The following is a 71,497-nucleotide window of genomic DNA, read 5'->3' on the forward strand; positions in this document are numbered from 1 at the left end:
AGGTAAGTAATCAAATTATGAGAAAATGTTGCAGCATAGACAGTAGCCCCTGATGCTCTGTTTGGTGTTCGGAAGAAAGGACGAACAGAGGATCAAATAATAATCACAGGAGTCTAATCAGAATATTTCTATGTGAATAAGCAGGCTTCATTGCTGGTCGTTGCCGCTCACACGGCGTAGGTCTCCGCACTGAAGCGGGACCTTGAGCGGTCCGAGGAAGAGCTCGGCCTTACCAAGAGGCAGCTCGAAGAGAACAAAGGTAAGTGATACCTCGTCTGTTTATTGATAAAGAAAAAGGAAACTGGTTGTTAGATCACAAGATCATCATGAATTTTTCTAGGGGCCACGACCGAAGTGGCGACCCTGAAGAAGGCACTGTCCGAGGCCGAAGGCTAAGCGGCCAAGGAGCGCGCCGAGCACGAGAAGCAAGAGGCCTAAGTCGGCGAGGTTCAGCAAGAGCTCCAGGAGTTTGTCAAGAAGTACGAGTCCTTGGAGCGTGACTCTAGGACGCAAGGGTCCGAGCTTGCGAAGGCCCTCGAGAACGCACAAAATGCCAAGGCTGAAGCCCAAAAGGCCCTCCAGGAAATTGAGGCGGTCAGGAAGATAGCGGCGGGTAAGGCATTCTTTATGCAAAGCAAGCATGTGAAGGAAACTTTCCTTTTACTTACCTGAATTTGAAGCTCTCCAGGAGCGTTCGCAGATCTACCTAGCAGTGTGTCGGATGCCGCGGAGTTCTACCGGGCCGAGGGAGGGAGCTCGACGGAGAAGTTGTTCTGGTCTCAGTATACTGGGACTGAACATCCGATGCCCTTGAGCGACCAGTTGAAGCAACTGGTCGAGCTTCACAAGGCAGCCAAACTGGCCATGAAGGGCCTCATAGTCCGGATGTGGCCCGGTGAGCCCCTGCCCGGCAGCGATTTCGGCCTGGTAAGGCGGCTTGTGAACGCTTGCCCCTGGCTTGAAGTCATAAAGCGGTCCGTCTGCATTGAGGGTGCGTGCAGGGCTTTTGCCCGGGCAAAAGTGCACTGGGCGAAGATGGACGCCAAAAAGCTGGTGAAGGAGGGGCTGCCAGAGGGCAAGGAGTATCGCCACCCTGAAAAGTATTATGACAGTGTCCTGAAGGGTGCTCGCCTTGTGGCAGAGGAATGTGCTAAGGATGTGATATTTGAATGAATGTACTCATGTGATCCTATAATGTGAAACGAGTTCATGTGCGCTATGTAATGCTTGTTAATTTAAAATATTACCTTATGTGCGGCCGTTTATAAAATTTGAGAGTTGGCTAGTCATCGGCTTCTGCCCCCATGTAACTAGTACTGAGGTGTTCGGGATAAACCTGATCACTCTTTATCCCAGTTTTGGGTCCTTCGAAGGAGGTGTTTAGCACAACGAACCAGGCAATCGGACTATAAAGCTTTATCACTCTCACTTAGCCATAGAAGTCTACAATTTTAAATTTTGGCGAAGCCCCTAGTATTCGGAAGGCCGAACTTGGGGCGCTATGTATTGTTGGGGAACGTTGCAGAAAACAAAAATTTTCCTACGGTTTCACCAAGATCCATCTATGAGTTCATCTAGCAACGAGTGATTGGATTGCATCTACATACCTTTGTAGATCACGCGCGGAAGCTTTCAAAGAACGGGGATGAGGAAGTCGTACTCGACGTGATCCAAATCACCGGAGATCCTAGCGCCGAACGGACGGCACCTCCGCGTTCAACACACGTACGGTCAGCGTAACGTCTCCTTCTTCTTGATCCAGCAAGGGGGAAGGATAGGTTGAGGGAGATGGCTCCAGCAGCAGCACGACGGTGTGGTGGTGATGGAGCTGCAGTACTCCGGCAGGGCTTCGCTAAGCACTATGGAGGAGGAGGATGTGTTGGAGAGGGAGAGGGAGGCACCCAAAGGCGTGTTATGAGAGGCCCTCCTTTCCCCACTATATATAGGGAGTCCAAGGGGGGGCGCCGGCCCTAGGAGATCCAATCTCCTAGGGGGGTGCGGCCAAGGGAGGAATCCCTCCTCCCCAAGGCACCTAGGAGGTGCCTTCCCCCTTTGGGACTCTTCCCTTCCTTGAACCCTAGGCGCATGGGCCTCTTGGGGCTGGTGCCCTTGGCCCATATAGGCCAAGGTGCACCCCCTACAGCCCATGTGGCCCCCCGGGGCAGGTGGCCCCACCCGGTGGACCCCCGGGACCCTTCCGGTGGTCCCGGTATAATACCGGTGACCCCGAAACTTGTCCCGATGCCCGAAATAGCACTTCCTATATATAATTCTTTACCTCCGGACCATTCCAGAACTCCTCGTGACGTCCGGGGTCTCATCCGAGACTCCGAACAACATTCGGGTTACTGCATATACATATCCCTACAACCCTAGCGTCACCGAACCTTAAGTGTGTAGACCCTACGGGTTCGGGAGACATGTAGACATGACCGAGACGACTCTCCAGACAATAAGCAACAGCGGGATCTGGATACCCATGTTGGCTCCCACATGCTCCTCGATGATCTCATCGGATGAACCACGATGTCGAGGATTCAAGCAACCCCGCATACAATTCCCTTCGTCAATCGGTATGTTACTTGCCCGAGATCCGATCGTCGGTATCCCAATACCTCGTTCAATCTCGTTACCGGCAAGTCACTTTACTCGTACCGTAATGCATGATCCCGTGACCAGACACTTGGTCACTTTGAGCTCATTATGATGATGCATTACCGAGTGGGCCCAGTGATACCTCTCCGTCATACGGAGTGACAAATCCCAGTCTTGATCCGTGTCAACCCAACAGACACTTTCGGAGATACCCGTAGTATACCTTTATAGTCACCCAATTACGTTGTGACGTTTGGTACACCCAAAGCACTCCTACGGTATCCGGGAGTTACACGATCTCATGGTCTAAGGAAAAGATACTTGACATTGGAAAACTCTAGCAAACGAACTATACGATCTTATGCTATGTTTAGGATTGGGTCTTGTCCATCACATCATTCTCCTAATGATGTGATCCCGTTATCAATGACATCCAATGTCCATAGTCAGGAAACCATGACTATCTGTTGATCAACGAGCTAGTCAACTAGAGGCTTACTAGGGACATGTTGGTGTGTATTATTCACACATGTATTACGATTTCCGGATAACACAATTATAGCATGAATAAAAGACAATTATCATGAACAAGGAAATATAATAATAATGCTTTTATTATTGCCTCTAGGGCATATTTCCAATAGTCTCCCACTTGCACTAGAGTCAATAATCTAGTTACATGTGATGAATCGAACACCCATGGAATTCTGGTTTTGATCATGTTTTGCTCTAGGGAGAGGTTTAGTTAACGGATCTGCTATATTCAGGTCCGTATGTACTTTACAAATATCTATGTCTCCATCTTGAACATTTTCATGAATGGAGTTGAAGCGACGCTTGATGTGCCTTGTCTTCTTGTGAAACCTGGGCTCCTTGGCAAGTGCAATAGCTCCAGTGTTGTCACAGAAGAGCTTGATCGGCCCCGACGCATTGGGTATGACTCCTAGGTCGGTGATGAACTTCTTCACCCAAATTGCTTCATGCGCTGCCTCCGAGGCTGCCATGTACTCCGCTTCACATGTAGATCCTGCCACGACGCTCTGCTTGCAACTGCACCAGCTTACTGCCCCACCATTCAAAATATACACGTATCCGGTTTGCGACTTTGAGTCATCCAGATCTGTGTCGAAGCTAGCGTCGACGTAACCCTTTACGACGAGCTCTTCGTCACCTCCATAGACGAGAAACATTTCCTTAGTCCTTTTCAGGTACTTCAGGATATTCTTGACCGCTGTCCAGTGCTCCTTGCCGGGATTACTTTGGTACCTTCCTACCAAACTTACGGCAAGGTTTACATCAGGTCTGGTACACAGCATGGCATACATAATACAACCTATGGCTGAGGCATAGGGGATGACACTCATCTCTTCTATATCTTCTGCCGTGGTCGGACATTGAGCTGAGCTCAATTTCACACCTTGCAACACAGGCAAGAACCCCTTCTTAGACTGATCCATATTAAACTTCTTCAATATCTTATCAAGGTATGTGCTTTGTGAAAGACCTATGAGGCGTCTTGATCTATCTCTATAGATCTTGATGCCTAATATATATGCAGCTTCTCCAAGGTCCTTCATTGAAAAACTCTTATTCAAGTAGGCCTTAATGCTGTCCAAGAGTTCTATATCATTTCCCATCAAAAGTATGTCATCTACATATAATATGAGAAATGCTACAGAGCTCCCACTCACTTTCTTGTAAACACAGGCTTCTCCATAAGTCTGCGTAAACCCAAACGCTTTGATCATCTCATCAAAGCGAATGTTCCAACTCTGAGATGCTTGCACCAGCCCATAAATCGAGCGTTGGAGCTTGCACACCTTGTCAGCATTCTTAGGATCAACAAAACCTTCCGGCTGCATCATATACAATTCTTCCTTAAGGAAACCATTAAGGAATGCCGTTTTGACGTCCATTTGCCATATTTCATAATCATAGAATGCGGCAATTGCTAACATGATTCGGACAGACTTTAGCTTCGCTACCGGTGAGAAAGTCTCATCGTAGTCAACCCCTTGAACTTGTCGATAACCCTTAGCGACAAGCCGAGCTTTATAGATGCTCACATTACCATGCGCGTCTGTCTTCTTCTTAAAGATCCATTTATTTTCTATGGCTCGCCGCTCAACGGGCAAGTCAGTCAAAGTCCATACTTCGTTTTCATACATGGATCCTATCTCGGATTTCATGGCTTCTAGCCATTTGTCAGAATCCGGGCCCGCCATCGCTTCTTCATAGTTTGAAGGTTCACCATTGTCTAACAACATGATTTCCAAGACAGGGTTGCCGTACCACTCTGGTGCGGAACGTGTCCTTGTGGACCTTCGAATTTCAGTAGGAGCTTGATCAGAAGTATCTTGATCATCATCATTAACTTCCTCTCTTGTCGGTGCAGGCACCTCAGAAACATTTTCTTGAGTTGCGCCATTTTCCGGTTCAAGAGGTAATACTTCATCAAGGTCTACTTTCCTCCCACTTACTTCTTTCGAGAGAAACTCTTTCTCTAGAAAGGACCCATTCTTGGCAACAAAGATCTTGCCTTCGGATCTGAGGTAGAAGGTATACCCAATAGTTTCTTTAGGGTATCCTATGAAGACGCATTTTTCCGATTTGGGTTCGAGCTTTTCAGGTTGAAGTTTCTTGACATAAGCATCGCATCCCCAAACTTTTAGAAATGACAGCTTAGGTTCCTTCCCAAACCATAATTCATACGGTGTCGTCTCAACAGATTTCGACGGAGCCCTATTTAAAGTGAATGTGGTAGTCTCTAAAGCATAGCCCCAAAAAGATAGCGGTAAATCGGTAAGAGACATCATAGATCGCACCATATCTAATAGAGTACGATTACGACGTTCGGACACACCATTACGCTGAGGTGTTCCAGGCGGCGTCAGTTGTGAAACTATTCCACATTTTCTTAAGTGTGTGCCAAATTCGTGACTCAAGTATTCTCCTCCACGATCTGATCGCAGGAACTTGATTTTCCTGTCACGTTGATTCTCAACCTCACTCTGAAATTCCTTGAACTTTTCAAAGGTCTCAGACTTGTGTTTCATTAAGTAGATATACCCATATCTACTCAAGTCATCAGTGAGGGTGAGAACATAACGATAGCCACCGCGAGCCTCAACACTCATTGGACCGCACACATCAGTATGTATGATTTCCAATAAGTTGGTTGCTCGCTCCATTGTTCCTGAGAACGGAGTCTTGGTCATTTTACCCATGAGGCATGGTTCGCACGTGTCAAATGATTCGTAATCAAGAGACTCTAAAAGTCCATCAGCATGGAGCTTCTTCATGCGTTTGACACCTATGTGACCAAGGCGGCAGTGCCACAAGTATGTGGGACTATCATTATCAATCTTACATCTTTTGGTACTCACACTATGAACATGTGTAGCATTACGCTCGAGATTCATTAAGAATAAACCATTCACCATCGGAGCATGACCATAAAACATATCTCTCATATAAATAGAACAACCATTATTCTCGGATTTAAATGAGTAGCCATCTCGTATTAAACGAGATCCTGATACAATGTTCATGCTCAAACTTGGCACTAAATAACAATTATTGAGGTTCAAAACTAATCCCGTAGGTAAATGTAGAGGTAGCGTGCCGACGGCGATCACATCGACCTTGGAACCATTCCCGACGCGCATCGTCACCTCGTCCTTCGCCAGTCTCCGCTTATTCCGCAGCTCCTGCTTTGAGTTACAAATGTGAGCAACTGCACCGGTATCAAATACCCAGGAGCTACTACGAGTACTGGTAAGGTACACATCAATTACATGTATATCACATATACCTTTCGTTTTGCCGGCCTTCTTGTCCGCTAAGTATTTGGGGCAGTTCCGCTTCCAGTGACCACTTTCCTTGCAATAAAAGCACTCAGTCTCGGGCTTGGGTCCATTCTTTGGTTTCTTCCCGGCAGCTAGCTTGCCGGGCGCGGCAACTCCCTTGCCGTCCTTCTTGAAGGCTTTCTTTCCCTTGCCCTTCTTGAACTTAGTGGTTTTATTCACCATCAACACTTGATGTTCCTTTTTGACTTCTACCTCTGCTGATTTCAGCATTGCAAATACTTCAGGAATGGTCTTTTCCATCCCCTGCATATTGAAGTTCATCACAAAGCTCTTGTAGCTCGGTGGAAGCGACTGAAGGATTCTGTCAATGACGCATCATCCGGGAGATTAACTCTCAGCTGAGTCAAGCGGTTATGCAACCCAGACATAGTGAGTATGTGCTCACTGACAGAACTATTTTCCTCCATCTTACAGCTGAAGAACTTGTCGGAGACTTCATATCTCTCGACCCGGGCATGAGCTTGGAAACCCATTTTCATCTCTTCGAACATCTCATATGCTCCGTGTCTCTCAAAACGCTTTTGGAGCCCCGGCTCTAAGCTGTAAAGCATGCCGCACTGAACGAGGGAGTAGTCATCGGTACGTGCCTGCCAAGCGTTCATAACGTCTTGTTCTGCAGGGAGAACAGGTGCGTCACCCAGCGGTGCTTGTAGGACATAATCTTTCTTGGCAGCTATGAGGATGATCCTCAGGTTCCGGACCCAGTCCGTGTAGTTGCTGCCATCGTCTTTCAGCTTGGTTTTCTCTAGGAACGCGTTGAAGTTGAGGACTACGTTGGTCATTTGATCTACAAGACATATTGTAAATATTCTTAGACTAAGTTCATGATAATTAAGTTCATCTAATCAAATTATTCAATGAACTCCCACTTAGATAGACATCCCTCCTGTAATCGAAGTATAACATGATCCGAGTTAACTAGGCCGTGTCCGATCATCACGTGAGACGGACTAGTCAATGTCGGTGAACATCTTCATGTTGATCGTATCTTCTATACGAATCATGCTCGACCTTTCGGTCTTCTGTGTTCCGAGGCCATGTCTGTACATGCTAGGCTCGTCAAGTCAACCTAAGTGTTTGCATGTGTAAATCTGTCTTACACCCGTTGTATGTGAACGTTGGAATCTATCACACCCGATCATCACGTGGTGCTTCGAAACAACGAACTGTCGCAACGGTGCACAGTTAGGGGGAACACTTTCTTGAAATTATTATGAGGGGTCATCTTATTTACTACCGTCGTTCTAAGCAAACAAGATGCAAAAACATGATAAACATCACATGCAATCAAATAATAATAGTGACATGATATGGCCAATATCACATAGCTCCTTTGATCTCCATCTTGGGGCTCCATGATCATCTTGTCACCAGCATGACACCATGATCTCCATCATCGTGTCTCCATGAAGTTGCTCGCCAACTATTACTTCTACTACTATGGCTAACGCGTTTAGCAATAAAGTAAAGTAATTTACATGGCCTTTCTCAATGACACGCAGGTCATACAAAAATTTAAGACAACTCCTATGGCTCCTGCCGGTTGTCATACTTATCGACATGCAAGTCGTGATTCCTATTACAATAGCATGAACATCTCATACATCACATATATATCATTCATCATTCATCACAACTTTGGCCATATCACATCACAGAACACTTGCTGCAAAAACAAGTTAGACGTCCTCTAATTGTTGTTGCAAGTTTTACGTGGCTGCAATAAGGTTCTAGCAAGAACGGTTTCTTACCTACGTGAAAGCCACAACGTGATTTCTCAACTTCTATTTACCCTTCATAAGGACCCTTTTCCTCGAATCCGCTCCAACTAAAGTGGGAGAGACAGACACCCGCCAGCCACCTTATGCAACTTGTGCATGTTAGTCCGTGGAACCGGTCTCACGTAAGCGTACGTGTAAGGTTGGTCCTGGCCGCTTCATCCCACAATACCGTTGAAGCAAGATAAGACTAGTAGCGGCAAGAAAGTTGACAACATCAACACCCACAACAAATTGTGTTCTACTCGTGCAAGAGAACTACGCATAGACCTAGCTCATGATGCCACTGTTGGGGAACGTTGCAGAAAACAAAAAATTTCCTACGGTTTCACCAAGATCCATCTATGAGTTCATCTAGCAACGAGTGATTGGATTGCATCTACATACCTTTGTAGATCACGCGCGGAAGCGTTCAAAGAACGGGGATGAGGAAGTCGTACTCGACGTGATCCAAATCACCGGAGATCCTAGCGCCGAACGGACGGCACCTCCGCGTTCAACACACGTACGGTCAGCGTAACATCTCCTTCTTCTTGATCCAGCAAGGGGGAAGGAGAGGTTGAGGGAGATGGCTCCAGCAGCAGCACGACGGCGTGGTGGTGATGGAGCTGCAGTACTCCAGCAGGGCTTCGCTAAGCACTATGGAGGAGGAGGATGTGTTGGAGAGGGAGAGGGAGGCACCCAAAGGCGTGTTATGAGAGGCCCTCCTTTCCCCACTATATATAGGGAGTCCAAGGGTGGGGCGTCGGCCCTAGGAGATCCAATCTCCTAGGGGGGTGCGGCCAAGGGAGGAATCCCTCCTCCCCAAGGCACCTAGGAGGTGCCTTCCCCCTTTGGGACTCTTCCCTTCCTTGAACCCTAGGCGCATGGGCCTCTTGGGGCTGGTGCCCTTGGCCCATATAGGCCAAGGTGCACCCCCTACAGCCCATGTGGCCCCCCGGGGCAGGTGGCCCCACCCGGTGGACCCCCGGGACCCTTCCGGTGGTCCCGGTACAATACCGGTGACCCCGAAACTTGTCCCGATGCCCGAAATAGCACTTCCTATATATAATTCTTTACCTCCGGACCATTACGGAACTCCTCGTGACGTCCGGGGTCTCATTCGAGACTCCGAACAACATTCGGGTTACTGCATATACATATCCCTACAACCCTAGCGTCACCGAACCTTAAGTGTGTAGACCCTACGGGTTCGGGAGACATGTAGACATGACCGAGACGACTCTCCAGCCAATAAGCAACAGCGGGATCTGGATACCCATGTTGGCTCCCACATGCTCCTCGATGATCTCATCGGATGAACCACGATGTCGAGGATTCAAGCAACCCCGCATACAATTCCCTTCGTCAATCGGTATGTTACTTGCCCGAGATCCGATCGTCGGTATCCCAATACTTCGTTCAATCTCGTTACCGGCAAGTCACTTTACTCGTACCGTAATGCATGATCCCATGACCAGACACTTGGTCACTTTGAGCTCATTATGATGATGCATTACCGAGTGGGCCCAGTGATACCTCTCCGTCATACGGAGTGACAAATCCCAGTCTTGATCCGTGTCAACCCAACAGACACTTTCGGAGATACCCGTAGTATACCTTTATAGTCACCCAGTTATGTTGTGACGTTTGGTACACCCAAAGCACTCCTACGGTATCCGGGAGTTACACGATCTCATGGTCTAAGGAAAAGATACTTGACATTGGAAAACTCTAGCAAACGAACTATACGATCTTATGCTATGTTTAGGATTGGGTCTTGTCCATCACATCATTCTCCTAATGATGTGATCCCGTTATCAATGACATCCAATGTCCATAGTCAGGAAACCATGACTATCTGTTGATCAACGAGCTAGTCAACTAGAGGCTTACTAGGGACATGTTGGTGTGTATTATTCACACATGTATTACGATTTCCGGATAACACAATTATAGCATGAATAAAAGACAATTATCATGAACAAGGAAATATAATAATAATGCTTTTATTATTGCCTCTAGGGCATATTTCCAACATGTATGCCTAAATCGGACAAGGCCGACTCCTCACCCGAAGCGGAAAAAATCTTTAAGGATTTGAGACCTCTCGAACAGCGACCAGCTCTCACCGCATCATCACAGTCAGTTTTCAGCTTTCTCTACTGAGGTGCTCGTCCGAAAGAATCGGGACACAATCACAGTAGTTCTCCCAGTGCTACCTTAGCCGATATAGCGGAACGTAAGGTACCAAAACATGGGAACCGGGCAAACCCAACTATTGACCCAAGACATGATTCGGAGCTGATGTATATAATGCTATAAGTTCGGGGTGCCGCACTGTCGAAAGTGTTCGGACTTTTCATGCCGTGTTATGGGGTAAACTGAAGCCCCTGGCGCACTGGTCGTATCAGAATGTACAGGTGCGATTTGTCGTAAATAAGCAGACAGGAAAAAAAGGATAAAGGAATGCAATAATGAGCTAATGTTGTACATTGTTATTTAAATGATACATCAAAGCGTATGCATACATGTAGTGCAATAAGTAAAAAATAGGACTATTTGACATGTCCTATCCAAGGTCAAGCTGCGTATGCAAAACAGGTATATCGATCGTTATCAGTGACCACCTGAGGATTCCCTTGTACGTCATAGCTTCTTGCTTCCTTGGTGTTTCCTTCCCGTGACGGGTCCGATAATCAGATGATCGGAGAGGGCCTTCAGAGAATAGGGGCCTGAAAGGAAGAAAATGTTAAAGGTATATGGGTCCTGAAGCGGTTGAGCCGCATTGTGCTCCGTGCCATGGACGTGCCTCCGCCTATGCCCATGGTATCTTGAGTGCGTAATTATGTACGCGCGGCGCAAATTTCGCCACTGGACAGGGACTAGGACGGAGGCCGAATTGCTAGGCGAGCTCTAAACATGCCTGGCGATCCTCTTGCAGGGTACTCCACACTCGCTTGAAGGTGTCCGGGGTCTTTTTCGCTGAATTGGCGGTTTGCCTCATAAGGCTGCTTTGCGCTTCTGCTGCGTGGGCCGCAGTGTGCTCCTCCGTGCGGAGCGAGCGTTCTGTGTTTCCATTATCTGTTATAACCCCGCGAGGTCCTGGCATTTTGAGCTTGAGGTATGCATAATGTGGTACCGCATTGAATCTGGCAAATGCGGTTCGTCCGAGCAGTGCGTGATAGCCACTGCGGAAGGGGACGATATCGAAGATTAACTCCTCGCTTCGGAAGTTGTCCGGTGATCCGAAGACCACTTCCAGTGTGATTGAGCCCGTGCAACAGGCCTCTACACCTGGGATGACACCTTTAAAGGTGGTTTTGGTGGGTTTGATCCTCAAGGGGTCTATGCCCATTTTACGCACTGTATCCTGATAGAGCATGTTCAAACTGCTGCCGCCGTCCATAAGGACTCGAGTGAGGTGAAATCCGTTAATGATGGGGTCAAGGACCAATGCAGCAGAACCGCCATGGCGGATACTGGTGAGGTGGTCCCTGCGATCGAAGGTGATCGGACAAGAAGACCATGGGTTGAACTTTGGGGCGACTAGCTCCATCGCATAGACGTCCCTCAGTGCACGCTTCCGTTCCCGCTTGTGAATATTGGTTGCGTATATCATGTTTACCGTTTTCACTTGGGGAGGAAATTTCTTCTGTCCTCCTGTGTTCGGCGGCCGGGGCTCCTCCTCGTCGTCGCTATGCAGCCCATTTTCCTTGTTTTCGGCATTTAACTTGCCGGCCTGTTTGAACACCCAACATTCTCTGTTGGTGTGGTTGGCTGGTTTATCGGGGGTGCCGTGAATTTGACACGAACGATCGAGTATGCGGTCCAAGCTGGACGGGCCCGGATTGCTTCTTTTGAACGGCTTTTTCCGCTGACCGGATTTAGAGCCACTGAATCCGGCATTAACTGTCGTGTCTTCGGCGTTGTCGCCGTCGTTGCGCCGCTTGTGTCTGTTGCGATGTGGCCTGCCGTTGTTATCTTTGGCATCTGAATTGCCAGGGTTTCTTGATGTGTTGTTGCTGTGAGCCAGCAAGCTATCCTCGCCCGCACAAAAGCGGGTCATGAGTGTCGTGAGGGCTGCCATAGACTTCGGCTTTTCTTGGCCGAGGTGTCGGGCGAGCTACTCGTCGCGGATGTTATGCTTAAATGCCGCTAAGGCCTCGTCATCCGGACAGTCGACGATTTGGTTCTTTTTATTTAGGAACCGAGTCCAGAATTTCCTAGCTGATTCCCCTGGCTGTTGGGTTATGTGACTCAAGTCATCGGCATCCGGTGGTCGCACATAAGTGCCCTGAAAGTTATCAAGGAATGTGTCTTCCAAGTTCTCCCAACTGCCAATAGAGTTTGCCGGCAAGCTATTGAGCCAATGCCGAGCAGGTCCTTTAAGTTTTAATGGGAGGTACTTGATGGCATGTAGATCGTCACCGCGGGCCATGTGGATGTGGAGGAGGAAATCTTTGATCCATACCGCGGGGTCTGTTGTGCCATCATATGATTCAATATTCATGGGTTTAAAACCTTCTGGGAATTCGTGATCCATTACTTCATCAGTGAAGCATAGGGGGTTTGCGGCGCCTCTGTGCCGGGCTATATCACGAAGCAGTTCATACGAGTCTTGTCTGCTATATTCGGCCCGGCCGGATTTGCTTTTAGTATATCCGGCGTGACGGTCGTCGTCACTCGTTGGGGCGCGCCCCCATGATCCATAGATCGATCTTGTATGTCCTGCTTTGTTTTTCAATACGTCTCGCAGGTCCTGCGTGTTGCCCCGGGCCTTGGTGTTTTTGTTTGACTGGCGATGGGGTGTGGGCTGGACTTCAGGCTGATACGCCGCTTTTTCTCAGCCACGAGGTGGCCGGTCAGCCGCATCATACGCTGGTAGTGTAGGCTTTAATGCTTCCTCCTCGAGTTGGAGTAGCAACCTACGCTTTGGGTAACTTTTGGTTGGGCGCTCGGGTTCGTATTCCTCGGTTGCCAGCACCTCGGTCCATCTATCCGCTAGTAGATCTTGATCAGCTTGAAGCTGCTATTGCTTTTTCTTCAGGCTTTTTGCTGTGGCTATAAGTCGGCGCTTGAAGCGCTCCTGCTCGACGGGATCCTCAGGCACGATATATTCTTCATCGCCGAGGCTCACCTCGTCATCGGAGAGAGGCATGTAATTATCATTCTCTGATTCTTCGTCTGCCGCCTGTTCCTTAGGGCTAGCTTGCCCATCCTCCCGCTCGAAGCCTGGTTGGAGGGGATTGTCTTCGGCACTGTCCGCAACGTTATTGTCTCTTGTGCCGGTATCGCTGCTTTTGCTATGGCGGGGCTTAGAGCGGCGCCGATGACGCCGGTGCTTAGATTGCTTCTCGAGGGGATTATTCTCCGTTGCCTTATTGCCATCGCTTTCTTTGGGGGTGTCGACCATATATATATATATATATATATATATATATATATATATATATATATATATATATATATATATATATATCATATGATGAGGTGGCTGTCCAGCGCCCTGTGGGCGGTGGTTCCTGTTCTTCTCCTGCATCGTCGTCCATACCGTCGATGTCTTCGGAGCCGAAATCAAGCATGTCGGTTAAGTCGTCGACAGTGGCTATTAAGTGTGTGGTGGGTGGGGAATGAATCTCTTCGTCGTCCGCTTCCCACTCAAGCCGGACATAGTTCAGCCAAGGGTCTCCTGACAAGGAGAGAGACCTCAATGAATTTAGCACGTCGCCCAAGGGCGAGTGCTGAAATATATCCGCGGAGGTAAACTCCATGATCGGTGCCCAATTAGATTCGATAGGCACGGACGTAGGCGGTTCGGAGCCTGTGGCCGGGGACGAATCCAAGGGTCCGGCAACACAGGCCTCGTAGGAGGTGAAGTCAGTATTCGGCTCTATTGCCGCTGAGTGTGCGGCCTCCGTGGCGGGGTCCATCCACCCGTCCTCGGACGGCACGATCTGCTCCGGATTGAGGGCCAGAGTAGCCACAGGTGTGATCTCCCAAACACCGTCCGAAGGCAGAGCTAAGTCACGCTCGTCGTGACTGTGCGGCGCACCTATCATGGGCTCGAATCCGTCGAAGATCAAGTCTCCGCGGATGTCGGCAGTATAGTTCAAGCTTCCAAACCTGACCTGATGGCCAGGGGCGTAGCTCTTGATCTGCTCCAGATGGCCAAGCGAGTTGGCCCGCAGTACGAAGCCGCCGAATACGAAGATCTGTCCCGGGAGAAAAACCTCACCCTGAATCGCATCGTTGCCGATGATCGAAGGAGCCATCAAATCTTACGGTGACGACACAATGGAACTCTCAATGAAAGCACCAATGTCGGTGTCAAAACTGGTGGAACTCGGGTAGGGGGTCCCGAATAGTGCGTCTAAGGCGGATGGTAACAGGAGGCAGGGGACACAACGTTTACCCAAGTTCGGGCCCTCTTGATGGAGGTAATACCCTACTTCCTGCTTGATTGATCTTGATGATATGAGTATTACAAGAGTTGATCTACCACGAGATCGTAGAGGCTAAACCCTAGAAGCTAGCCTATGATTATGATTGTTGTTGTCCTACAGACTAAACCCTCCGGTTTATATAGACACCGGAGGGGGGCTAGGGTTACACAGAGTCGGTTACAAGGGAGGAGATCTACATATCCGAATTGCCAAGCTTGCCTTCCACGCAAAGGAGAGTCCCACCCGGACACTGGACGAAGTCTTCAATCTTGTATCTTCATAATCCAACAGTCCGACCGAAGGATATAGTCCGGATGTCCGAGGACCCCCTAATCCAGGACTCTCTCACCCTCCATCCTCCACTTTAAAGCCTATGGTTGTTGCGTCGAGCCTAGCGATTAGTGTCAGTCGTCGCATGATGCCTCCCGTTGCTCCTCTACCTCCCACCAGACCCTCCAACCGCTCCATCTACTCCCTCCTCTCCATCCTGATGGGTCAGCGCTAGATCGTCTTCACACCTACGCTGTATTCCTAACTCTACGGCACCCTCCCGCCGTATGTGACATCGTCGACGATGCCAAGGTCGGCCAACCCTCACAACCCCACCTACCCATGGTGGTCGTGGTCTTGTATTGTTGGGTCGTCGACGTTGGTGTGCGGTGCCGTAGTTCTAGCATTTCCACCAACATCTTTGGTCACGGCAGTGGCCACACTGGTGAGCTCCTTTCCCTCTTATCGATGAGAAATATAGTATAGTTTTGTTCCAAACATAATCTTGTATGTCATGTGTGTTAGGAGTTTGCTATAGTATTATGGTATGAGAGTAGTATAAATAGTTTGTTAGGGAAGTTTGAAGTAGTATGTTAGGATATACTCCCTCGGTCCTCAAATAAGTGGATGTTTAGCATTTCAAATTTGTCCACAAAAGAGTGTATTTATTTCTTCTCAATGCATTTTAAAGTAGAAAAAAATGTTTCTTTCTCATCACACAGAAATCAAGACCAATAGCATTCAATACATGGTCCACTTATTTGAGGACAGAGGGAGTATGTTGTAGCGACATATACAGATCTATAGAAAGTTGTGATCTATTATGATTAGAAAGTAAGACAATGCTAGTGTGCAAAGTAAATAGTAATGCATGGATATGTTTCATTCCCACATTTCATGTGTATGCATGTTATTTCTCATTTGCCATTAACTTAGCAAAGCCTATATATGTATGATATTATATACAGAAAATTAATATATTGTTTATTTTATATGGACAACGGACAGACACAAATAGTTGCAGTTGTGACCTTTTAGTGTACTGCATAATACACATTTTCTGTAAGAGTGTTTTGTGCAATGCACCTAAAATGATACATTGGTGATGTTACTCTATTTTAGATGCACTACACAAAATAAGGTAGTTGTATGTATCATTTCGACCGCTAATCTGAAAAATCGAGGGGCATTTCCAGTGTGTTGAAGGACTCATTCAAATGTCAGATTAGCACTTGCGGTATTGCTGATTCTTCGACAAGACTCATCTACTCGTAGATCAATACATTAACACTTACTTGAATTTATAGCCCTAAACATTTGGACATGTATGTGTGAAATGAAATGCAATTTCGTTGTATGTGCCTATGTATTGTGCATGTGTATAACTTTCTACCTTAGTGCATCTTGGGGCTTCACCGCTAGCAGATTGCTAATCGTGGAGACCCAATTTGCTTAAACCAAATTTCATTATCAAGGATCTTGGGGCTTTTAGAATGTCAAAATAATGGAGGAGTGAGAGTGGACTAGTCTAGTTCGCAGTTAGGAAGAAGGATCCTTTACAAGATACCTCCAAAATCTGACCTTTATGTCGCATAATGTACAGCCTGGAGGGTCCGAGCTGACCTGGAGGTTCAGGAGCAAGCTTTGGGAGAGGTTTCGGGCAAGTCTAGAGTGATTCTGGACAGGTCCGGAGGCCCATCCAGCAGTCTACCTGGAGGTGTCGGGCTGCACTACGTCCAAATTCTAGGCGACATCAAATGTGTACTGACCTCAGCCGAAGGCTCCGGGCTAGGTTGGGGGGCAACTAGAGGCAGCACACATAGAGTTTTAGAGGGGCTCTCTCATGCTTTTGCATAGGTTTTGGGGTGATATGTTTTGCATAAGTATTGTTGATTCCCAAGATCGTCCAAAGCATCCCATGTATGTTTTTCTTCCATTGCACTAAACTGTTGTGTATACACCTAAGCACATGGTTAGACTACTAACCATCTTGTCATTAACACAAAAACTCTCAAGGGGGGCATATATGTCCTTACAGATAGAAAGTCACTGGAGTGAGAGGAAGAGGCTCCATGCAGTGTGCAGGTCAAAAAAATGTATTGTGTTATGAAGCGAAGCCAGGTCTAGAGCACGGTGGTTGCCAAGGAAGATGGTCATGAATGCACTACCGACAGTTGTGACATGAGATAACAATCATGCCAGCACGTCCTAAAGTTGAAGTAGATGTTATGTGTACTGTTTGGGGGCCAAGAAAGCACATGCGGCAAAATGGGAAGAAGCATAGGAAAATTGTCAAAGAAACAAAGGTAAAGAAAGATGTTGAATATTGTTGAATGAAACCATCATGAGGTAATGAGAAATTAGAAGATGTTGAACACTATACCAATGTGATGACAATCATGCTAGGAAGTCATCGGAGTTGGACAAAGATAGCAGATCATGTTGGTCATCAAGAGAGGAAGGTGCATGAAGATCACAATATTTCGCATGACAATATCTAAAGCCACATCCATGCCTCACTTGACAAGTATATTCGTGTGATGCAAGCTTCTTTATCCCGTGTATGACCATTTTGTTGTTCCATAGCGACATGCGGGTATCTTGCTAATCACAATAACCAATATGCATGGTCGCAATGAAAAGTATAAAACCATGCAACGATGGAAAACTTATAATGAGCTTATGCAACAAAAATCATAGGTGATACCAACAAGATCGGACTATCAACATAGCAAAAAGAAAGTTCATTGTGGCAAATCAAAGATGTACTCCCACAACATCAACAAATGCAAGAAAAATCTTGCATGGCGGTAACAATTAAATTACATGTGCAACAACTATGAACCACCATGTGTTCAAACATCACTGGCACAAAATAAACCCTAAAAATTGATGGGTAAAAAAATGCTCATACATAATATCATTGTCCACTCGGCTCAACACAGAATTCCAAGGGAGTCATGTGTCAACCACTTTCCTAACGGCCTAAACATCTTGGCTGAGCCATCGCAATCAAGAGCTTGAACCATATCGGTTGTCGAGGGGAGACTTGGCGGCAGGAAAGGAAGGCAAATATTTTCAGCATGCGTTTTGGTGTGAACGCACTATGAACATGTCGATTAGTCATATCTCCTACATTCCTGACCACGGCTCGTGCAGAGATTTTGTTTCTTTGACTCTATAAGAACTTAGTTGTAGTTTTCTTGTTTTTTAAGATGTATTGTACCATTAGAAGTTTGACAGTATCAATCCAGGGCCTCATTCGAAAATCCCCCAAAAAAAAACCTCTTGTATGTGCATCGTCCAGCAAAGACTACCATTCTCCTGCGACGAAAAGTTTTGGAGTGAATTTTGTATTTCATTTCAAAAACCACCTAAAGCACCATTCTACAAACCTATACGTTGATAATGTGCTACTACCTCCATTTCTAAATATAGATCTTTTTAGATATTTTTCTAAGGACTACATACTGATGTATATAGACATATTTTAGATTATAGATTCCCTCATTTTGCTCCGTACAAGTCCATATTGAAATCTCTAAATGGGCGTATACTTAGGAACAAGTCCATATTGAAATCTCTAAATGGGCGTATACTTAGGAACGGAGGCAGTACTTTGGAAATCCAAAGAGATGCGGCTTTGCTTGAAAATGTTGTTCTCAAATGGTTTATCCTCGGGTGTAAATTTTAAACTATTGCTACTGGGATGTTTTTACAACAGTTTATCCCAGTTGAAAACCACATACAGTCAGACACCCGCAAAAAAGAACATTCTAGATTGTGGCCATATACAATGTCAGACAGTTTCAGTAAGGTGCTTGAAATGACAGTTGGATTACAAAAGGGATATTTGAATGGAAATCAATAGTGAAGAATTTCTCAACAACACAGTAGACTGTAAGGCTAACTAGATTGTTACAGAACAGCTCCACGCACCATTGAAGTCCCTTCCGTTTCTGCATTTGCAGAAGAATGGTGACATACATTTGTACAACCAGGGCCTGTTCCATCTCTTCTTTTGCAAAGAGATTTCATGCTAAGCCCGTCCCTGAATGGAGACAATGAAGATCCCCTTCACGGCCCACCAAAGGCAAAAAGAAAGAAAACTAAAATCTATAACCTGGAATAAAATTGCAACATAACGTGTCAGACAAGCAGTGTCCCCAAGCAACTAAACAGTGGTTTCTTCAGACGAAGTGGATTGAAAGATGTACCATTAAAATTGTCAGGAATTATCCCTCTTCTGGAAACCATTGTACTGTTAATCTGCCATGATAACACAGCTTGAGCATGAAACCAGGAACGTGCAGAAAACAGATGCAGTGGGGGCTGCTATCATTTCATTCTTATCATAAAAAAAGTGTGAGGAGTACCGCAGATGAGGCTCAGCATGGTCGAGACACAAAGCTTCTGCGGCCCTTCATCTATGGAATCTATCATTATTGTGTCTTCCATGCCTCCTCCAACCTGATTTTGCAATGAAGATTAACACATTCGTCTTGCAATGTTGCTACAACCAAAATAATACTCCCTCCGTCCCACAATATAAGACGTTTTTGCAAGCTATGTGCAAAAACGTCTTATATTATGGGACAGAGGGAGTAGAACACATGGCAAAAACAGTTGTCTTCTCTCATGTTTTGATGAGGCACAAAAATATTCACTTTTGACAAGACGCAATCTGAAGAACATGGGAAGTGCGCAAAGCACTGCTGGAGCAAACAAGAAGGTATCAAGTGGAAAACCATACTATGCTGAAAATTTAGAGAAGTATGATGTTAGAAACATATTTGTTGTAGGGGGTATGCAAAAAACAAATTCAGCAATGAATAATAGTGCCTACCGTTTTCTACTACTATGTTTTTTATACCACCTAAATGATTGAGGTTGAACATGAAATTTTACGTGTTTATAGACTGACCTCCACCTCTATGCATAGTGTATTTTTCTTTTAAACTTTTGGGCATGATATTTACATGGTTTTCACCAGTTTTGACCACAAGTTGGTTTCCACCAGGTATTTTCTCAAAGCAAACAGATACAACTCCTAAGAGCAAAGCGCAACATGAAAGCATACCTCCTTCATGGGACATTGGAGGCTCCATTGAATGTCTGGAGCCAGGAGGATACTTGGATCTCCTAGGCGGCATCGACCAGTCGGTGCATGGACCAGGTGGACCGTCCGATGGTCGCCCATGGTGGGAGGATGAAGCTTCAAAATGGTCAGGGTACGGGGGATCTGAACAATTGTAAAGATATTTCAGTCAATAAAAGGATATTTAATGGAACCAACTTGCTCAGTACCGAAGCCTAACACTGATTGTAACTGTCAATGGATCTGATATTCAAAAGAGAAGATAAATATGCAGGCATGCAGTTAGATGCAAAACTTCAAAATGCTGATAGCTAAACAAGAAATATACCTGGTCCAAAATGTGGAGGAAACCTTCCTCTATCCATAGATTCATGGTGCATTTGTCCTCTGTCATTGAAGTGATGCCCTCTATCATCATAGCGATATGCTCCATCGTCAAAGTGAGGACCTCCGGCATTGAAATGATGCCCTCCATCATCAAAGCGTTGCCCTCTATCGTCGAAGTGATGCCATCTATCATCAAAGTGATGTCTCCTATCGTATGGAGGGTGTCCTCTGTCATGTCCATTGTACTGATATCCCTCAGGATAGGGAGGATTACAATTCCAAGGTTGTGCTCTTTGTTGGTGTTCAGGTGGCATATATGGGAACTGATTCGGACCTGGTGGATGCGGTGGTGGTGGATGCGGTGGTGGTGGTGGCTGCAAATGGTATGCATTATTCGGAGGTGGTGGTGCTGGTGGACGGTGATAGTTATTTCCATGGGGCGGTACTGGGGGCCCAGAAAAATTTCCATGGGGTCCAGGAGGATGGAAAGGTGCGACAGGTGGTGGAGGCGGCGGTGGAGGCAGCGGTGGCGGCGGATGCATCTGGTTTGGATGCCCTGCACACCCAGAAGTATAGGGCGGTGGAGGCTGGAATGGAACCGCACAAGGATCCATGTTGCCTCGATTATTTGCAATAGAATGAGGGTGCTGATCTTGAACATTCTGCAAAGAATCATTAAGGACTCATTAGATTCACAATAATAAAAAATGCATAGTGGTCATATTATAAAAACAACAGAACTACATACTCTTAAAGTATCTGGCTCGACTCGATCAGGTGCCACATGCAATGCTCCTTGAACCTGTGAACCTTGAATGACAGGACACTGAGGGCGTGGTAGAGGTGGTGGAGATGATGGCAACGGGGGAGGAGTTGGAGGTTTGTCTTCAGGTAGTGGAGGAACAGAATTAACATTTTGACTAGTCGGTGTACACCTCGCAGCTGTTAGATCTGGTTGGCATGCAGAGCTAGCTTCCGCTTCAGATGATGGGGCTACATCTTCCATCTCAAGATCACCATTCACTTCTTCAAAGACAAGTCGATGCTTCGCCCCATCCAATTGAGAACCCTCCCCTTGCTCAGCACCAGTAGATTCATGTTCAGGAGTGACAGCTTCAAAGCTCCTATCCTCAGAGGAGCTTCCTTCCTCATCCAGCAGTTTCACGCAGATCAAATTTGGAAGATGGAAACCAGTATTGCTGCGAAGAATAATCTAATCAAGTAACCATACGAGGATAACACTAAACATATTCTTTAGTATAAAAAGATAATATAGCAGAGCTCAGCTTGCACATCGGCACTTGTCACACATACAGTGTTCCAAATTATGACCGATGTAAATATTTTTGCATGTTTTGAGTCTTCTAAACACCTTATAGTTCCATACTGCAGCCATACACCAATCAATGCCCCCGTTTTTTACTAAATATGCTTGAGGATTTTTATATTTGCCTCAGCTGTACACCCACCGACCCACGGGACCTTAGAAATGCAAAACGAGAGCTATACCTTCCATATTCATCTACAAGCATTCCTTCATTATCCCGTAAAGGGTCATTCAGAGCTCTCTCTGTCCCTGAATGACGACGAGAGGTCCCAAATGATGCTTCATTAAGAGCTTCAAGCTCCTTAATATGATGACGAATGATGTATTCTGAAAGCGTTTTCCTCTCAAGCCAGAGTTTCAAAACCTAATCAAAGACACACAGCCATGTGAAAAAAAGTAAAACAACACTACATTATGGTCTCCCATAATTAGGGCACTGAACAAAAAACTTGCCTTAAGACATTGTCTTCGATTCTCCCATGCAGAATTTCCAGGAGGTGCAGAAGCATATAGTATTCGTGGCAGGACTGCTTGGATAAGAGAAGGATAGGCATCTCCAACTCCACCTAGAAGATGTATGAAAGTAGCTTGAAAAGGTGTATCCAAAAAATGCTGAGAACACAGAAAACTATGCGAGTACCTTTCTGATTGCGACAGCACTGGATTATTGAATCAACAAGGAAGAACAGGTCCACCCTTTTGTATAAATTTGATTCTTTTTCCAGGCGTTCGATGATGACATCCATTACCTAGATTCTCAAACCAAAACAAAGATGCATCAATAAGGGGGGGGGGGGGGGGGGGTTCAACCGCATTGATTGGCCCAATGGCCATAAAACAGTATAATCTTTCACATGTAAAACTGAAACTGGCCATGGACAGGGGTGTGTGGAAATTAGCTATCCACGTGCCAAAACCATGAGTTGGTGTCGAGATCTTTTGGGTTCAACTCTAGCCTACCCCAGCTTGTTTGGGACTAAAAGGCTTTGTTGTTGTTGTTCTTGTTGTATAAAACTGAAGGCTACAAGTGTCGTTCTGTACTCCCAATTTTAGGAGAAGTGTATTCATTACTAATTTCTAACTTATGTCGTGTGCATATCATTTTGTGTCACATTAGAGGTATGTACTAAGGAAATGGCTCCCCATACCAACGGTTTGTTTCTCAAAATAGAAGCAAAACCTACTTCATCTTTGTTCCTCTAAATAGAAGCAAAATCTGCATTCATCGGTGTAGAAAGCTAACAACCAAAAGATACATCTATATTCCTCATTGTAGAAAGCTAACAACAAAAAGATACATCCACATTTCTCATTGCAGAAAGCTAACAACAAGAAGATACCGCAATCAGGCTAAGTAATTAATCAAAAGATGGACAAACCATAGACCAAAGAAAAGCTACCAAATCTACAACTACAAGCATTCAAGCAAGTACATGTTTTTTATCGCAGCTAAGTAAGCAACACACTGTCCAACATAACTATGCTTGTAAATTAGAAGTGCAGACTGAAAGAGAATGAATGATCTAACCTCCCCAGCAATGCCATGCTTAGCACAATCCAGAGCGAGACGTGTTGCACGGGCTATACATTCTTTTGTTCTTGTTAATGTACCTAGGAAATTTTCAAAGGCCCTCCGTGCTGACCTGGCTTCATCATGACCTGCTGGTTTGTTCAAGCTCTTCTGTTGTATGTTATCAGAAAGAATCTTACCACTAGTCTGCTGAGTATGAATCCTATCTGATGCAGACCTTATTATAGTATTTGAAGGTGAACACCGGCCACCTGATCCTTCCTTAACTGAAGGTATATTCACGGAAGGTTCAGAAATAACATTGGAATCTAAAAAACTGTCTATGAAAGAAGTTGGTTGAGAGAATTTCTGAGCATGTGCAGCAGCAATAAGTCCTTTCATAGGCATCGGGTCAGGAGATAAACCAATATCCTTCATGTTAATTTTGTGGTCCGGTTCTCTCAGTGCCGTTGCTGAAGAACCATGCCTACAAGATGAACCAATGAAACTGATGTGAAGCCTATTCAAGTGATCGACATAAGACTTCAATAGATACAAGTAAGAAATAACAAAAAAATGATCTATTTGATCCTTCATACAATAGTCCCATATATCACTGTTTCAGAAGCCACCTGGACTAAATAAAGACTTTTCACATCAGCAAGAATAGCTTCTTTAGCATGTTCCCCACAAATTTTAAACTGCTTGCAGAAGAATGATTTACACACACATATTATAAGAAGTCACCTAGACTTAAGAAAGATGTTTTATATCAGCAAAGAGTAGCTTGATTAGCATATTCCATGCAAATTTTAAACTGCTTGCAGAAGAATGAATTACACACATAAATTGTACTCCCTCTGTCCCATAATATAAGAACGTTTTTGACACTACACTAGTGTCAAAAACATTCTTATATTATGGGACGGAGGGAGTATTACTTATACAGATGAATATGTTCATTTGAGATAAGATAGGAAGACTGAACCAACAATCCATAATATCACCCATAGATGCCAAATATTAGAAGAGGCCAGCGTTCCCACATTTGGATAGTAAACTTTGGCATCCATGTGCTTCAAACTAAACGCCCCCCACACAGACTTGTGTGTATTATTCTAACCCAATGAAGCAGCTCCCACTTATACTTCTATACTACTGGATACTGTTGAACATATACTCCCTCCAGTCACAAACAAGTGACATTTTGGAAACTGAAAGTTCTCAAACATATATTTAACCCTTAATTTCTATTGCTATATGCTTATAGGATCAAGTAAAATTATGATGTTCGATTGCACATATCGAACACCATTGTTTAATTTCACTGGATCAGTGTGGTACTGAATTAGTGTGGTGACTGAACTGGCACAATAAATCAAGTTTAAGGTATATAATCAGCATCCATCTTTATCTACACAAGACCTTCAATCATGTTTGCATAATTCGCTTGCAAAAAGGTGCAGAAAAAAGAATACATGCAATATGTACTATTGCATTATAACATATTTACATGTGCACAATAAACTGAGTGATTCTTTGAAGTGAATAATAGCAGACTACATGGAAGGGGCTATGCTGGAACACATAATTTTGGGGGCAGGAACAATGTTAAAATGGAAAACACAAGATACCCAAGATTGCTGGAATTAGTTAATTAAGGTAAAGACGTACAATATACTACCTAGGCAGAAAATAGTGCGTATGTATCTAAGAAAAAGAAAATAGAAGGCTTACGCTTCAAATGCTCGGGCGCCTGCAACATTCTGGCTGCATGTAACTTTAGTAACCAACGAAGAGGCACTTGTCCTGTCACCCACACTGACTGTTGGTTCAGCCAAAACTGTCTTATTTTGTGGCTCGGAATTGGAATCGTGATTAGCACCTGGCACAACAGTCTTTGCATGGCTAAGTGGATAAGCAGATCCATCAATATTTTTACTAAAATCTCGACTAGAATTACCAATTGGATCCGGGAGCTCATTTGTACTTACTTTCCCCATAGGCAACTGATCAAACTTAGATACAAAGGCAGCCTCTTTCGACTCCAAGGAGCAGGCTGGAGAATTTCCACAGATATCATCATCGTCCCTGGTGCTAACTTTGTCTTTTGGAAGATCATGATTGCCACCGTTTGTCAATTCCAGTGAAACAGAAGACGGGGAGTCCTTGTTTAATATGAATGGTTGTGACATACACTTTAGGCCAGTTGGGGTATCTAAAGAAAGTACTGGTGAACATATTTCCGGGCCTTTAGTTGTTGCAGATCTTGGACTTCTGACAAGTGCATCTGCAGAGTTATTAAAAGGAGAGCTTCCTATCGACGCTGTGCAAGGCTTCAGGATACACTCTGGCTTATTCACTTCAGGCAGATTACCAGTAGTTTCAGCAGCATTAGCAGACATAGCCTCTAAGGCACGATGGAGACGTTTAGATGGAGGTAAAGCAGCTTCTCCATCTAACGTCAAAACCTTTGATTGATACTCTTTGTCCTTGCAAGCAGTCTGAACCTCTCCTGATGCAGACGGGTCTACTTTGAGTGAAGGATCTATGCCAGGAAGCACCTCCTCAGCTAAATGGTCATTTCCCGATGCCAGCAGTGGGTCTACTTTGGGTGAAGGATCTATACCAGGAAGCACCTCCTCAGCTAAATAATCATTTCCCGATGCCAGCAATGGGTCTACTTTGGGTGAAGGATCTATGCCAGGAAGCACCTCCTCAGCTGAATGATCATTTCCCGATGCCAGCGATGGGTCTACTGTGGGTGAAGGATCTATGCGATAGGGGACATCATCAGCTGGATGATCCTTTCCCACTGTTGAAGACAGGTCATGTTTATAACATTCATCTACAGGTATAGCCAACTCTATTTTGTTATCAGAAATATCAAGCTCATCAACCATGGAGTCCTCCAGCTGGGGTCTTCCCATTCGAACCCGTGCCCTTTTCACTAATGGCAAGTGGTCATCTCCGTCTGACTTATTGACTTCATTCCCTGAATTTGGAGAATCTGGCAGGTTTCCACATGAATTAGGCTGCAATTCTTCATCCATATTTGGTACCACACTGCTGATAGAATTATTAACATCATTGGTGTCCAGGCTTCGCTTTCTTTTAAAAGTAACTGTTGTACTCGTGGAAAGATCTTGTGTCCCATCCAGATTATCTTCTTTACCCATGACAGTTTGACATACTTCAACATTAAGATCACTTTCTATATTTGCAGCAGAACTCAAATTGTTCTCATAATTACCATTCAGAGAAGCTCCAGATTGACTTGAGGTGCCTCGACCGCAATTGAACAGCATAACATCCTTCGTAGCTGAAAGGAGATCCGATTTAGGTTTGTCATCACCTATACATTTAAGCCGAGAAGAGCCTTCCTGCCTATCATCAGTGGTCATATCAACAGGAGGCAGATTGAGACCATTCGGCCCACAAGAATCCCGAGTCCTATGATCAGCACCTAATGAACTTCTTGGCCTCCGTGGGGAAGTAAGATTACGGTGAGTGCAAGAACCTAGTTGCAGAGCATTACTTCTCCTCTTCTTTGAAAATGAAGTAGCAGGCTCATCAGGTGCAGAGTTCACAACACAGTGTTCACTCTCCAATGCAGCAATATTAGACCCAGGGGCACTGGCCATGCTGTGATCCATGGAAGAGGCAGGATTACCCTCGAGCTTGTTATCATTGGCCAAATCAGAACCTTCTTCGGGACCTCCAGTGTCCAAACTGCTGCTATTGTTGGCAGGGGCCAACCCGCTCTTATTATTGTCCTCGTTCTTCATAGAATCAAAAATTTCCACTATTTCCTTAACTGCTTTGACAAAATCTGCTCCTTTCCCATGTCGTTTAACAAGTAGAGATTTCTTTTTCTCTTCAGTGAACGCCTCAAGATCAGCATAATTGCAGAAAGCACTACAACATTAAAAAATAATGTCAGAGCGAACATTTAAACATCTGGAATCAAGAATACTGGATTGAGAGTAAAACGTGCAAACATGATAGCCATCATGGCGCGACTGATGTGAGTTACAAACATCTCAGGTTGAGATCGCTCATTACCAACAATTCCTACCATTACATAATTAGATTTTAAGATGGCAGTGGAGGTGTCTTTGGCCTAGTGGTGGGAGCAAAGGTGTTTGTTGCAATCAACTTAACTTCAATCCCTAGCACCAACAAGGTGTGCCGCATTTAACAGGAGTACACATGTGTGTGCTTCAAGAGTGTGTTCCCACTTTGAGTGGGGGTGTGAAATCTAATATATTAAGCGTCGCGTGAAGGGCGGCCAACCAGCTATGCCACATGGCACAAGCTGGTTGGCCGCGGTGAAAAAGCTATTGGGATATTATTTTTAGATGGAGGTGAGGGATTTTTATAAATGTTTTTTTTCCTTTTTAGATGGAGGTGATGACCCCACACATTTTTTTAAATGAAGAGCTACGCAAAGTGGTGCTCGCTGGTAGGCTGCGTTGATGATTTTTCTTTTCTTTTCTTTTTTACTTCTTTTTCAAGACGGATGTGAGGATTTGTTTTTAATAATGTTTTTCTAGCTGGAGGTGAGGACTCCGTCTATTTTTTAAATGAAAACGTGCGCACAACTTTCTCTCAAGCAGCGCCACAGGGTGGCGCCCCAACCACTAGTCTAATATATTCATAGCATGTGTAGAAGATGTGCATGCATGTGTGTGCATAGGAGTGGTGTGATAGAATGATGATTCCTCCCCTTACAGTGCTTCCGTGCTATGCCACCTACGTACATAAACGCAAGCAGAAGGCTACAGAAGATGACAAAATTGGCAAATGACAATTTTGTGGCATGGTACATGCATCTTATAACAATTTTTTGAATTGTTTTCATGACTTCTTGATGGTGGTTCATCCGTGTGTGGGTTGTCTGTGTGCACCTTGTACTCTACAGAAAGATTTTTAGGGCTCTTTTGATTCAAAGAAATTCTCCATAGAGCTTTTTGAGGATTTGAATGCTTAGAAATTTTTCTACGTAGCCTGTTTGATTTGTAGGATTAGAATCCTTAGGGAAAATTCCACTCTAGTTGGGAGGAAAATTTCCATCCACTCCAACCTCTTTGTACAATTAAACACTCTTTGATTCGCAGGAATTTCAAAACATAGAAATAGGAAACTGGAGTGGCATGGCCTTGTCCCTGGGTTATGGTGGAGCAAGTGTGCACATGACTTGTTTCTGTGCCAAAAACAAAAAAAATAAATAGTGCTAAAAACAAAAAAATAAATAGTGCCAAAAACAAAACAAAATAAAGAGTGCCAACAACCCTGATTCTAATGCCAGATTTATTTCCAAGAAAAGATTTTACACCATTACATTTCCATGACAATGATTAAAACACAGTGCATAAATGGGAACTATTATGCCGGCCCTGATTATATCTACATACGAAGTTGCCATTTCAATCCTTTTGCGTTGCCCCAAAAGCAACATAATTTTGATTATGAGCGTGTATTACCTTCCAACCTATGAGACAGACCATGCCAGCACCAACACATCCCAAAATAGGAAAATTCGACAGAACTTAACCAGTGTCACATCCGCTAGCCTCAAGTTCTTTACTGCACTGTACTTATATCATCGTATAACTATTTATCATTTGGGACACCCTTTATGTTAACAAATTATCATTAGTCTCTCTTGGAACTTGGAAGTTCCTGTGTTCTTAGCATTTCGACTAAAACTGTGCATCTATTAAAAATCATAGGGATCAAGTACTTCAGAGATATCGTCCCCTTGATTTTACTGAATTGCAATTTACTGATTCTAACTTGCCCGTTAACTCATTAAGTTTTTCAGGCTCCTCATGTAAGCTACTGTAAGATTGTGTGGCAACCAAAGAGATGCTTTATCAAGATAACACAAACAGGTACATGATTAGAACTTACAACAACTAAACTTGAGTGCTGCAAGGAAAATACTTGTACCCATCCCAGGAACTCCTAAAAGTCTATGCTAAAAAAAACATAAAGTGTATGATAGTACACTGTCCTTATCATAAATAAGTTCCCCAGATTTACACTAGTATGCCCACAGCATATTGCTGAATCAAAAAATAATGTTTATAGTTCTCCATAATAGCTAGAACAAGCTTTTGATTACGTAAACAAACACAGTCCAAAAGCAGACACCTTGAATGACCAAAAAGCCCAAAACCCATCATGCGGTCATCGTGACAGGAACCATCTACTGGGCACTTACACAAATAACAGATTCATGTAGAAACAACGCATGGCTTACATGTAAATAGACAAAAGCTAACATAGACATACTCATTGTGTTCATCGTCACAAAAGAAAATAGATGAATTATCAAAATAAAAATATATACCATGTCTTCTCATATCTCATGCAGTAAGTAGTAACTAGTAACAAGAGGACAAAGAGCTAAACTATTGTAAAAATAATCGAAAACTAACATGAGAAGCTATTTGATAGTTTGGCACGAGCAAATGGTGCATATAGTAAAATATGCATCAACCAATAATTGTCAATTCGTAAGGACAATCTTAAATACAAAGTAGAACTTACATCTCTTTAGTTCCATAAAAGTAGACCAGCAACTTCTTTTTAGTTGAAGGAAGCCCCCATTTCTGCGGCTCGCTAATCTGTAACAGTATGGATATCCGTAAATCAAGTGCTCATTATGATTCCTGTGATCTTTCAGTTTCAATTCAAGCAAATATCAGTGCCCCAAAACACAGCTTTTCAGACTAAACAAGCCAGACCAAGGAATGGAACATCACAGCTCCACATAGGCTGCCTATGGCATTAAGGCCCGAATCACCAAGGAGCTAAATTAGTATATGCGCAACTTCAACATAGATAACGAGAGCCGTGCTAGGTTGTGGCACATTCATACGTGAAGAGGGTCCAAGGATCTCCCAGTTGTCTTTATACTATATTCTCATGGTCAGGACTCAGGACAGAGAACATGAACAATCGCTGCCAAACCTTCATGGACCTATATAACAATCACATCCAGCTGCTGAGGAGGCCAATTTAAGGAGATCAACCATTCAGGAAGCATATCGGAGCTAATGACATAAATTACCCAATAGCGAAGAACCATTTGAAACATCATATAGTTAATCTGGCACATGTAAAAACTAACAGCATCAGTTAGCTGCACCTATTCTAGTTGCAGAAACATCATAACAACTCGATCTAAACAACAGGTTCTCGTTTACTCATACAAATTAATCCGGAAAAAAGATGGCATTCTCCTTTACCAACCAGGTTACCGCCATCTTCCACCCAGCTACCAAAACAGTTGGATAATCACATTAATAGACTATAGTGATTCCATCATAAAGGCAGTACACTTACACGTGATCTCGCAAAATGGAGCGCTAAGATTAATCCCAAGAGAACTATTTATCAACCTCACCATCATGTCCCGAAACAAAAACAAAAACTAACCAAGCTCGGCTGCCTGACTCCAAACAGATCGAGACTCCATGAAGCCCCCAACTGCCAGATGGGTGAAATCTGAACTGCAACAACCATTCGCTAAACCTCACTAGAATCAAGACTTGGGAAACGCATGAACTCACAGTACCAGATCGTAGTTTGGTGCATCGATTTAGCAGGAACCTCAGGCAAAGAACAAAAGGATCTGCATACGGCTAACCACCAACTGCCTCCATGGTCTCAGAACCCTAGACATGCCAGGCCTCGCTAGGATCGGCACTATTATAGCCACGAAAACAGAAAGGGTCACGAAATCAGCGTTAGCAGCTACCTGTAGACCTCGTTTGTTACTGCGAGTCATGGCGGTACAGTGCAAAGAAACTACTATCTGACCGAACCCTAAGCAAGCTCCCCAACCCACAGCATGATTCGTCGAACCCTAGGTCATCCAGACCACTTGGGGAGCCCCAGATCAGAGAGAAGGAGCGAGGGGGCGCACAACTCACCATGGCCGGCCACGCCGGGTAGCCCTTGAGCTTGGCGAGCACGAGGTCGCCGACCTTCCACTGGGCCGCGGCGGCGGCGGCCGCGGCCGCGGAGGAGGCGCGCTTCTTCCGGGTCGGCGCCATCGCCGACGCCGCTCCCGCCCGCCCAGAACCGGCGGCCAGAGGGCGCGTCCGCTGCGGCTAGCGGGCCAGGGGGCGGAGCTGCCGCCGGGCGCTGGGGCGCGCGGAGGGCCCTCGTATGGGCTCGGTGGCGGCGGCGGCGGCGGCGGGGGGGAGGAGGGGGAGGGGGCCAGGGGGCATGGAGCGCGGCCGGAGTGGGGGGGATGGGGGAGGCGGCTTGGGCTCGGAGATTTTTCTCTTTTTTAATTTGTTTTTCCCTTTTCTGTGTTTCTTTCCCCGTTTCGCTGCTGCCTGCTCTGGTTTCGTGTCTCTGCGGGGTTTGTTTGGTCTGGTTCGGTTTGGTGGTAGGAAGGAGGGCTCGAACACGTGAAAGGGCTTGGTCGGCGATGGGCCTGGGCTCACTGGGCTTTCGTGGGCTTATGAGGTTCTGCACGAATGGTGTGTCGGCAAAGTCATGTCAAAGTCAGATCACTCGCTTGTTCTAAAGTAAAAAAACTTGATCACTCGCCGTAATGACAAAACCTATAGCCGTAAATAAGTAAAGTTTGGAAATAACCCATTTCAATTCCACAGACGCGTACGCAATGTTACAACATGCTACACATACCGCATACACATAATAAATTGCACTCATGAAGTGTGAAATTGACCGGGGCAGCTCGAAAATTCTTCGATGCAAAAATAAAAACCAAAAGAACTCGAAGAAATCTTACTTACGTATGTGTTGGACATGAGGGTCTGAATCCGAGTAGGTGAGCTGGGGCTGGTAGTTCCCATACAAGTGTTTCTCTTTCTTATCTTATGGAAAATAAACTTTATTATTTTACCACACTCAGTAGCATTATGTCATTTACCAATCACTACCAATTTAACTCACCACAACACCTTCTAAGACCGCCATCGGTCATCTCGCACTCGCGGCAATCATAATTCAAGCAGATAGAATCAAACGGATCGACAAACAAACCAATGCGGCAACTCATTCATGCTCAAGGAAAGCCTCTGGCTGGGCCTCAAAAATGAAAAGCGAAAAACTCTCAGCAGTCAGTGCGCGGCTAAATTGTGCTAACAAACATGATGCTATCATTGCACAGTTCGGCATATGGTTCCCTAAATCAGTAAAATCACACATTCTCGCATCACCACCTCCCCTAGAAGCACTTACAGATGGATATAAACTAGGGAATAGAAAGAGCTCGCGGCCGAACCAACGATGCTCCCTTGTCCTCCAGACAACGTCACTTGGGTAACGCAGCACCGGGAATTCACAACATTTGGCAGGTCGTCTTTGTAGAAGGCTCAAACTTTGTCGGATGCGTCAAGAGACGTGCTCTCTGTACTCTTGACCGCGGCCAGCTTCTCAGCCAATCTTTGCTCCAGTGCCCTTTGACCCCTTTCCCTGCAGTGAGATCAACACAACCAAGTGAGATCGAGTACACTACTAGCACATATGCACATATGCATTTCTTGTGACTTGTTCTCGAGTACACTACTACTCCCTCCGTTCCAAAATATAAGTCTTTTTAGATATTCCAATATGGAATACATACGAAGCAAAATGAGTGAATCTACACTCTAGAATATGTCTATATACATCCGTATGTAGTCCATATTGAAATCTCTAGAAAGACTTCTATTTACAAACAGAGGGAGTGGCATATATGCATTTCTTGCAGCAACCGAAGCACCAAATAGGGCTATTAGTTACTGAACCGAAAGACCCAAAACTAAGAATATCGCAATCAGTTCAAACGGGATGGCGTAACAACATAGATTCCACAAGTTCACAAACTGCATGCACAAAGTATAAATAATCCTAAAGGAGTGACTGTCTCAAAACATAAATCCAATATTCACTTGAGCATTGCCTATGTGTGATAATTAACAAAGATACAGAGGGGAAGTACTGAAGGGTTGCAAAGACTAGTTTGTGTGAGCAAGGGTTACTTGAGAACAAGTCACAAAAACTAACCTCCTCCTGTTTGCCTCAGTAGAATCTGAACCCGGCAATGATGACGTTTCCAATGTCTGACCCCGGTCTGCCCTATCAGATCTTCCACAAAGAAGCCTATGGAATATTGTGGCTATTGGATCCAGAACTGGTCTGCATATTTTTAATAAATTAATCAAAATATGAAGGCTATCAAATCCAGAATTTGGCTATGTTTTTATAAATTAGTCAGGAAATTCAACCGTAAACTATCTTAGTATTATATAAAGGGGAAGCCGTAATACCTCAGAATTGCAGGGAAGAAACTTGAGAAAGAGAACTCCTCGCTTGGATCCCCTTTCAGGCCTGTCTCTAGCCTCTTTTGGAAGTAACGCAGGTAAATCCAACTCATATAAATGCCAAACAGTATAACTGGGAGGTAAGATACCAAGTCCTTCATGAAGAAGCTTACAACAACGGAGATCAGTGCAATAAGTGATGGGATCCACTGAGTAGGGACAAAAATAAACATGTCAAGTCAGACGATAACATCAAACAGAGTTATTTTATTAACAGTACCAGTTACAGACCTTTCCCTTAATCTTCAGCACGAAAAGATTAAGCTCCATCTCTGGCATAAGTTGCTTGATGCCCACCAGCAATCCTGACAGAACCCCATAGAAACCAGAAAGAGGAGTGTAGCTGAGAAATGAAACATTAAGAAAAACTCGTCAGTTTACCCAATACAGAACATCAAATCAGACGTGCTCGGACACTTCTATAGAAGTAGAATACTTACAGGTAGCTCTCTTGTTGTGTTACGTAGTACACAGCAATAGCAGTTACGAAGACACACATTGAAGTTGAGAAGTTGACAATAAAAACGAACTTTGATAACTCCTTTGTGCCCCATAAAGGCTCTAATAATTTCCCAAATAAAAGAAGACCAATGATGCTGATAATCACCTGTAAGCACATTAACCATGTGAATTTGAGGGGGCTCGATTAAATATGAATGGTTTAAGTCTTATTAAAATAGTGCACTTGGCAGCTGGGGAGCAAGGAAAGGCGAATCTACAGATATGATAGTATATTTTATTTAATATATAGACACCAATATGAAATCTGATCACATGGTCCAGAGCAAACAAAGATAAAGGAGAGCGCTACTCGCTGTCACTCCCAAACAAGCTCAACATGATCCTGAAGTTAAGGCGCATCTGCAGAAAGTATCTCAGGCAAGTACTATAGATAGCTCACTGTACATCCGTGCCATACACTGCATATGTGTTATCATCACTTCTCACAGATATTTCCACTCAATTGATTTTACGACTGTTGCTCAGCATAAATGAAGATTAAACTATGATTTAATTCATGAGAAAAACTTCCCAATCTATAACCAGAGACATTGCAACCATACCCTGATTCACTCCCTATCCAAATTTCACCAAATTAATTACTAGTTTGAGTAAGCGCATTCCTTTTCATAGCTAACCATCTAAAAGCTTTGCCACCTCGTCTACATATTTTGGAGAAGGCAATCTCTCACACGGTGGTAAATAGATCTTTACTTCACATACAGTTACTTTAGTTGCCGTAGTTCTTACTTATTTTCATTTCAGGGAGATTTAATTTCAGTAATCTTCCATAAAATTAATTAGAGGACACATACCAAGTGCTAAGATGATTACAAAGCATACAAAAGAACAAATCAAAACTCTGTGCCTTGACAAAGATGAGAGGAAGAACTTACCCCTGGAATGGTTTGCTCGACATAGCCAGCAGTTATCAAGTTCCAGGCGAAAGGGATTGTCCTGAAGAAAAAATAAATTAATCAAACAATTCCAAAGAAAATAGAAGCATGATCAAGTATGCCAAACATCTAACATGTTCAAGTTATACAGGGTAACACCTCAAAGGCATGCTTAACATTCATTGCCTTCTTAAGGAAAAACTACGGGTAACTTCATTTCAGAACAAGCAAGATAGGTAGCTTTAATTTTGTGTGCACCAGATGTAATAATGAATACAATGATGCAATCTAGAGGTTAGAAAATATACGACTTAATTACTGACTAGAATGCATGGCACCGCACTCACAAACTATCACCACTGTGCCAAAATTGCATTTAAAACTGGCACTCTAGATGGGCGTGCTGACTAGCTGTACTAAAGTGCAACAAAGATCAGTTTGCGTTGGCTACCTTGCAGGGATAAGCGCGAGATAGTTGACGGCCGATGGGAACAGCTGGACCAAGAGGTGCACGAGAAGCAATATGACGGCGAGGCCCTTGCAGAGCTTCGTGTACCCTCTGAAGAAGCTTCCACCCTGCATTGTGATAAACGCGGCATCTGTCAGGACGGCTCAAGATGTACAGTGACAAGTGTTTCACGTGTAATTCAGCTACCAGGCCTTTCCTCAATACAAAACCAAACAAAAATCAGCTACCAGGCCACATCCGAGGCATACAAATCTGTTAAAACTCCGGGCAAGAGCAAACAAATCCACATGAGACCACCAAAGGTGGCTTGAAAACAGCATGATGCAGGTATTTCTTTCTCTGGCATTGGTGCGGACAGGGAGCTGGTGAACGGATTCAGCTATCCAACTCTAGAACCGTTGCCGAGATCCGCGCACCCCAACTCAGCCACGCGTTTACAAACGAAGCGCGTCACAGGCTCGACAAACGCATCGCCCCCGGAATTCCACGGCCAGCATCTCGGCGACGTGCTCCGGGGGAACACGAAAGGGGCGTCGACGGGTGCTAGGGACGCGCCCCGTGCCACACGGCAGGCACGAGAGGCGCCCGGGCCGAAGGATCTAGAGGCGTTCGCCGCACCAGATCTGGAGAGAGGGGGAGGAGGAGGTACGTACCCCGGAGGGGAGCGACGGCGCCGGAGGGGAGACGCTGCTCATCATCGTGGCGGCCGCCGCCCGACGAGATCCGCCGATCCGGAGCGCGCTGTGGCCGCAGTGCGCACGCAGTGAGGGGAGGGGAGGGGGGAGTGGAGCGGGGGGCACGCAAAGGTTTGATGGGTTTGGGGATCGATCGTTAGGTCCGTGGGGTCGACTGGCTTTCGGGGTACTCTCCCTGCTGCCTCCTCTGGCTTGGCTTGGCTTGGCTCGAACACACTAGTTCGACACGAGATAAATGAGGTTTTTTATGTCAAGACAAGAGAATATCACATGAAAATCAAATTTGAAAAAACTTCATGAAAACCATGTTTGAAAAGTTTTGAAAAAATCTCAAAAGAAAAATCAAGATGTTAAGGCAGTGATGTTTGGTGAGTTTGGAGGTTGATATAGTGCATTCGGTGGTGGCAGTCCTGCATTCAAATACTTCCACCCCTCTTGTTATGATCTGACTCAGCACGGTACTTACAAAGTTGCGATGTATAATATCACCATGCCTCGTGATTTTCTTCTGTGATCAACCTCTCCAGATGCTTGCCTTCCAGTAGTCGATGGTCCTCCTACATGCTTCTGGTACAAAGGTGGTTCATTTGAGGGCTCACACATGACCTCCCGTTCAGACTAGTGCTTCCAAGGATAGGTAATGTTTACATGTAACGTTTACTTTGAGAAACATGGATCAATCACCTGCATAGGATGATTTCTGTCATTCCTATAACATCACACTACATGTAGCGTTTACTTTGAGCAGCATGGATCAATCACCTGCATAGGATGATTTCTGCTATTCCTATAACATCACACTACATGTAGCTTTACGTTGAGCAGCATGGATCAATCACCTGCATAGGATGATTTCTGCCATTCCTATAACATCACACTACATGTAGGCGTGGAATGCCTGATTTCTGAATTCTTTTGCATGTATATGTTTGTTTGTGTGTGCCTACTACTACGTCACCTACTAGAAATAGTCCATAGTTTTGATTCCTTCTTGACCTCCTTTCTGATCTTCGGGTAGATGTTAACTGGCCATCCATCTAACTTAGTTTATTTGTTGTAGTACTTCTTTTTGTTGTAGTAACTTATCATGATACGCCTATGTGTCAACCATCGTTAGAATTGGCAACTCTGCAACCTTCAACATGTATTTCCTGATGTCATAGGAGTCTGGTTAAACCTCAAATTGGAATATAATCAATCTACTAAGCAAAAAATAACACAACAAGAATACCTTACCTGTTGAGCACCTCACAAATGTTGTTTAGAAGTCCATGTCAACGGTCTCATACTGCACAACTTCTCTCTCTACAGCTTCGCAGTCGCGCCGCTCCCCTTCGACGATGGTCTTCGGGTTGCTCGCGACTATCGGGACTCCCACGGACTCTGTCAAGCCGTCGTCCATGGCTATGGAGGTCGGGGTAGTGGACGTCGACATCTATGATAATGACGTGGATGCGAAGCAAGGGTGACGACTCGAAGGCGGTTAAGGAAGAACCGGCGTAGGAGCAAGGTAGTTGATTTGGTGAAGTTGGTCCATTTGGAGGGATTTGAGATTTTTTTTGGGGGGAGGGGGGTGCGTAGGGGTGGGGGGGTGCCTGATTAGGTGGCATTTGTTAGTTCAGGCTGTCCGCCCGGACGTTTAGACTAGCCACAGTGGAGAGTAACTTAGGTTGGTGTCATGCAAAGCTTCATTTATTAGATTATAGACTTATATTGCATTGAGATATGTGATGTTACAGTAACTAGCTAAGTTACTAGAACTATCTCTCTCTTCATTAATTCATTGCCACATAGACAAATTTGCTAAGTTGGACTCGAAGTTACTGCTGAAGTTACTCCCACTGTGGCTAGTCTTAGGGGCAACCAGCGGTCTAGTTGTACATGCTTTTTTTACAGGCATCACTCTTCTTTCATAAATAATCCCCTTTATTAAACCACAATCAACGTTGCATCTTGAAATGAGCTCACCAGTAAGCTCGTCTAAGAAAATATTTCAATGATTTCCATTTTTGCTTTCTCATGAGCAATCACATTAGATTCTCTAAAGCAATGAACAAAAGAGGTAGACAGGAATTCACAAGCTAAATGTTAACAGTCATCCACAATAGCCTCTGCAGGTCCATTGTTCAACAAGTTGAGTAGCTCCAAGCTGTCCAAATTCACAATAAGCTTGTTGCAGCCCGCCCCAAGTAGTAAACCATGCCTGAGAACTATTGCTTCATCTGTAGATGCTCTCAATGGCAAATACTGCAAATTAAGTGAGGATCTACAAAAATTGAACTTTGTGAGAAAACAGTTCAATTCCTAAGTTGAATGCTTAAAACCATTAGCATTCTCACGTAGCAGCAAAACCACACCAAACCACTCGCAAATTTTAGGACTCGTAGGACAAAAGCAAACACAAGAACTTTAAACATACGGATTCAATTCAAATAGATCTCATTGGGTTACATCATTTCAATTCAATACAACTAGTCATGCAGACGACTAGGAATCAACAAGGCTGACCTAGCACAAACCAATTTCTGTGAACACATCCTGCGGTTTTATTTCTGCTTGATCAAACCTTGTACCGGTCAGGTCAGTCAACCCTTGCCGCGCCACCTGTGTGTGTGTGCACTTATGACCACAGGCTGCAAAGTAACAGAGCTTCGCAGCAAATGCAATTGTAGGCCAGTCAGTTGAATATATATCAGCAACAACGAGCTCCAGACTAGCATCACGGCTGAGGATGAAGATGAAGATCAGAATCACAAGACAAACACCGATACACACTACAGCATGCCACATGCATGCTGTTATAGGAACACTTTACAGCACAACAGCCATGGAACTCCTAGGCTGACCTGGGGAGCAGTTAAAGTCTTGGTTTCACACGTCTTCCATTGGCATCGCCACCATCCAGCACTTCGTTGGAATATAAGCAGGGGGGCACGGCGTGGTCTCCTACCTTCGCAACATACTCCAGAAGCTCGGTCAGGAGAGAAGGGCAGCTTTGCTGCAAATAATCGAATCCTTCGGTTTGCATGACAGCTGCACAAGAAAGAACGGTGTGACAGATTAGGATTTCAGATCACATGCTATGGTTCCAAAACCAAGGGTATCAGTTTGCATAGAAAAAGAAAAATACTCATCGCTTTTTCATATATTCAAGATGCTTGTGGCTTGGTTGGTAGTAAATACATACTGCAAGGTCAAGGGTACAACTAATAGGTCAGACACTAGCAAAAGGTTCACGCAGCATACCATTGACCAATAAGCAGCGGCAAAGAGTTCATAGCCTGACAGACTCTCGAAAAATTTAAGTACTACTCCCTCCGTTCCTAAATATAATAAGTCTTTCTAGAGATTCCAATATGGACGTTTAGATCACTAAAGTAGTGATCTAATGTAAGATCGTTTAGAGTAAACGATCTTATATTGGTTCACGGAGGGAGTATATTGGAACTTGTTTTGCATCAGCGGAACTCATGTTCACAACTTCACATGGAAGACCATAAAAGCCATAGCCTTGTGGTATACCACTAAATTAATCAAAGAGCAAATCTAGGCTACTCGTGTCAAAAGCCTCAACAAATTCATGTTGCAGCTTATGTGATCCTGAGTACACTGATGGATGTTTACTGACACTCCCATTTCAGTGTTCATGCAGTATGTATGCCGGAGTGGTCATGGGATCTGATAGGCAACTCAGTTGTAGTACTTAGAATTGTAGTACTCCCTCCATCCCATAATATAAGAGCGTTTTTTACACTAGTGTAGTGTCAAAAACGCTCTTATATCATGGGACGGAGGGAGTACTTCTTGGCATTGTAGTTCAACATATATGCTAACAAATTCTATAGCAACAAGTCGGATATTGCCAAATTCTATAGCAAAACATATTCTCAGGCTTAAATTCAGAAGAATGCTGGCTACCTTTCAAATTTTCCGGCGAGGCCACGAATTTCAAGCAAACGGTTTTTAGCTGGTGGCAATGGTGCTGTTCAGCCAGCGCCAAAGTATTTGCAACTGTGTTTATCGCAACGTCTTCACATAGCTTGAGTTCAGAAAGCAGCTTTAGTCTCTCCAATGCATACCGATCAGCAGCTGCAAGCAAATGCTGAGCCATCAAAGTGGAAACCCAAGTCGTATTTAGACCAGTAAGCTCTTCTATATTGGGCAACTCATCCCAATACATAAAATGGAGCAAGGCCTGCAAAGTAGAATATGATGCTTACCAAGTCAGCTCAAGTGATAGAAGGTTTCAAAAGGCAAAGAAAATGGATGAACCATATTTCTGCACAGCTAAGAGAATGCAAGTGTTTATAGTAAAAAGATAGAAGACCAAGTTAAACTTGATGAACTAGAGCCTCGAACTACGCTGATTACAGCTTAGAGTGCAGCTAGTAGCTCAAAACTATTATAGTTCCTAGCAGCATATTCCATCAAACTGATTGCCCTAAAAATTATGGAGCAAAAACAGCATATCTGCACTGCGTTATCCTTTACCGGATTTGTCAGGTACTATAAATAGTTCACAGAACAAAGGAAAAACCTTTAACTTGCTTGAAATCCAAAAATGAAATCATGACAGTTATACTGAAACTCCCATTTCCAGATGTTACGGTATAATATTATGCACCAAGGCACTAAAGTTATGTTTCGACCAGGTTGTTTTTACAAAAAGTAACTAACTTACTTCCAATTCAATAATAATGAGATAAAAAAAAGGTTGCAAGGTGTAAGTGTCAATACTTTATGGCAGTAAAAGACGACATGGTAGTAGTTAATTAGGCAGGAACAGACAGCATGGAAGATAAATAAAATGAAAAGAAGAAGCCATGTAAAACCTTGAACACTGGAGCCTCCATGTCTTCAATCTTTATGCACTTCATGTTTTTATCCTTCATGGGACCAAAGAGCTGTGCCCTAAAAACTGGTGATCGGGCTGCAAGAACCACCTTGTGAGCAGGAAACATCTCTTCATCAACTTCAAATGTTATGTCAGTTCTCTTTCCACTGGTCAACAAATGCCCAATATGCTGAGACATGTCAGATTGTGGCACTGGTATGCTGTATATCTCTGGCCCTTCAGTATGTGACTGAACAACACCAACGGTGCAGTTTACCAGAAGGCAATCATCTTTGAGATAATCTGATGTTTCCAGGCCAGAGCGTTTGAAGAAACGTTTGTAACCCCTGCAAGATGTGCAGAAATAAGTTAGGAAGTTACTTGTGAAGTTGCTTTAGTTACTGCACGGCAAGCAAAATCAGGGTTCAATGCATACAGTAATATCAAACAGCTAAACCAAGAAGCTATTCAAACAGGATGGACAGATACACGTGGTCAAACAAGCGAAGTGAGAACACGGATAAATCATACATGTTTACATGAACCGCTTGCTCTACACTGTATTCTATCAATTTACATAACATCCAGAAACACGACTACAAGCAAGAATGACAAATAAAAGATAGGAAGTGGAACCAAACACAATAAAATACTCATCATTAGATGACATGCATCTCTAATCCTATAGAGAAAGAGTTGTCATTTGATGCATAGGATAGGAATTTTTCCATTGAGTCTAGGCTAATGTTTTTTTCCCTCTGAAATGTGAAGAATTGATTCCTATCCTACATAGGAATAGGAATTCATTCCTACAAACCAAAGGGCTCCAAAGGAATTTTTCCTACAAAGTTCCTATCCTTTAAGATTCCTATACAATATTCCTATGAACCAAAGGAGGCCATATCCTATGATTTTCCTATTCCTATATCATTGCTACCCTATGAACCAAAGGAGGCCTATGATGTCATCCAACAAGGAACTACAACCACACCTAGATGGTCACACTACTAACTTATACGAGACACAACTGTCTAAGATTTGCAAAGGAACTACAATCTCATCCAACAAGAAAGTGCAATCTGATCCTAGGTATTTATTTAATCAGCAATTAGTTGGCAGGGCTGGGATCAACTCAAATACTTCCTCCATCCCAAAATAAGTGACTCAAGTTTGTACTAAAGTTAGTACAAAGTTGAGTCACTTATTTTGGGACGGAGGGAGTATATGCTTTCGCAAACACGAATGAGCTGGTAAATAATTTCCGTTACATCCACTGTAAGTCTATAAGCATACATTATCATATCAAAGTATCTTTGCTTCTGGAGAATACCATAGCGCCATAAATGTGCCAGACATATTAGGGCAACATAGCCTACAATACTCTTACCACAAAAAAATACAGAAACAACATATATATTAATGTCCCAGCACCATATAAATAGTAGTCCTATGCAATCCCAGATGACAAAAGGGCAATTCTCAACCTCACCAGATACTTATGTGAATCAACATATGGATCTCCAAGGATACTTGAACATGATTGCTTCAATCAACTTTTGTGCTGCAACACTACCGGAGGAAGAGTGGTAGGCATATCAAGCTTAATGTGCCCATGTCTTATTCTGTGGTTATCAAATCGACAGATATAACCCAATCGGTAACAATGACCAACCATGCCTACAACAGAACTCCATACCATCATGGACTAACTTACTGGCCTAAAAACTAGCAAGGTAAATTTTCTAGTGCAGAACTGCAGATTTTTGAAAATAAACATCAAAACTACTTAACTTTACATTCCCAAAACAAAAACAATAGCATTCAGCCCCAATGAATTGACACCCAGTTAAGACATAATACGAAACAGAAGACAGCATAACAATTCTTATTATAAAGCATGAACAGACATGCAGCAGAGCAGCTAAGTAGCCAACTCCAGCAAACTAAGCTATATAAACTGAATCCCTAGGACATATACAGAACGAACCAAGCTACACATGTATACATATGGGGGGTGATTACCATGACAAGTAATTTGGAACGGAGGGAGTAGATGAGATCTAACAAAGTCACATCTAACTTTTATACCATTTGATTTTACGCGGAGATTCATGGGATTTTTTTTGTTTGATTAATTATATGGTGTAGGAGCTAGATGTGACCTAGTTAATTCTCATCTAGATGAGAATTAGCAAATCCGGCTTTGAAGGATGCGGTGTAGCCTGTGCGGAGTAGAGTATATGTAGATCTGCCTGTGGGGAGAAGGCAGCCCCTCTGCCATCTTGTCTCTTCCTCCTGGCCCCCTCGTTAAGAAATTCCCCGGGTCACGACATAACACCGCCGAGGGGGGGGTGCGCACGCGCTGCCCCAGTGAGCAGGGGAGTTCTCCGGCCCGGAGCAGCGCTGCCCACTTGTGGTTTGATCCGACGACCATGAGGGCGACGCTGGGGCACCGGTGTGTGCATGCATGCCACGACAGCGCCTCCTAATACCATGCAATATACTACGGCTCACTTCTAACGCATTTGCATTAGAAACGCCCTAAACGCAAACCGACTACTAAACCTAAAGCAGCTCACATCTGCATATAAATCTCCTAAATTGCCGCAGACCTAATTGCCAGCACGAAACCTAAGAAATTGCACATTCCTACTCGAGAATACTGTCCAATGTTATCCATTCCAACTGGAATAAACGACTTAGTTCTCTAAACAGCAATGAAAAGCACAGTGTATGCATCTAATGACCTATGGAGTCCGATAATAAAAGTTTTATAGCGCAAGCAAAGGGAACTGACCACATGCTGCCCCGGTACTTGAGCGTGTAGGGCCCGCCCTCGAGCGACCTCCCGAAGTGGGTGTGCACCTTGTCCTGGCCCTTGCCGCTCTGGTCGACGAGCGTGAGCTCGAAGAGCGCGCGCACGTCGGTGCCCTCGCTGGCGAGCGCGATGAAGAGCGAGACGTAGGCGGCGCCGTCCTCGGCGCTCTTGCCGTCGGGGTAGAAGTAGATGGCCCACTCGAAGCCGCCGACGGTGAAGGACTCGGAGGCGATGTACTTTCCGACGCCGATCCCCTTGGCGAGCGAGTATCCGGCGATCTTGAAGTGGTGCGACCCGTTGACGGTCTTGGTGACGGACGTGGAGGCCGTCTCGACGGGGGGCGCCGGCGGGGACGGCGGGGAGGGGGAGGACGCGGCGGCCGGCGCGGAGATCGGCGGGAAGTAGGGCCGGCCCGCGGTGGAGGGCCCGCCGCGGCTGGTGCGGCCGACGCCCATCTGAGGTAGGGTGCGGCGCCCGCGGTGGGGGGAGGAGGGGATCCGGCGCGGATCGGGCGGATCGGGGCGTGGGGGCGCCGGATTTGCGGTGCGGCGGCCGCGGGGGGCGGGGCCGGCGGTGGTGGATTTGGGGGGGCGGAGGGGAGGGATGACGGAGGAGATGGGGGAGGTGGTGGTGGTGTTTGGTTTTGGGTTGTGGTCTGGTCTTCTTGGTTGGGGTTGGGTGGGCGATGATAAATCGGGTGGGGGGCAGCCGGTCAGACGGGTCAGGCGGCAGGGGTGCCTTGTGGGGCTTGCCGACTGGGCGGGCTTGGTGGCTGGTGGCCCCGGCCCGAGCCGGCTGGCGAGGGGTGTGGACCCGTGCGTGGTGCGCGGAGGACTTTTCAGGCTGCGTCGGGGCGTTCATTCACTCGGGAAAAAAGGGCTGGGTCGTGGCGTCAGTTATTGCTGCCGCATGGGGGGTGGATAGGGGTAACCGTTGGTAAAAGTTGAGTGTTCTGAACTGGGGTTGCATGCGCCTGGCATTGAAAAGCAAATCTAGTTCGAATTGGATGCGTGTGCCGTGTGGAAAAAAAGCCATGGACTCGTCACAGTACCTTCGGTCATCTGTGCAGGGTCGCCGTGTCGTCGATTCGCCCGTGCTTGCAAATAGTAGTAGCGTGCATGTTGTTGCTGGAGCAAACAATGGTTTTTTTTTTTGGTTTTTTGAGGTGAATGGAGGGGTAGATCCATGGTGACACAAAACCCAATAAAGACGGTAATAAAAGCAACTTCAATGGGGCGACCCATTTCGTCCGTCCGCGTCCGTTTGGATCGGCGCGGACAAAAGTGGCGACTCAACGCGCCGACCCAAACTCAAATCGTGTCCGCCCGACTCCGTGCCGACCCATTTCCGGCCTAAAATTGCGTCTGGAATGTGTCGGCGCGGACGCGCCGCGTCTCCTTGCCGTCCGCCGCGTCCCCACCTGACGGCCGTCTAACTACAACGGTCAACATAATTTATGACGACCGCCCACCTTGGGCCCACGCGTCAGCGACAGTGGTCGTCCTTTTTAAGCCGGGCGTGCGGCGGGCCCGTCCTCATGCACTATCACTCGCCCCCCGTCCCCATCTGGCCACCCCTGCCCCCACGCCGGCGACAACCCTAGCCACCACCAGCATGGGTTTCTTCTTCGGCATCGGCAGCAGCCGCAAGGGCAAAATGCCCGCCCGCCATTCTCCCTCCCTCCCTGCCCTCCCCGCGCCGGCGCGCGCTCCCCGGCAGAGGCAGCGCATCAACGTGCCGTTGCACCAGGCCGAGTGGCACTGGCACCACCGCGTGCCTCTGCCGTACCCGGACGTGACGCTGCCGCATGACTGGCATTTGGATCCGGAGAAGATCCCAGTGCCGGCGGCGCCGCGGATGGCGAGGGCCCATGCAGAGGAGGTGCGGCGCCGGCGGGCGTTGCTGACGTCGGAGCAGCGCGTCGACCCGCACTTCACCGTCGACTCGCCCAACTGGGCTCGATGGTTCGCCTTCGAGCACGAGGAGGCGAGGCGACGCGGCGTCCGCGGCGTCGACCACAGCCTGCCGCCGCCCCGCGCTCGTCGTCCACGACGAGGATCAGGAGGCCGAGGCGGCCATCAAGGAGAGCGAGGAAGAGGAGCGGTGGAGGGAGACGGATGAGGCGGCTTTCGAGGCTGCCATGGCGGAGGCCATGACCCTCTTCGCGGCGGGCGACTGCGTCGTGCCGCTGGTGGCCCCGCCGTCCCTGCCCAAAACCGAGCCGGAGGAGCCGGCCTACCGCGAGCGCTACTCCTAGACCGAAGCAGTGCGCGAGTGGGTCAGCGCTCCGCCGATCTGGCTCGGAGCGATGAAGAAGCAGGAGGCGGCCTACTTCTAGTATCTTATGACGGGTTCAAAAACCCTTGTATTCGCAAAACCGTACGCGAGAACACCTATAGGGTTTTTTTACCTCCATCCGCACAAGGGCCTGGACCTGTATACATCTTCTGTCACCCACCTGCCTCTTGTTAGATCAAGCCTCGTTCTCATACATCTTTTACTGTCAGATTTTACCCCACGACAGTTATGGCCTACCATGGGATTGGCCGTATTTCGATCCATGGCGCAGGTCATTTCTTCACTATTTTTCGGCGTTTAGATGATCCCGAGGAACGTCGTCCTCTTTAGTGCGGTTAGTTTCGTCGACGACGACTCGGCGTGGCGTCCTGACGCCTTCCTGACCCGCGGCGCGTTGCCTGGTAGCAGCAGTACACACTTCCGCGTCAACAACTCGGACGTGCTCGTCCTCCATGAGCTGGTTCCATACCGCGTTGTGGGCCGCTCGCCGTCTTTCGTCGTCGGAAGCGCTACGACAAACTGTGTCCCCATTATCGTTCTGCGCATCGTGCGACAACATAGCAGGTAGCTATGATCCAGCCTACCGAGTCCATTCATGGTTTATTTGCATCCATCACAAATGGCAAGGAGAGTCGTGGGAACCCTGATTCCGTAGTGGAGGGTTTCATGGCGAATCTACCGGCAAGATCGCCTCGAGTCGATATGTTGGCTGCGAGTGATGATGATGCACAGAAAAACCAGGACGCCAATGGCAGCGATGATGCTGGCCGCAGTGCCGATGAAGCTCGTGGCGGCCAGAGCTCTCACTCGGGAGCAGATAGCCACTATGGCTAGGGAAAGCTGAGCAGGCGCTGCAGACACCGTTTGACTTACCTACTCCAGAAGGTATACGGCTTGATGCTACCCGATTGGCCATTTTGGCTGGAAGGGAGAGCTTGAGTGGAATGGAGCGAAACCTGATGGCGTGGGCAAAGTATATCATGAGCAACAGTCAGCCTTGAAGGCAACTTTTTCCTGAATGCTTATGCACGTGTTTATACGTTTTTGCGTACCTTGATGTAAATTTTGGCGGCCGCTATACGTATTGCAGACTCGATCCAACCATCAGGCTCAACATTAGAAAAAATTCACTATGTGCAAGTGTTGCTAAAGGCAGCTGTTAGAAAAAAAAAATTGATTCATGGAACATAGTTTTGATATCCTTTGTTTGGCTTCAAACGCCAGGAATATGATGAACCGACGGTATGACCAAAAATATCGCAGGTATGATATTTCGTTATAATTATATAAAGGTTATGATTAAACCGGCCCTGGTTATAGACAGAGTAAATCCCCAGTGGTTTTTATATGGGGTGTTATGACCCGTCCTGAGGTGAACCGTCAGGGCACTTGTGATATGTTTATGTGCAGGAAAAATAATAGCTCTGATCTATATATTTTATGAGGTCATGACCATAAGTGGCAGACCTTCAATTGGCGGATCGGCAATATTGTGCGAAACAAAATATGCACGATGGCACGGCAGATCAAAGTTTAACTAGTCTATTACATGGCTCCCCGAGCCCAATTGATTAAGTGTTTTCAAAGGTAATGCTTGATGATGAACATTGTGAGCCGTCCGGCGGTTCAACTCCCCTGGTCTTGGCGGTTCGAGGCTTCCGGGTCATCCCGCGCCGGTTCTTCTTCTCCATCCGCCGTCTGGAAGTCAGGTGATGACCAATCGATGCCAGACAAGGCTTGGAATTCAGCTTTATCACCGATAAGCTCAGACGGGTCGATTTCAGGGGCAAAAGTATGCTTACGAATTGGAGGGATAAGATCTGTAATTTTGTTGCCGACGTGGGCATCCCCTGGTTCTCTGCAGTATAAGCCACCTGATATTTGGTCAAATCTGTTTCTTCAACAAGCAGGCTCGCCAAGGGACGCATCTCCTTCACACATGCAGCAAAATCTTTCTTATCGAAAATAGACTCGTCCTCTTTGAAACTAGGACAGCCAGTGGCAAGCTCGGCCGGGTCTAATTCCGACTGACATGCCTTCGCCCGGCTTAAAGCCGTAATGGCACCGGGTCTCGCAGCTGACCATTTGTTTTCTTGGATACGGGCAGGCAGAACAGAAAGTTGGCTTAAAACGTTGCTGAGCAAAGTTGGAGCTTGATTACTTGGGGAGATGGTGGCTATCGTACACTGAACTCCGGTGTATAGTTGTTCCACCAACGTGTAAACCGCCTTCAGCTTTATCCGCATTTCCTTCCCAAGATTGTTGCTTCTGGGACCTACATATGGCATATAAGGATTAACTCACCTGACGGTTTATAACATGGAGGGTGGAAAATCATTACAAGATAACAGGTCTTACCAAAGATAGCAAAAGTCATCTGATTGATATGATGCTTCAACCTCGTAAGTTCGGTGTTGACCTCTTCTAATGAGGCCTCAGCCTTTTCAGCTCTCTTGATCAGGGAAGCTTTTTCTTCAACCCAAGCAGATTTTTCAACATTAAACTTAGTCTTGAGTTTCTCATTTTCTTCCAAGCTAAATTTGAATTTGGAGTCAGCCTTCCGGGTCTCAGATTCTTGTGCTTCAAGCCGGGTTTTTAAACCAGTTAGCTGAGATTGAAATTGACCGGATGCTTCCTGAAAATAGCAGATTCAAACAAGTATGCACAGTTATGAAATAGCACTGTTCAAGATATCTTCCGATATTCTGATAAATCGACCGATTTATCGCTTACCCTTGTCTGACCGATAAGATAAATCAGCCGATAAATTAGCCGATATGGCGATAAATCGGCCGATATGCCGATAAACTGACCGATTTACCCCTTATCTTGGGTCGACCGATAAGTTCCTGATAAGCGATATCCCCAACATTGTGAAATAGTATATTTTGATAAGTCCCAAGCCCTTTGCAAGCAATAGCACTTGGCACTTGGGGGCTAATGCGTGCAGAAAGTTTTCTTGTATCACATTTACATATTGCTAAGTCCCAAGCCCATTGCAAGCAATAGCACTTGGCACTTGGGGGCTAATGCATGCACATTTTTTCCTTTATGATATGATGACAGATGACCCCGGTTCATACTTTGTAACAAAGTTCACCCGGTTGCAAGAGGGATTAAAGATTATCTGACAATGATAAATTCCGGTTTAATCATATGGATTCAACTAGCTTTTGGTGGCTGCTGCTGGGAAATTGATCATTATTACCGAAGACCCGGTTCAATTCTTTAAGCCGGCCCTTAGGGGCTACAGGTGCAAAGTTGATCATTACAAGTCCCGGGTTATCTTTACAAGTGTAAGCCGACCCTTGGGGGCTACACGTTTGGCTTAAGGCTATCTAACAAGTCTACAGTATATTAAATTCTATCATATTCAGTACACTTGGGGGCTAAAGGAATATAACTTATGTGAAAGCAAGAAATAATACATCATGCTTCTGATGCATGTGCTTGACCATGTCAATTTCCAGATCACGATTGCTTGCTGTGTGTTTGATTCAAATAACCGGAGGAGGGTTTCACTCATACTCAGATGAGAATAGTTGGCCATGTCAAATTTGACCTTGCGCCTTTCAACCATTTCTTCCTTGGCAGAATGCTTTGCTAGAGCAATAGGATTCCCCGGTTCTTGGAAACCAGTGCCAGTGATCAATACCTCCTCAGTGTCTGGCTTCAAAGATTTGACTGGAATAGGCGGTTCAGTGCTTAAGGGGTCAACAGTTATATGATCAGCAGAGGTACCACGATCCTCTGGTGGCGGGTCATCGACAGGTTCCTCCGGTTGTTCTACGGAAGCTTCAGAAATGGGTGCTTGCTTTTCAGGTTCATGAGTCTTGGGATCCTCTGTTGGCTTGTTTATCTTACCCTTTTTGCTAGGCTTTGCTTTCCCACTACAAAAGGGTTACAAAGTCAGTATGAGTTTATAGATGTTGAAAAGGTCAGACTAAGTTGGTACCCAGGGGCAGTCTTGAAAGCTGGAAGCAGGGTCTGAGATGAATCGCCAGATGAAGAGTGAGAGGTCCCCTGGTAATTTGAGTCAGGAGTGATAAGCATTTGACAAATAAAATCTTCTTGAGAATAAAGAAGAGTTGGAATTGTTTGGAAGTACCTCATTCCGTCGCTTGCGTGGGGCTGGCGTGTTGGGCAAGCCGGCGGAAAGTTCTCCACCTCCACTAGCCCGGGTTCTGCGCCGGTTCTCATGTTGTCGCTGCTTCAAAATAAAGTTGGGATCCAAGTGAGCTAAAGGGTTAGAAAACCTTACTTTCCGGATCACTTGTCGAGTTTTCTGGCTTGGCAATGGCTTTGAGTCAGAGGAAATAATAGTTACCTCGTCATCACTCGCCTGGATGGTTTCCGCATCATCCTGATAGTAATCAGTGTCAATAAGATGGATGAAAAAAGAGCCAAGAGAATCAAGGTCTACCTCCAAATCATCATCATCTTTGTCCAAATTGAGTAGATCAGAAACAGTGGATTTCTTCTTGTTCTTCTTGACGGCTTTGGTCTTAGTCCTGGCCCTTTTGGTGGCTTTTTCATCATATTGTTTATCCCAAAAGGCCGATTTAGCCTGTAACAAATTACAGCGAAGGTTAGAAAATTTCCAGATTTTATGAACAACAAAGTAAGGTATATAAACCGGACATACTTACATACGGTGCAGGGTTGAGTGTGCAGAAGGGATTTAGACCCACTTGACTGCAACTCTCCAAACTCTCATTGAGAAGAGTCTTGGTCATCTCATTGATAGCTTTATCAGATAAACATTTTGAACTGTAATGCAGTGAATCTTTGGTGTCGCCGGTATACGTACACATTAAACCGAACCGACGGCTTAAGGGTATGACCCTCCAGGCTACCCAGCATCGAACCAGGTCAATTCCGGTCAATCCATTGCCCAGTAGAGCTCTGACCTTTGACAAGGTAGGCGCAAGTTTGGCCCGCTCAGCAGTGGTAAGCCCGTCGGGAGAGGATGCTTCGGATTAAGTCGTTGGTCACAAAAGCCGGGCATGGGATTCTCATCAGCCGGAGATGTATCCTTGTAGTAGAACCATGTCTTATTCCAATCCTTAGGATGGCTTGGAAGTTTGGCATAAGGAAAGACGGTGTCTCTGCGTCGTTGAATCGAGATCCCTCCAAGTTCCTGAATGGGCCCATCAGTGAATTCATTTTGGCGATTCAAGTAAAAATACTCTCTAAAAAGTTCAACACTTGGTTCCTCTTAAAGATATACTTCACAGAAGACTTGGAAGTTGCAGATGTTTGACACGGAATTAGGACCGATGTCTTGAGGATGAAGTTGAAAAAAGTGCAGAACATCACAGAAAAACTTTGACCCGGGCGGTGAGAAGCCCCGGCTCATGTGGTCAGTAAAAACGATTACTTCATTGTCTTGGGGATGAGGCCTGACTTCATCCGGTTTGGGAGCACACCAATGAATGACATTCTTTGCCGGTAAGAAGCCAGTCTTGACATAGTTGAAGGAAATATGCCCTAGAGCCAATAATAAAGTTATTATTTATTTCCTTATATCATGATAAATGTTTATTATTCATGCTAGAATTGTATTAACCGGAAACATGATACATGTGTGAATAGACAAACAGAGTGTCACTAGCTACTTGACTAGCTCGTTGATCAAAGATGGTTATGTTTCCTAGCCATAGACATGAGTTGTCATTTGATTAAATGGGATCACATCGTTAGAAGAATGATGTGATTGACTTGATCCATTCCGTTAGCTTAGCACTTGATTGTTTAGTATGTTGCTATTGCTTTCTTCATGACTTATACATGTTCCTATGACTATGAGATTATGCAACTCCTGTTTGTCGGAGGAACACTTTGTGTGCTACCAAACGTCACAACGTAACTGGGTGATTATAAAGGTGCTCTACAGGTGTCTCCGAAGGTACTTGTTGAGTTGGCGTATATCGAGATTAGGATTTGTCACTCTCCTTTGTCGGAGAGGTATCTCTGGGCCCACTCCGTAATACACATCACTATAAGCCTTGCAAGCATTACAACTAATGAGTTAGTTGCGGGATGATGTATTACGGAACGAGTAAAGAGACTTGTCGGTAACGAGATTGAACTAGGTATTGAGATACCGACGATCGAATCTCGGGCAAGTAACATACCGATGACAAAGGGAACAACGTATGTTGTTATGCGGTTTGGCCGATAAAGATCTTCGTAGAATATGTGGGAGCCAATATGAGCATCCAGTTTCCGCTATTGGTTATTGACCGGAGACGTGTCTCGGTCATGTCTACATAGTTCTCGAACCCGTAGGGTCCGCACGCTTAAAGTTCAGTGACAATCGGTATTATGAGTTTATGTAATTTGATGTACTGAAGGTAGTTCGGAGTCCCGGATGAGATCGGGGACATGACGAGGAGTCTCGAAATGGTTGAGACGTAAAGATCGATATATTGGAAGGCTATATTCGGACATTGGAAAGGTTCCGAGTGATTCGAGTATTTTTCGGAGTACCGGGGAGTTACGGGAATTCGTCCGGGGAGTCAATGGGCCTTAATGGGCCTTAGTAGGAAGGAGAGGCAGCAGCCAGGAGGTGGCGCGTGCCCCTCCCAAGCCCAGTCCGAATTGGACAAGGGGTTTGGGGCGCGGCCCCCCTCTCCCTTCCTTCCCCCCTCCCCCTCCTCTCCCCCTTCTCCTAGTTGGACTAGGAAAGGAGGAAACCTACTCCTACTAGGAGTAGGAATCCTACTCCCTTGGCGCCCCCCTCCTAGGGCCGGCCTCCTCCTCCCTCCCTCCTTTATATATGGGGGCAGGGGGCACCCCAAGAGACACACAAGTTGATCATTGATCCCTTAGCCGTGTGCGGTGCCCCCCTCCACCATAATCCACCTCGATTATATCGTAGCGGTGCTTAGGCGAAGCCATGCATCGGTAGCATCATCATCACCGTCACCACGCCGTCATGCTGATGAAACTCTCTTGTGAAGCTTTGCTGGATCGGAGCTCGCGGGACGTCATCGAGTTGAACGTGTGCAGAACTCGAGGTGCCGTGCGCTCGGTACTTGGATCGGTCGGATCGTGAAGACGTATGACTACATCAGCGTTGTGCTAACGCTTCCGCATCCGGTCTACGAGGGTACGTGGACACACTCTCCCCTCTCGTTGCTATACATCACCATGATCCTGTGTGTGCGTAGGATTTTTTTTGAAATTACTACGTTCCCCAATAGTGGCATCCGAGCCAGTTTTATGCGTAGATGTTATATGCACGAGTAGAACACAAGTGAGTTGTGGGAGATACAAGTCATACTGCTTACCAGCATGTCATACTTTGGTTCGGCGGTATTGTTGGATGAAGCAGTCCGGACCGACATTATGCGTACGCTTACGCGAGATTGGTTCTACCGATGTGCTTTCCACACATGTGGCTGGCGGGTGTCAGTTTCTCCAACTTTAGTTGAACCGAGTGTGGCTACGCCCTGTCCTTGTGAAGGTTAAAACAACACTAATTTAACGAACTATCGTTGTGGTTTTGATGCGTAGGTAAGAACGGTTCTTGTTCAGCCCGTAGCAGCCACGTAAAACTTGCAACAACAAAGTAGAGGACGTCTAACTTGTTTTTGCAGGGCATGTTGTGATGTGATGTGGTCAAGACGTGATGAGATATAAATTGTTGTATGAGATGATCATGTTTTGTTAAAGTTATCGGCAACTGGCAGGAGCCTGATGGTTGTCTCTTTATTTGCATAAGATGCAAGTGCCATGTAATTGCTTTACTTTATCGCTATACGATAGCAATAGTTGCAAAAGCAATAGCTGGTGAGACGACCATGTGACGACACGTTGATAAAAGATCAAGATGGTGGAGATCATAGTGTCATGCCGGTAACAATGAAGAGCATGACAGTACTTTGGAGATGGAGATCAAAAGCACAAGATGATGATGGCCATATCATGTCACATATATTTGATTGCATGTGATGTTTATCTTTTATACATCTTATTTTGCTTAGTTCGACGGTAGCTTTATAAGATGATCTCTCACTAAATTTGAAGGTATAAGTGTTCTCCCTGAGTATGCACCGTTGCGAAAGTTCTTCGTGCTGAGACACCACGTGATGAACGGGTGTGATAAGCTCTACGTTCAAATACAACGGGTGCAAGACAGTTTTTGCACACGCGGAATACTCAGGTTAAACTTGACGATCCTAGCATATGCAGATATGGCATCGGAACACTGGAGACCGAAAGGTCAAGCATGAATCATATAGTAGATATGATCAACATAGTGATATTCACCATTGAAAACTACTCCATCTCACGTGATGATCAGACATGGTTTAGTTGATTTGGATCACGTGATCACTTAGATGATTAGAGGGATGTCTATCTAAGTGGGAGTTCTTAAGTAATATGATTAATTGAACTTTAATTTATCATGAACTTAGTCCTGATAGTATTTTGCAAATAATGTTGTAGATCAATAGCTCGCGTTGTTGCTTCCCTATGTTTTATATGTGTTCCTAGAGAAAACTAAGTTGAAAGATGATAGTAGCAATGATGCCGACAGGGTTCGTGATCTGAGGTTTATCCTCATTGCTGCACAGAAGAATTATGTCCTTGATGCACCTCTAGGTGACAGGCCTATTGCAGGAGCAGATGCAGATGTTATGAACGTTTGGCTAGCTCAATATGATGACTACTTGATAGTTTAGTGCACCATGCTTAACGGCTTAGAATCAGGACTTCAAAGATGTTTTGAACGTCATGGACCATATGAGATGTTCCAGGAGTTGAAGTTAATATTTCAAGCAAATACCCGAGTTGAGAGATATGAAGTCTGCAACACGTTCTATAGCTAAAAGATGGAGGAGAATAGCTCAAGCAGTGAGCATGTGCTCAGATTGTCTGGGTACTATAATCGCTTGAATCAAGTGGGAATTAATCTTCCAGATAAGATAGTGATCGACAGAATTCTCTAGTCACCATCACCAAGGTAGTAGAACTTCGTGATGAACTATAGTATGCAAGGGATGACGAAAACGATTCCCGAGCTTTTCATGATGATGAAATCGGTGAAGGTAGAAATCAAGAAAGAGCATCAAGTGTTGATGATTAACAAGACCACTAGTTTCAAGAAAAGGGCAAAGGGAAAGAAAGGGAACTTCATGTAGAATGGAAAGCAAGTTGTCACTTCCGTAAAGAAGCCCAAATCTAGACTAAAGCCTGAAACTGAGTGCTTCTACTATAAAGGAAATGGTCACTGGAAGCGGAGATGCCCTGAATATTTGGTGGATAAGAAGGATGGCAAAGTGAACAAGGGTATATTTGATATACAGGTTATTGATGTGTACCTTACTAGTGTTTATAGTAGCCCCTGGGTATTTAATACTTGTTCGGTTGCTAAAAATTAATAACTCAAAACAGGAGTTACAGAATAAACAGAGACTAGTTGAGGGTGAAGTGACGATGTGTGTTGGAAGTGGTTCCAAGATTGATATAATCATCATCGCACACTCCCTATACTTTCCGGATTAGTGTTAAACCTAAATAAATGTTATTTGGCGTTTGCGTTGAGCATGAATATGATTTGATCATGTTTATTGCAAATACAATTATTCATTTAAAATCAGAGAATAATTGTTGTTATGTTTACATGAATAAAACCTTCGATGGTCATACACCCAATAAAAATAGTTTGTTGGATCTCGATCGTAGTGATACACATATTCATAATATTGATGCCAAAATATGCAAATTTGATAATGATAGTGCCACTTATTTGTGGCACTGCCGTTTATGTCATATCGGTGTAAAGCGCATGAAGAAAATCCATGTTGATGGGCTTTTGGAATCACTTGATTATGAATCAGTTGATGCTTGCGAACCATGCCTCATGGGCAAGATGACTAAGACTCCGTTCTCCAGAACAATGGAGCGAGCAACAGACTTGTTGGAAATAATACATATTGATGTATGCAGTCCGATGAGTGTTGAGGCCCGCGGCAGGTATCGTTATTTGCTGACCTTCACACATGATTTGAGCAGATATGGGTATATCTACTTAATGAAGCACAAATCTGAAACTTCGAAAATTTCAAAGAATTTCAGAGTGAAGTGGAGAATCATCGTAACAAGAAAATAAAAGTTTCTACGATATGATCGCAGAGGTAAAATATTTGAGTTACGAGTTTGGCCTTCAGTTAAAACAATGTGAAATAGTTTCACTACTCACGCCACCTGGAACACCACAGTTGAATGGTGTGTCCGAACATCGTAACCGTACTTTATTAGATATGGTGCAATATATGATGTCTCTTACCGATCTACCACTATCGTTTTGGGGTTATGTATTAGAGACAGCTGCATTCACGTTAAATAGGGCACCATCTAAATCCGTTGAGACGACACTATGTGAATTGTGGTTTGACAAGAAACCAAAGTTGTCGTTTCTTAAAGTTTGGGGTTGCGATGCTTATGTGAAAAAGTTTCATCCTGATAAGCTCAAACCCAAATCGGAGAAATGTGTCTTCATAGGATACCCAAAGGAGACTGTTGGGTACACCTTCTAATCACATATCCAAAGGCAAAAATTCGTTGCTAAGAATGAATCTTTCTAGAGAAGGAGTTTCTCTCGAAAGAAGTGAGTGGGAGGATAGTAGAACTTGATGAGGTAATTGTACCTTCTCCCTTATTGGAAAGTAGTTCATCACAAAAACCGGTTTCTGTGACACCTACACCAATTAGTGAGGAAGCTAATGATGATGATCATGAAACTTTAGATCAAGTTACTACCGAACCTCGTAGGTCAACCAGAGTAAGATCTGCACCAGAGTGGTACGGTAATCCTGTTCTGGAGGTCATGTTATATTACTAGACCATGACGAACCTACGAACTATGAGGAAGCGATGATGAGCCCAGATTCCGCGAAATGGCTTGAGGCCATAAAATCTGAGATGGGATCCATGTATGAGAACAAAGTATGGACTTTGATTGACTTGCCCGATGATCAGTGAGTCATTAAGAATAAATGGATCTTCAAGAGGAAGACGAACGCTAATAGTAGTGTTACTATCTACAAAGCTCGAATTGTCGCGGAATGTTTTCGACAAGTTCAAGGTGTTGACTACGATGAGATTTTCTCACTCGTATTGATGCTTAAAAGTCTGTCCGAATCATATTAGCAGTTGTCGTATTTTATGAAATCTGGCAAATGGATGTCAAAACTGTATTCCTTCATGGATTTCTTAAAGAAGAGTTGTATATGTTGCAACCAAAAGGTTTTGTCGATCCTAAAGGTGCTAACAAAGTGAGCAAGCTCCAGCGATCCATCTATGGACTGGTGCAAGCATCTCGGAGTTGGAATATATGCTTTGATAAAGTGATCAAAGCATATGATTTTGTACAGACTTGCGGTGAAGCTTGTATTTACAAGAAAGTGAGTGGGAGCACTACAACATTTCTGATAAGTATATGTGAATAACATATTGTTGATCAGAAATAATGTAGAATTTTCTGGAAAGCATAAAGAAATGTTTGAAAAGAGTTTTTTTTAAGAAAGACCTCGATGAAGCTGCTTACTGTAACACCCACAATGCGGCTATATCTCCCACGTGCCGGGGCACGACTTAGAGGCAAAGCCACATGGTAGGTTTATCACAAGAGGGGTAATCTTCACACAATCCCATGTACTGAATAAGAAAGGGATAAAGAGTTGGCTTACAACCACTGCTTCACACAAATACAAGTTAAACATACATCATCCAGAATACAATCAAGGTCCGACTACGGAACCAAAATAAAAGAAGACAACCCCAAATGCTAGATCCCCGATCATCCCAACTGGGCACCACTACTGATAAAAAGGAAGCGAAACAAAACAATGACCAAGATCTTCATCAAGCTCCCACTTGAGCTGGGTTGCGTCACTTGCACTGGTATCGTCGGCATCTGCAAATGTTTGGAAGTATCTGTGAGTCACGAGGACTCAGCAATCTCACACCCACGAGATCAGGACTATTTAAGCTTATAGGTAGGAGGGAAATGAGGTGGAGCTGCAACACTAAGCATATATGGTGGCTAACATACGCAAATAAGAGCAAGAAGAGAAGCAACGCACAGACGAGAAGCTAAAAGTGATCAAGAAGTGATCCTGAAACTACTTACGTTCAAGTATAACACCAAAACCGTGTTCACTTCCCGGACTCCGCCGGAAAGAGACCATCACGGCTACACACGCGGTTGATGCATTTTAATTAAGGTAAGTGTCAAGTTCTCTACAACCGGATATTAACAAATTCCCATCTACCACATAACCGCGGGCATGGCTCTCGAAAGTTTATACCCTGCAGGGGTGTCCCAACTTAGCCCATCATAAGCTCTCACGGTCAATGAAGGATATTCCTTCTCCCGGGAAGACCCGATCAGTCTCGGAATCCCGGTTACAAGACATTTCGACAATGGTAAAACAAGACCAGCCAAACCGCCCGGATGTGCCGACAAATCCCGATAGGAGCTGCACATATCTCGTTCTCAGGGCACACCAGATTGTCCAAACTTCCGGTAGGCCAACCTAGAGTTGCCCCTGGTGGCCACTGGCGGCTGACAGGTTGGACCAACACTCAGAGGAGCACTGGCCCGGGGGTTTAAAATAAAGATGATCCTTGAGTCTGCAGAACCCAAGGGAAAAGGCTTAGGTGGCAAATGTTAAAACCAAGGTTGGGCCTTGCTGGAGGAGTTTTATTCAAAGCAAACTGTCAAGGGGTTCCCATAACACCCAACCGCGTAAGGAGCGCAAAATCAAGGAACATAACACCGGTATGACGAAAACTAGGGCGGCAAGAGTGGAACAAAACACCAGGCATAAGGCCGAGCCTTCCACCCTTTACCAAGTATATAGATGCATTAATTAAATAAGAGATATCGTGATATCCCAACATATCCATGTTCCAACATGGAAAAATCTTCAACTTCACCTGCAACTAGCAACGCTATAAGAGGGGCTGGGCAAAAGTGGTAACATAACCAAACAATGGTTTGCTAGGAAAGGTGGGTTAGAGGCTTGACATGGCAATATGAGAGGCATGATATAACAAGTGGTAGGTAGCGCGACATAGCAATAGAGCGAACAACTAGCAAGCAAAGATAGAAGTGATTACGAGGGTATGGTCATCTTGCCTGAGATCCCGCAAGGAAGAAGAACGAGTCCATGAAGAAGACAAACGGACGTAGTCGAACGAATCCTCAGAAACGCGACGTTAACGGAACTAACCTGAAGAAGCAACACCGGGAAGAAGCAAACAACATGGTAAACCAACAAGCATAAACATGGCATGATGCACAATCAAGTATGATGCATGTCCGGTTTAAATATGCATGGCATGGCAAAGTGCACAAACAAAACTACAAGTTAAGTGGAGCTCAATATGCAACGAGTTGCATATTGACGGAACACCACATGACTTATTTAGTTCTCTCTCGTTTATGTACCCAACAATATTAAATGTTGTTAAACATGGCAAGAGATGAAGCATAAGTAAAATACACAGTTAGGCATTTTAAATGAGGCCGGAAACATCAAACAACAATTCCGGTAAATCCTCATGTGCATTTAGCAATTTAATGCAAACAACAATTTTAACCATTTTAAATGTTGTTATCATGATGCGAATGACATGTTCAAGTTTATGCAATTTTTATGAAAATGTTGACATGAGCATGTTAGAGCATTTGTCGCCATGCGGAACAAAAGGGTGCCACGGCGGCGAAATGGGAATGGTGCCACGGCGGTGAAAATGGACATGGCGCCACGGCAACATATCGGTTCCGGTAGCTCATGGAATACTGGTGCAAAAGGAAAGTGACGGGAGCGTGTCATGCAAGGATGGTGGGGTGCTCCCGGATACCGGGTTCCCACATGTCGGTGCCAAGACAAAAGAGGGGCAACGTGCACCGACAATTCGGACTCGAGGCGAACAAGGGTGCATCTCATACAACATGCATTCATTCATTCACGGGCGTCGTCTCAGGGTTATACCTTCGAAGCGTGCAAACGGGACGGTTCTCGTTCGGTGCAAAGTAGAGGAAGTAGGCGTTCTCGGGACGTTCGTAGCGGAAGTAGTCGTACACGGCGACGGTAGTTGTACACGGGTCTTTGACCACGGAAGTAGTCGTACAACGTTTTCGTAGATGTTCGGGGTCACGACACGAAACTTGACGTCCACGAAGTCTTCGTGATTCGACGGTAGTGGCACACGTTTTGTAGCCGTTAGAGTCATCGGTGGAGGAACTTGGCGGTCCATGTAGTCGCACTTGGCGCATTCGAATGGTACTTGGTGAATCCCCGTAGTCGTACCCGGGTCATAGGGGAACTTGACAGACCCAAGGTCTCCGGGCGTAGTGGTATTTGGTGAATCCCGAACGGTTTTGACGATCCGGCGAGACGACATGGTTCGGGGTAGTCTCAAACTTGATGGTCTCGGTGAATCCTCGTGGTGATCATTGGACTTGAGTCATGGCACGTTACAGGGGGCAGCAAGGCATGGCCGACTTGGTGTGCAACAACAACAAAAAATGGAGTCCGGGCGTCCGGGTGGTCTTGGCCACGATAGAGGCAGCAGGGCCAAAAGGGCAGCCAGGAGACGAGCGCAGGCTTGCAGGTCGGAGCAGAGGCGGCAGGGCGGAGCAGCAACACAAGACGCGGACAGAGGAGGTGCTGCCAGGCACTTATGGTGGTGGAGCAGGGGCTCCACGCGAACAGGGCCGCGGTGGAGGTCGTCGTCGGGCGCACAAGCACACCGAGCAGGAGCGCCCTCGGGTCGTGCAGAAGAGGGGGCTAGAGCAAGGGAAGGAGGGCTACGCAGAGGAGAGGCATGGCCTCCCTAGAGCAGCTGGCAACGTCGGGATAGCCTGGACGAGGCCGGAGTTGGAGAGGAGCTTGGGGGTCACGACGTGAAGGAGAGGAAGCAGGGCATGGTGATGGCCCCGTGGGCGCCAATGGCGGCGTCGATCGTCGGACAGCGAGGCGGGATCGCGGGGGAAGGAGAGGCCGACGAAGGTGGCAGAGGCAAGGAGGAGGCGGGTCGACGGGTTGATGTAGGAGGAGGTCGGGCGTAGAGAGGGAGAGCGGGAGAAAGATGGGGACGAGCGGGATCGAGAGGAAGATGGGGACAAGTCGAGGCTCTCTGGCGGCGGGGTGGAGACGAGGGAGAGGGAGAGATGGGATCGGGCAGGGGAGAGGGTTAGGTTAGGATTAGGTGGGCCTAGGAGGACAAATGGGCCGGCTGCGGGAATGGATGGCCTCGGGTGGGCCGGCGTGAGAGGTTGGGAGGCCCAGGAGGCCGGCGGCGCAAGCTCTCTCTCCCTCCCTTATAATCTTCTATTTATTGCATAAACAGAAATAGAGAGAAAAGTACAGGGGGTTAGGTGTTGAAGTAGGGATGGAGGAACATATTTCTGGAAAACATGAAATATGCCCGATTTAATCAAATTAGTTTGGGAATTTTTACAGACTATAAATTTAAACATGGTCGAATTTAATTCAAACTTGCATGAATTTATAATCTAACCAAACTGAAGCCAAATGGGCTTAAATTTTAGGGCCAATTCCAGTTCTGCCCCTAACTCGAACCCACTACTCAGTTTTGCCCCTAATTTTCAGGTATGCTCAGTTTTGCCCCTCCGCCGTTAGTGTCACTTATAGAAATGCCCTTTTGCGCCGTTACCGTCCGGTCAAAGTACTTTGACCATCCAGAAAAAATAGCAAAAAAAATCAAAAAAATATGAAATTTGGTGGGATCGAAGATAGTCATGTCCGCAAGGCGCGTGCACGTTTTTGTGTTGGTTGGACACTCCGGGAGCTCGTGGCAAAGGAAAACAATGTCCAAACACAACAAAAACGTGCACACATCTTGCGCACCTGAATATCTTGAGTCCCACGAAATTTCATATTTTTTTGATTTTTTTTCTTTTTTTTTTGAATTTACTGCTCGCATGCATACAAAATTTATGTTTTCCTTTGACACGAGCTCCCGGAGTGTCCGAACGGCATGAAAATGTGCACGCGCCTTGCGGACATGACTATCTTCGATCCCACCAAATTTCATATTTTTTTGATTTTTTTGCTATTTTTTCAGGACGGTCAAAGACCTTTGACCGGACGGTAACGGCAGAGAAGGGTATTTCTATAAGTGAAACTAACGGCGGAGGGGCAAAACTGAGCATACCTAAAAATTAGGGGCAAAACTGAGTAGTGGGTTCGAGTTAAGGGCATAGATGTAAATGTCCCTAAATTTTATAGGATGACCCTACATAATAAATATGATTTATGGGCAAAAGATGAACATTTATTTGAGCAATTCTATTTGCAACTCAAATAATAGAGAAAAGGGAAAGAAGGAAGTGGCATAGGGATTTGAAACTTGGGTGAAACCAAGTTGGAAGTGAGCATGGGGTTGATGGAAGGATCAAGAGAAGAAAAGAAGTTGCAATGCACATGAGCAACTAAATTAAACACACACAACAATGGTATGGAGAAGATGCATGGTGCAAAATAAAATAAAACAAACATCACAAGTGAGCAAGCACGCATGAACATGATGGATGCAAATGCACATGATGCAAAGATGAATGCAACGAACCTAACAAAATACACGAGAATCTCGGAAAAACATGGAAGGCATCTGGAGTGCCGGTCTTGGGGCGTCACACTTACATATTGAGCATCAAGATCTATAGAGATAGATCAAGACGCTTGATATATTTTCAATGAGTACATACCTTGACAAGATTTTGAAGCAGTTCAAAATGAAAAAGTAAAAGAAGGAGTTCTTGCCTGTGTTGCAAGGTGTGAAGTTGAGTAAAGACTCAAAACCCGACCATAGCAAAAAATAGAAAGAGAATGAAAAGTCATTCCATATGCCTCAGTCATAGGTTCTATAAAGTATGCTATGCTGTTTACCAGTCCTATTGTATACCTTAGCATCTTTATGGCAAGGGAGTACAATAGTGATCTAGAATTAGATCACTGGAGAGCGGTCAAAATTATCCTTAGAGGACTAAGGAAATATTTCTCGGTTATGGAGGTGATAAAAAGAGTTCGTCATAAAGAGTTACGTCGATGCAAGCTTTTTACATTGATCTAGATGACTCTAAGTCTCGATCTGGATACATATTGAAAGTGGGAGCAATTAGCTAAAGTAGCTCCGTGCAAAGCATTGTAGACATAGAAGTTTGCAAGATACATACGGATCTGAATTTGGCAGACCCATTGACTAAACTTGTCTCACAAGAAAAACATGATCACACCTTAGTACTCTTTGGGTGTTAATCACATAGTGATGTGAACTAGGTTATTGACTCTAGTAAACCCTTTGGGTGTTGGTCACATGACGATGTGAACTATGGGTGTTCATCACATGGTGATGTGAACTATTGGTGTTGAATCACATGGCGATGTGAACTAGATTATTGACTCTAGTGCAAGTGGGAGACTGAAGGAAATATGCCCTAGAGGCAATAATAAAGTTATTATTTATTTCCTTATATCATGATAAATGTTTATTATTCATGCTAGAATTGTATTAACCGGAAACATGATACATGTGTGAATACATAGACAAACAGAGTGTCACTAGTATGCCTCTACTTGACTAGCTCGTTGATCATAGATGGTTATGTTTCCTAGCCATAGACATGAGTTGCCATTTGATTAAACAGGGTGACATCGTTAGAAGAATGATGTGATTGACTTGACCCATTCCGTTAGCTTAGCACTTGATCGTTTAGTATGTTGCTATTGCTTTCTTCATGACTTATACATGTTCCTATGACTATGAGATTATGCAACTCCCGTTTACCGTAGGAACACTTTGTGTGCTACCAAACGTCACAACGTAATTGGGTGATTATAAAGGTGCTCTACAGGTGTCTCTGAAGGTACTTGTTGAGTTGGCGTATATCGAGATTAGGATTTGTCACTCCGATTGTCGGAGAGGTATCTCTGGGCCCACAACTAATGAGTTAGTTGCGGGATGATGTATTACGGAACGAGTAAAGAGACTTGACGGTAACGAGATTGAACTAGGTATTGAGATACCGACGATTGAATCTCGGGCAAGTAACATACCGATGACAAAGGGAACAACGTATGTTCTTATGCGGTTTGACCTATAAAGATCTTCGTAGAATATGTGGGAGCCAATATGAGCATCCAGTTTCCGCTATTGGTTATTGACCGGAGACGTGTCTCGGTCATGTCTACATAGTTCTCGAACCCGTAGGGTCCGCATGCTTAAAGTTCAGTGACGATCGATATTATGAGTTTATGTGATTTGATGTACCGAAGGTAGTTTGGAGTCCCGGCTGAGATCGGGGACATGACGAGGAGTCTCGAAATGGTCGAGACGTAAAGATCGATATATTGGAAGGCTATATTCGGACACCGGAAAGGTTCCGAGTGATTCGGGTATTTTTTGGAGTACCAGGAAGTTACGGGGAGTCGTGCGGGGAGTCAATGGGCCTGAATGGGCCTTAGTGGGAAGGAGAGGCAACATCGAGGAGGTGGCGTGCGCCCCGCCCAAGCCCAGTCCGAATTGGACAAGGGGTTTGGGGCGTGGCCCCCCTCTCCCTTCCTTCTCCCCTGCCCCTCCTCTCCCCCTTCTCCTAGTTGGACTAGGAAAGGAGGAAACCTACTCCTACTAGGAGTAGGAATCCTACTCCCTTGGCGCCCCCCTCCTAGGGCCGGCCTCCTCCTCCCTCCCTCCTTTATATACGGGGGCAGGGGCACCCCAAGAGACACACAAGTTGATCATTGATCCCTTAGCCGTGTGCGGTGCCCCCCTCCACCATAATCCACCTCGATTATATCATAGCGGTGCTTAGGAGAAGCCCTGCGTCGGTAGCATCATCATCACTGTCACCATGCCGTCGTGCTGACGAAACTCTCCTGTGAAGCTTTGCTGGATCGGAGCTCGCGGGACGTCATCGAGTTGAACGTGTGCAGAACTCGGAGGTGCCGTGCGTTCGGTACTTGGATCGGTCGGATCATGAAGACGTATGTCGGTGTCAGAACCGGCGGATCTCAGGTAGGGGTCCCGAACTGTGCGTCTAAGGCGGATGGTAACAGGAGGCAGGGGACACGATGTTTTACCTAGGTTTGGGCTCTCTTGATGGAGGTAAAACCCTACGTCCTGCTTGATTAATATTGATGATATGGGTAGTACAAGAGTAGATCTACCACGAGATCAGAGAGGCTAAACCCTAGAAGCTAGCCTATGGTATGATTGTATGTTGTTAGCTACCCTAAACCGGAGAGGATTAGGGTTACACAAGGTCGGTTACAAAGGAGGAGATATCTATATCCGCACTGCCTAGCTTGCCTTCCACGCCAAGTAGAGTCCCATCCGGACACGAGACGAAGTCTTCAATCTTGTATCTTCATAGTCTAACAGTCCGGCCAATGGAAATAGTCCGGCTGTCCGGAGACCCCCTAATCCAGGACTCCCTCAATAGCCCCTGAACCAGGCTTCAATGATGATGAGTCCGACGCGCAGTATTGTCTTCGGCATTGCAAGGCAGGTTCCTCCTCCGAATACACCACGGAAGAATTTGAATACAAGGATAGTTTCCGACCCTGCAAAATAAGTTCCACATACCACCGTAGAGAGAATAATATTTTCGCAAATCTAATTTGCTTACTCGTTTTGGCAACACGACATTATATCATGGCCTGGTGATTATTCGAACCGTTTCCTTTAACTAGCCCCGCACATAACGCGAGGCAGTTTTTTGACACGTCTTGTCAAAGCAGAGATCGTGTCCCCTTATTACGGGATTCTCATCAATACGGGCGTGGGTAACCCAACCGCGCCATCGATTATGGTGCTTGGGGGATAAGCGATTTTTACTAGGCTAGTGGGGGCGCATAGTTTCGTCCGCCCATATAAAGGGATAAGGATTCACCTTTTCATCCACGCCTTGTTCCTCCTTTGCTCATCCGTTTTCGCATACTCGAGCTCTAGCGCCCAAGTCCGCACCTCCCACCTCAACCTTCCCCAACCATGTCTGGAGCGGGAGGCAGGTGGATGGTCTCCTCCATCACGGAGGGAGACATCAAGAAGCTGAGGAGAGCCGGATACCTGCCCGACAACATCGCGCACCGGCTCCCAGATGAGGGGCAGCTCATCCCCACCCCCGGGCCCCATGAGAGGGTAGTGTTCCTTACCCATTTCCTCCGCGGACTGGGATTCCCTCTCCACACATTCGTCCGGGGGCTCATGTTCTACTACGGCCTGGATATCCACGATCTGGCCCCGAACTTCGTCCTCAACATCTCGGCGTTTATCGTCGCGTGCGAGGCCTTCCTCCGCATCAAGCCCCACTTCGGCTTATGGCTGAAGACCTTCAATGTCAAGCCGAAGGTTGTGGGCGGCCGCCAGGCGGAGTGCGGAGGCGCCATGGTGGGAAAGATGCCCAACATTACATGGCTCGAGGGCTCCTTTGTGGAAACCATAAAGGGGTGGCAATCGGGGTGGTTCTACATCACCGAGCCGCGTGACCCTGCATGGGCAGCGGCCCCCGAGTTCCGATCTGGCATCCCCACGCAGCTCACCTCCTGGAAAGAGAAGGGCCTGTCCTGGGGTAGTTCGGGAGAGCTGACCGGACTCCAAACATGTATTCAAAACATGGTGAACAAGAAGCTCAAACTCGTCAACGTAGTCCAGGTCATGCTCCACCGCCGGATCCTCCTGTGCCAACAACGGGACTTCAACTTGTGGGAGTTTGACCCGGCGCAGCACCGAACTGAACATGCTCTTCGACACAACTCACGAAGATGCCTGGAGGGTGCTGTTCAAAAGCGCCAAGGTCCCCCCTCCCATTACTGAGGATCATGGATTTAGCGCGAAGCGCCAAGCCAGTGTGGTAAGCTGCTTTACCTTTCACAGGATACTTATTTTTTATAGATTGACTCCATGCGGGATCTAAACTCCCGTACCTTTGACAGGACTGGCAGGAGACGGCCGGACAGATTGACTGTCCGACTCCTTTGCCCGAAGGCCCAGCAGACGTTCTTCTGGCGAAGATGCTGACTCCGGCTTCTTATATGGTGCCGGAGAAGACCAAGAAGGCCAAGGGAACCCGAAAGAGTTCACAATGCCAGGCGTCGTCGGACTCACCGTCCGAGGACTCTACGGCGCAATCCTCCCCTGAAGACGAGGATGCGGAAGAGGATGCTCCCCCTCCAGACGGGGGAGACAAGAAAAGGAAGGCCGCCCCAACTGGGGAGGCCGAAGGGTCCAAGAAGGGGAGAACTCTCCTTCCGGACTACTCTACCACCGCCGCCGACGGCGAAGACGAGTGGCTGCCTAGGGCCAAGCCCCTGGGGAAGTCATAAGTATTCGGATACCAGAGTAAGTCATAGTATTTCTTTGCCGCACTACTTCACCTAACGCCGAAATATGATTATGCAGGCCGCCCCGAGCCCGTATCGATGTATCATCGGACGGCTCCCTGGGCTCGTCGGACATGGATAGCGATCCAGTCCCGACCGCCACCTCCCCCTATCCTGTGGACGATGCCGAGGTGCTGTCTCACGAGGCACCGGGTTGAGGGGAGACAGTCCCGGAGGCGCCTCAAGGCGGCCTCCCGGACTCCGGGAGCCGAGGGGACAAGGCCCCTGAGAGCTCCGAGTTCGGCCCTCAGCCGAACACCGCGCCGGAACCTCCAGTGGTTCCGGGCTTGGGCAGGCGGCCTCCTTCTAAGAGGGGCAAGACGCCTGTGCCGGTGACCTCTGTCCATCCAGAGGCGCCGGACAATCTGCTGGAAGCGCTTCGCAGCGCTTCCATCGATGAGGAGCACCGTACTATTATGAGTGCTGTGGTCCAGAAGGTTCAGTCCGCCAAGAGCGGATTGACTGAAGCCTGTGCCAGCCTTCTAACAGGCTTTGAGGTAAGTGTTAAAATATAGGAAAAATATTACCGCATAGACAGTAACCCCTGATGCTCTGTTCGGTGCTCACAAAGAAAAGCCGAACAGAGGATCAAATAATATCGCAGGAGTCTAATATAAGTATGTCAATATGCATATGCAGGCTTCGCTGCTGGCGTCCGCCGCACTGACTGCGGAGGTCGCCATACTAAAGCAGGACCTTAAAGGGTCCCGGGACGAGCTCGGCCTTGCCAAGAGGCAACTCGAGGAGAACAAAGGTAAGTAGTACCTAGTCTGTGGATATGTATGAGAAGAGTGCGATTGCAAAATGACAGGATCATCGTGAATTTGCCAGGGGCCACGACCGAAGTGGCGACCCTAAAGCAAGCGCTATCCGAGGCTGAAGATAAAGCGGCCAAGGAGCGCACCGAGCGAGAAGAGCAAGGGGCTCGGGTGGGCGAGGTGCAGCAAGAGCTCCAGGCTCTCATGACGAAGCACGAGGCGTTGGAGCTTGACTCGAAGACGCGAGACTCTAAGCTTACCGCGGCCCTCGAGAGCGCAAAAAGTGCCAAGGCCGAAGCCCAAAAGGCCCTCCAAGAGATCGACGCAATGAAGAAGATAGTGGCGGGTAAGGCATTCTATATGCAGAGCAAGCATGTAAAAGTAAATTACCGATTACTTACCCGAATTCGGAGCTCTCCAGGAGCATTCGCAGATTTGCCCCGCAGCGTGTCGGATGCCGCACAGTTTTACCAGGCCGAGGAGGGAAGCTCAACGGAGAAGCTGTTCTGGTCTCAGTATACTGGGACCGAGCACCCGATGCCTCTGAGCGACTAGCTAAAGCAGCTGGTCGAGCTGCACAAGGCGGCCGAACAGGCCATGAAGGGCCTTATAGTCCGGCTGTGGCCTGGCGATGCCCTTCGAACAACTACTTCGGCCTGGTGAGGCGGCTTGTGGATGCCTGCCCATGACTGGAGGTCGTCAAGCGGTCCGTCTGCATCGAAGGTGCACGCCGGGCTTTCGCCCATGTGAAGGTGCAGTTGGCCAAGCTAGACGCTGTGAAGCTGATCAAGGAAGGGCCACCGCAGGGCAAGGAGCATCGCACCCCTGAGATTTATTATGAGGGTGTCCTGAAGGGTGCCCGTCTTGTAGCGGACGAATGTTCAAAGGATGTAATATTTGAGTAAACTTGCTCGTGTGATCCTGTATGATGAAAACTTGTTTCATATGCGCTATGCAACGCTTGTGTGAATTTAAAATATTACCTTCTGTTTGGCCGTTTATCCAATCTGAGAGATGGCTAGTCCTCGGCTTCTGCCCCCATGCCACGAGTGCTGGGGTGTTCGGGATAAACCTGAGCACTCTTGTTCCCATGTTTGGGTCCTTCGAGGAGGTGCTCAGCACAACGAACAAGGCAACCGGACTAATAATGCTTTATCACTCTCACTTAGCCATAGAATTCTATAATTTTAAATTTTGGCGAAGCCCCTGGTATTCGGAACGCCGAATTCGGGGCGCGACACACGCCTTTAAGCCGTACAGGGCCGGCCCCTCGCCCTAAGCGGCATAAGTCTTTAGGGACTCAAAAACCTCGCCGAACAGCGACCAGTCTCTCGCCTTATCATGACAGTCAGTTTTAGCTTTCTCTACTGAGGTGCTAAGCCCGGCAGAACCGGGGCACAATCGCAGTAGTTCTCCTAGCGCTACCTTAGCCGATAGAGCGGAACGTAAGGTACCAAAACATAGGAGCCGGGCAAACCCAACATTTGACCAAAGACATGATTCGGAGCTGATGCATATAATGCTATAAGTCCGGGGTGCCGCACTTGTGAAAGTGTTCGGACTTTTCACACCATATTGTGGGGTACGTAAGCCCCTGGTGTATTGGCCGTACCAAAGTGTACGGGTGCAAGGCGTCATTAATGAACACACACACACACACATATAAAATAAGAATGCAACAAAAGTCGTAATGTTATGCATTGTTTATTCAAAAAGGTGCGTTGAAGCAGAATGATACAGATAGTGCGAGAAGCAAAGAGTGGGACTATGTCCCTTCCAAGGGCAAGCTGAGGAATAGTATTAAATCAAATATTTCGCTCGTTATTGTAATCCACCTGGGAATTCCGTGGTGTGACGTAGCTTTCTGCCTCCTTGGTTGCTGCATCATGTGTTCGGCAATAGTGCTGCCGGACAGGGTTTCCAGAGATTAAGGTCCTGAAAAAGAGAAAAATAACCAAACAGGAAGCCCCTAGTGCGGTTTAAGCCGTGTCTTGGGGCGTGCCGCAGTTGTGCCCCCCTCCCCACCTGTGCCCATGGTATTTTTAATGCGTAATTATGTACGCGTGGCACGAGTTTTGCCATTTGGCTGGGACTGGGGTGGGGGCCGCATTGCTACGTGAGCTCAGATCGCGACAGGTGGTCTATTTGCCGATTGCTCCGAGTGCGCTTGAAGGTGTCCGGGTCTTGAAACGCCGAACTGGTGGATTGCCTTGAGAGGCTGTTTTGCGCTTCTGCTGCGAGGGCCGCAGTGTGCTCCTCTGTTCGGAGAGAACGCTCTGTGTTTCCATTGACTGTAATAACCCCGCGAGGTCCTGGCATCTTGAGCTTGAGGTATGCATAATGCGGTACTGCATTGAATCTCGCAAATGCGGTTCGCCCGAGCAGTGCATGATAACCACTGCGGAACGGGACTATATCGAAGATTAACTCTTCGCTTCGGAAGTTATCCGGGGATCCGAAGACCACTTCCAGTGTAATTGAGCCTGTGCAATGGGCCTCTACGCCTGGAATGACACCTTTGAAGGTCGTTTTTGTGGGCTTGATCCTTGAGGGGTCTATACCCATTTTGCGCACCGTGTCCTGATAAAGCAGGTTCAGGCTGCCACCGCCGTCCATAAAGACTCGAGTGAGGTGAAATCCGTCAATGATTGGGTCCAGAACTAGTGCGGCGAATCCGCCATGACGGATACTAGTGGGATGGTCCCTGCGATCGAAAGTGATTGGATAGGAGGACCATGGGTTGAACTTTGGGGCGACTGGCTCCAACGCATATACGTCCCTGAGCGCACACTTCCGCTCCCTCTTGGGGATATGGGTTGCGTATATCATGTTCACCGTCCGCACTTGTGGGGGAAACCTCTTCTGTCCTCCGGTGTGTGGCTGCCGGGCTCCTCCTCGTCATCGCTATGTGGCCCCTTATCCTTGTTTTCGGCAATTAACTTGCCGGCCTGCTTGAACACCCAACAATCCTTGTTGGTGTGATTGACTGGCTTGTCCGGGTTGCCGTGTATTTGACACGAGCGATCGAGTATACGGTCCAAACTGGACAGGCCCGGCGTACTTTGTTTGAATGGCTTTTTCCGCTGACCGGGTTTAGAGCCTTTGAATTCGGCATTGACTGCCGTATCCTCGGTATTATCGCTGTTAATGCGGCGCTTATGTTTGTTGCGACGTGACCTGCTATTGCCGTCCTTGGTATTCGAAGTACCATGGTTCTTTGATATGTTATTACTGCGAGCCAGCCAG

At 46.0% G+C, this 71,497-nt stretch overlaps 3 protein-coding genes and 1 long non-coding RNA gene across 5 annotated transcripts; all 4 read right to left on the reverse strand.

Moving 5' to 3' along the window:
• Positions 1 to 18,701: 18,701 nt before the first annotated feature.
• Positions 18,702 to 31,475, reverse strand: LOC125535920 (protein HUA2-LIKE 3). The gene is made up of 13 exons (XM_048698989.2): positions 31,146 to 31,475; positions 29,758 to 29,834; positions 24,937 to 27,117; positions 23,218 to 23,686; positions 22,330 to 22,438; positions 22,143 to 22,255; positions 21,872 to 22,053; positions 21,111 to 21,561; positions 20,364 to 21,024; positions 20,018 to 20,179; positions 19,314 to 19,407; positions 19,155 to 19,206; positions 18,702 to 19,060 (listed from the first exon to the last, which is right to left on the reverse strand). Exons 1-11 carry the CDS (start codon positions 31,266 to 31,268, stop codon positions 19,361 to 19,363), a joined length of 4,575 nt encoding a protein of 1,524 aa, XP_048554946.2. The 5' UTR covers positions 31,269 to 31,475; the 3' UTR covers positions 18,702 to 19,060; positions 19,155 to 19,206; positions 19,314 to 19,360.
• A 760-nt stretch (positions 31,476 to 32,235) lies between these two features.
• LOC125535921 (rhomboid protein-like protein) lies at positions 32,236 to 36,261 on the reverse strand. The gene is made up of 8 exons (XM_048698990.2): positions 36,074 to 36,261; positions 35,403 to 35,527; positions 34,952 to 35,012; positions 33,995 to 34,161; positions 33,786 to 33,897; positions 33,501 to 33,703; positions 33,238 to 33,369; positions 32,236 to 32,664 (listed from the first exon to the last, which is right to left on the reverse strand). The coding sequence occupies exons 1-8, from the start codon at positions 36,116 to 36,118 to the stop codon at positions 32,565 to 32,567; spliced, it is 945 nt and encodes a 314-aa protein (XP_048554947.1). The 5' UTR covers positions 36,119 to 36,261; the 3' UTR covers positions 32,236 to 32,564.
• A 2,245-nt stretch (positions 36,262 to 38,506) lies between these two features.
• Positions 38,507 to 44,347, reverse strand: LOC125535922 (BTB/POZ and MATH domain-containing protein 1). 2 transcript variants are annotated; one of them, XM_048698992.2, is made up of 5 exons: positions 43,747 to 44,347; positions 40,948 to 41,296; positions 40,034 to 40,310; positions 38,962 to 39,148; positions 38,507 to 38,840 (listed from the first exon to the last, which is right to left on the reverse strand). In XM_048698992.2, the coding sequence occupies exons 1-4, from the start codon at positions 44,220 to 44,222 to the stop codon at positions 38,973 to 38,975; spliced, it is 1,278 nt and encodes a 425-aa protein (XP_048554949.1). In that variant the 5' UTR covers positions 44,223 to 44,347; the 3' UTR covers positions 38,507 to 38,840; positions 38,962 to 38,972. The 2 variants fall into 2 exon arrangements, with proteins under 2 accessions (XP_048554949.1, XP_048554948.1); XM_048698991.2 differs by having other exon boundaries at positions 38,507 to 39,148.
• Positions 44,348 to 57,717: 13,370 nt separating this feature from the next.
• Positions 57,718 to 61,230, reverse strand: LOC147984005 (uncharacterized). Its single transcript, XR_015615023.1, has 2 exons — positions 60,081 to 61,230; positions 57,718 to 59,310 (listed from the first exon to the last, which is right to left on the reverse strand). It is a non-coding gene; the product is annotated as an uncharacterized LOC147984005 (long non-coding RNA).
• Between the last annotated feature and the right edge of the window lie 10,267 nt (positions 61,231 to 71,497).

This window comes from Triticum urartu, chromosome 2A (assembly GCF_056163025.1).
Source record: "Triticum urartu cultivar PI428250 chromosome 2A, HENAU_Tu73, whole genome shotgun sequence".
In the NCBI taxonomy this organism is placed as follows: Eukaryota; Viridiplantae; Streptophyta; class Magnoliopsida; order Poales; family Poaceae; genus Triticum; species Triticum urartu.

Excerpts from the sequence above, each read along its gene's own strand:
- LOC125535920 (XM_048698989.2), bottom strand. The coding sequence starts at position 31,268 with ATGGCGCCGACCCGGAAGAAGCGCGCCTCCTCCGCGGCCGCGGCCGCC. Across the intron at positions 23,687-24,936 it reads GGCGCCCGAGCATTTGAAGC|GCATGGTTCTTCAGCAACGG; the intron begins GTAAGCCTTCTA and ends TTCATCTTGTAG. Across the intron at positions 19,408-20,017 it reads TCCAATGTCCCATGAAGGAG|GTTGGAGGAGGCATGGAAGA; the intron begins GTATGCTTTCAT and ends TTGCAAAATCAG.
- LOC125535921 (XM_048698990.2), bottom strand. The coding sequence starts at position 36,118 with ATGATGAGCAGCGTCTCCCCTCCGGCGCCGTCGCTCCCCTCCGGG. Across the intron at positions 33,370-33,500 it reads TTCTTCCCTGCAATTCTGAG|ACCAGTTCTGGATCCAATAG; the intron begins GTATTACGGCTT and ends AAAAATATGCAG. Across the intron at positions 32,665-33,237 it reads ACTGAGGCAAACAGGAGGAG|GGAAAGGGGTCAAAGGGCAC; the intron begins GTTAGTTTTTGT and ends ATCTCACTGCAG.
- LOC125535922 (XM_048698992.2), bottom strand. The coding sequence starts at position 44,222 with ATGGGCGTCGGCCGCACCAGCCGCGGCGGGCCCTCCACCGCGGGCCGG. Across the intron at positions 40,311-40,947 it reads TGGAGGCTCCAGTGTTCAAG|GCCTTGCTCCATTTTATGTA; the intron begins GTTTTACATGGC and ends TCTACTTTGCAG. Across the intron at positions 39,149-40,033 it reads CTCGCCGGAAAATTTGAAAG|CTGTCATGCAAACCGAAGGA; the intron begins GTAGCCAGCATT and ends TTTCTTGTGCAG.